This window comes from Neodiprion fabricii, chromosome 2 (genome assembly GCF_021155785.1).
Source record: "Neodiprion fabricii isolate iyNeoFabr1 chromosome 2, iyNeoFabr1.1, whole genome shotgun sequence".
In the NCBI taxonomy this organism is placed as follows: Eukaryota; Metazoa; Arthropoda; class Insecta; order Hymenoptera; family Diprionidae; genus Neodiprion; species Neodiprion fabricii.
In genome coordinates, this window is record NC_060240.1 from 4927674 (window position 1) to 4988621 (window position 60948).

At 42.1% G+C, this 60948-nt stretch overlaps 5 protein-coding genes across 13 annotated transcripts in view; 1 reads left to right on the forward strand and 4 right to left on the reverse strand.

Annotated features, from left to right (window-relative positions):
* LOC124176896 overlaps positions 1-701 on the forward strand; it is a 5978-nt gene extending 5277 nt beyond the window's left edge. The window contains exon 5 of the mRNA XM_046558732.1: positions 1-701. This exon is cut by the window's left edge and continues 203 nt beyond it. Coding sequence (XP_046414688.1) covers positions 1-448 — 448 coding nt within the window. The 3' untranslated portion in view covers positions 449-701.
* A 23501-nt stretch (positions 702-24202) lies between these two features.
* On the reverse strand, positions 24203-26055 carry LOC124175456. The gene is made up of 3 exons (XM_046555732.1): positions 25853-26055; positions 25535-25713; positions 24203-25446 (listed from the first exon to the last, which is right to left on the reverse strand). The coding sequence occupies exons 2-3, from the start codon at positions 25604-25606 to the stop codon at positions 24886-24888; spliced, it is 633 nt and encodes a 210-aa protein (XP_046411688.1). The 5' UTR covers positions 25607-25713; positions 25853-26055; the 3' UTR covers positions 24203-24885.
* Positions 26056-29683: 3628 nt separating this feature from the next.
* Positions 29684-37499, reverse strand: LOC124174778 (MAPK-interacting and spindle-stabilizing protein-like). 6 transcript variants are annotated; one of them, XM_046554247.1, is made up of 3 exons: positions 37125-37499; positions 32421-32599; positions 29684-32332 (listed from the first exon to the last, which is right to left on the reverse strand). In XM_046554247.1, exons 2-3 carry the CDS (start codon positions 32490-32492, stop codon positions 31616-31618), a joined length of 789 nt encoding a protein of 262 aa, XP_046410203.1. In that variant the 5' UTR covers positions 32493-32599; positions 37125-37499; the 3' UTR covers positions 29684-31615. The 6 variants fall into 6 exon arrangements, with proteins under 6 accessions (XP_046410203.1, XP_046410204.1, XP_046410199.1 ...); XM_046554248.1 differs by lacking the exon at positions 37125-37499 and adding an exon at positions 33643-33784 and having other exon boundaries at positions 29684-32329; XM_046554243.1 differs by lacking the exon at positions 37125-37499 and adding an exon at positions 33643-33783.
* Positions 37500-38115: 616 nt separating this feature from the next.
* Positions 38116-53529, reverse strand: LOC124174777. Its single transcript, XM_046554242.1, has 6 exons — positions 53475-53529; positions 49830-50189; positions 49214-49652; positions 40569-40929; positions 38198-38330; positions 38116-38128 (listed from the first exon to the last, which is right to left on the reverse strand). The coding sequence occupies exons 2-4, from the start codon at positions 50182-50184 to the stop codon at positions 40872-40874; spliced, it is 852 nt and encodes a 283-aa protein (XP_046410198.1). The 5' UTR covers positions 50185-50189; positions 53475-53529; the 3' UTR covers positions 38116-38128; positions 38198-38330; positions 40569-40871.
* Positions 53530-55250: 1721 nt separating this feature from the next.
* Positions 55251-59096, reverse strand: LOC124174780. Of its 4 annotated transcripts, XM_046554253.1 has the most exons (4): positions 58761-59096; positions 57704-57926; positions 57409-57673; positions 55251-57311 (listed from the first exon to the last, which is right to left on the reverse strand). In XM_046554253.1, exons 1-4 carry the CDS (start codon positions 58763-58765, stop codon positions 57220-57222), a joined length of 585 nt encoding a protein of 194 aa, XP_046410209.1. In that variant the 5' UTR covers positions 58766-59096; the 3' UTR covers positions 55251-57219. The 4 variants fall into 4 exon arrangements, with proteins under 4 accessions (XP_046410209.1, XP_046410205.1, XP_046410208.1 ...); XM_046554249.1 differs by having other exon boundaries at positions 57409-57926; positions 58761-59091; XM_046554252.1 differs by having other exon boundaries at positions 57409-57926; positions 58742-59088.
* Between the last annotated feature and the right edge of the window lie 1852 nt (positions 59097-60948).

A 60948-nucleotide genomic window follows, 5' to 3' on the forward strand; every position in this document is an offset into this window, starting at 1 on the left:
CATACAAAGCGATGATTTCGCGAACTTGATCCTTGCCGTCGATGCCATCCCCGAATACATCGCTTTCCTGGACTACCTTAATAGTGCCGGACTCGACGTTTACACCTACGTCAATCTCCTCCACAGTTGGTTGGGACTCGACGAGCTCGAGGTACCGAGCACCCGTCTGGTATCCAGCCGCATCACTGGAGGAGTAGCTGGACTCCTCGCCGATATCATAGCTGTTCTTCCCACCGACGAAATCAAAGCACTGTATTACGAAAAACTTGAGTCTTCTGAAGATTTTGCCGCACTGGTTAGTCTTCTCGGCTCTGAGGAGGCCCAGACAGTTTACGCTGCACTTAAGGCTAACGAAGAGTACCAACACATCCGCGAGACTCTGGAAGAGTATGGACTTGACATCGACGCCATTGTCGAACTCTTGAAGACAATTGTTGGTCTCGCCTAAGTGCTCGTTACAACATGCTTGCTATTGCAAAACTCGAAGAAATGGTTGTCAATGTCGATGAAATCTCCACCTTCTTCAGATCTTCAGTTGATGCTGCATAAATCTTTGACTTGAAGGTCTTCCGTAATGCTTCGGTTATTATTATACCAACGATTATTCCGAAGCGATGTTTCATCATACTGTAAACCAGTTCCTTAAAACGCGCTTGTAACCTACAGTTTCGAATCTATAATAAAGCGTCTTGATTAACATATCCTCTGAATGAATTTTTCAATCTACCCAAATTCCAATCCGAGCCCAGCATCATCCTTCCGTCCATACATCGACACTAGAACAGAAAAAACAAAAATGTAATTCACCGAAGCTGAAGCCGATGAATTGCCTTGAACATTCTTTTCCTCCTTGTCTCGTATCTCTTTCAATCCATGCGCTATATTTTTACACCGTAAAACGCGTCCTTCGTGATAGTTAGCGAGAAGCAGAAGAGCAAGATGTCGCAGCGAAAATAAATGTCTGACTAGACGCTGCCCTTTACCACTCGCGAGATGAGTAAGGGCGAGTGGTTGTTGGTACTTCTGGCCTATCCTCGGAGCGCTGCAGGATGGGAATTAATTCTGCTCAAGGAGATATCCAAGGGTCTATGAGTGAAGACGGACTGGATGGAGGGAGGGAGGAGCGGGGGTCGAGAGCGAGAGCAAGCAGCTCGTGGTGTCTGCGGCAAACAATTCCAATTAACTTGCTGGAATTGAAATGGGATTCGGCCGACGTTGGCGGTGGTATTGTATACGCAGTTGCTCGGCGTTCCGTGAGCTTGCCGCTTCTCTCGGCGTTTTCTTTAATTCTCTCTTCTGCATTTTTCTGATATCTCGGCCCCTTCTTTCGCCCTGCGTATACCTATAATCAACCCAATTCGTGACCTTGGCTTGCCAATATCGCGAATTTCTGCCGCCCGAGCTCAGACTCGGTGCTCCGTTCGGTGCAAAGACGAAGACTTGGGCGAGTTACACCTGCGGCTAAATGATCGCTACTTCTCGGGCTTGGTTTGTCAAATTCAATTTCTTTGTGCGGGAATGAATGGCCCGCTGAACAACCATTATTCCAGACATAATACCCATCGCGTAGATAGGGGAGCACCGGCAATACCAACCATAAAGGACAGCCAGACGGGCAGACGAGCTTATACAATGCTGCTCGGTGGCTGAAGCTGCTCAGATATTGAAGACGCCCGAAAGCGACGTGTACCAATGTCAATGTGTACCCAACGTCTAGCCTTACTCTCTACATTATTAAATATTTCCTTCCTTCCTACCTTCCTTCCTTTCGTTGCTACCCTCCTTCTGGCCTCGGTTCCTTACATGCGCCGGAAGTTCCTCAGGGAATTTGATTATTCTCAAACTTGGAACATCTCCGGTTCGACTCACTTTTTCACCGTATAGGTATTTTCCCGACGAGATAAGTTTGACCAGCAGTCGACTGGTGTCTCCGTGAAATGGACTTGGACACCATGTGGTTGTGACTTCTTGAAAACCCGAGTCAGATTACTTTGTGCACCTGTCACATCTGCCCAACGAAATACTCGCAGATATACATGCTTTCACTGCATCGGAAATAATTCAACGTTTCAACTTCGTCCGTGTAACTCTGCCGAAGTTTCAGCCTCTCACTCAAGATGCGGGTCTAACGTACGTGCTGTGAGTAGTTCGATCCGCTTAAGACGGCTTAAAAGTCGAATTTCGAATTCCGGTCTGTAGTTTACGACGCCGATCGTGAAATGGTTCGATTGAGATTGGAACAATCTGTGCAAGGTCATCGTTTCGCCTTTTCTTTCATCACCAGATGGCAACCATCATCCGGCGCCGATGGAGGATCGTAATCGCTAGAAATCGACCGTTGTACAAGGATATGGGGCTTGGAGGCAAACCGAATGGTTCAAGCTTTTGGCGGAACTTGAAAAGTTTAAGCCCAGTTTCCGGTTGATTATAACATTCCGGTGTCTGCAACGTGGGGGATGGAATTAAGTGAAGTGGCACACGACATGCAGCTGGGACCATCATCAACGGTTGCGGAGAATGTGGTGCGGCAATCTGGGACACGTTTAGTGCATCGCGCGTCGCCAACCGCCCGGCAATTCCGCTCTTACGACAGGCTACCGCAAGCTCCTTCCAGACTTAACACGAGCCGAGTGTTAATGCGAGTTTAATTAGGCTTAATTGCAGTTAATTAAACACAAACGTAGCGTATTACAGGCCCGGTTGCGTTTGTCACTTGTTGTGTTCAACGGTTTATGCTAATTTTAATCACTCTCCATCCCTCATCTCTCTCCCTTCTCCAAAGTCTTATTCCAATTTACGATAATTGTCTTACACCGTTGGGAAACTTTGGCCGCGGAGGAAACTTTTAACAATTCTTATAGGCACTCGGGACTCCCAACTCGTCTCGCTCTTTCATTACGTCCACTTTGAACATCTTCAGTGCGCGAGATCTCAATCTCTCAGAATGGTTTTAACCCTCAAAACTTGGGCTGATAAGAATTTAATCTTACCTTCAGGATGCGTTCGGACGTAACTTGCTGCACGTAATATGCACAACATTGTAGCCACTTATTCACACGGGCATTTTACTCTTGCCTATGAAAAACGAATTGAGTGTGGCATTGGCAACGGTTGAAAAAATTATCGACGATTTTGTTTCACCGAGTATTTTTATACGGATTCCGTTTGCGGGTTATCCGATCGCCGAAATTCTGGCTCACCCACGTTACGCGTGTTTTTTCCAGTAATTGCGCCCACCTGACTGACTGAGTCGATCCAATATTTCCCGGTACCAGCTGCTCGCGTGTCGGTATCGCGTTTCAAGCTTAGTTTTTCGCGTTCACTTTTGACGTAAGTTTCTGCCTGCTGTGACAAAACCTGTTAAAATTCCTAAAACCGCACATCCTCTCCGCGACTGAGCTATGACTGTGTAAAATTGGTGGACGGATCCTCTTATCGTAACACAAATAGCGAATGAATTTATGAATGAAGCGGCAGAACAACGATCGAGTGGCTAAAACGAAGAATCTACATCGAAACGAACGGCAATTAACCCAACACTTGTCGATGCTGGAAAGCGGCGAACATATTTTCACTCTCACAGGACTCGCACAAGTAATTCTGCACGCAGTTACGCGGGTAGAGTTATACCGCGAGTTGAGATGAGCGACGGAATTAACCCGAAGTTCTCGGATGTACTCGGCATTCGGTAAGTGTCATTAGAATGCGACGAGGAGGTTTGCAATCAGCCGACGGTCCGGGTGGCCCGTCGAGAATTAGAAGGACCCTTGGCAACTCGGTGTGACCCGAAGACCGGTTCAATTGGTACCCAAGACACGTCGGTGTTTAACGAGATTACGACGTTTACCGGCAGGATGCAAGCGAGCTGATCAGGCTGCAGCGTAAAATTAGGGCGTCCCGGTTCCAAATTACCGGCACTGCATATCCGGCTCCGAGTCGGCAGCGGTTTTTGTTTTCCGCAAAACGATCCCGCGTGCGCGATATTTTTTGCAATCAAGTTGTAAGTCGGGTCCGGATCCCCGCTGCAGAAGGGCGCGTCGAGCCGCTGCGCGGTGGTTGAACGTGTTTTACGGAGCTTTTCCTTCCTCCAATCGAGCCGCCGGAGTTTTGCTTGCAATTTATCAAGCACCACCACCCAGCTAGAGCATTTTCCCCTTTTTTCGCCCGCCCTCTTTCATCCCCCTCTTCACCCCCCGTCTTTTTTACCACCGTCCTGTTTTTCACGGTTCTCTCCTCCTCACCCCCCCATCCCCTAGTACGCAGGGTCCGGCCTGGTCCGCACGGCGTGACACTTCCGTCAGGGCTATAATCCCGCTGACAAATGATGCCGCCCTGCAACGCCGCCCCGCGACGATCTCCTCGGGAGGAATGACTACGCAGGGAAGCCGGGACAAGGTTCAAAATTGGCAAGGCTAGCGTAAAAACAGGATATTAGAGTGCCGCGAGGGCTGTACACCGTGCACGCGGTCTGCCTAAAAAAGATACAATTTAGCAGGGAGAAAATTTCCCCGAGATAAAAGGACCTAGGCATAACAATAACAATAATAATAACAACAACAACAGCATAGAGACGAACGGAAATGTACAACCTCTCGAGGAGGGCGAAAAGTTCATCGCGCGCTCGTCCGCTCTTCGCGTAGGTGTAATTTATTCCATTGCGAAAATATGCTGAAGACTCATTCCCGCCGTGCCAGCATCACTATTATACTTGGGGCGACGAGGATGTTCCGGTAATGTCAAACAGTAATAGCCGCTCTAATGAAGCCATCAATTACATATCTCTCTCCCTTCGCCGCAAGGATTTCACCCCTCCTAAAAAGACGAATGAATTTTTTACGTGCCCTCGCGAATGAGTATTGGAATGCGGTAACGGAAACCGCCTTTGGAATATCAGACCTTGACGATCCGATCAGGGAACGCTTGCAGCCCGAAGCGATTATCATTTTCGCAAACGAGTCGGAAACAGCTGGACCGATTTTGCTAAACATTTTGCGAGTAGTTTGCCAAATGAGCCCCAATCGGTGGCCCAGATCCCGTCTGCAGCAATTCGTCCGTTGTCGAATCAGTTCTTCAACGATTCTAAGCTTGTTTTCCTTCCACCGCAGGCGCGAGGTTGGAAAATACCGAGGATCACCGAAATTGACGAAGTCGTGAGCGCGCCTTAACGCAAAGGTGGAGTCCTTGCCTTCTGACTACGTCAACGGTAGGGCCATTAGCATCCTCCCTGGACATGATCGATCACTGACATCGCCTGCCAAAACGCGAGAGTCGTTACGAAGCCCCGAAGGTGCGTACTTTCGGTGAGATTTTCGCCGAGTCTTCGAAAGACGGAAGCCGAGGGCTCTCTGATGAGGTTCCGGAGGATTTTCACGGATTTTCTGGATTTTTCTCCCACTTGCAAGACTGCGATACATGCCGATGTGCTCTGGTAGCGGTTCGGAAAGACTTTCCGCGGCTCTTCAGTCACCCCCTTAATGGAAGTTAGCCGGAGCTTTCATGTCGGGATGATAATTACAAGGGTAAAAGGGTGTAATGTAATAACAGCGTGACGCGAGCTGATGGAAGAAATTTTTACCCTGCAATTGCCTTTTCTAAAAATCACACCAACTTCCGCTGAGGGTCTGCAATTTCTCCGGCTCTTTACTATTATATTTTCCAACAAAGTCGTAAAAGATGATAATATGGTTAAACTTGCGAGGAAAGATTGCCTTCCGCTGCTGAGCCACGGGTGTGATGAAGAAGCCGAGGGGCTAGCAAGAAAGACCTCCTTTTTTCAACCACGTTATCTGCAAGCTTCTCGTACAATAGATGTTACAGGTACTCGGATGCTTCGGAGTCTGCGGCTACGAGCTATATAAACGGAAATTTCCAGCTTTTACCACAGCGTCACTCAGTTTGGAATATTTTAAGCCAAGGTCCGTTTTGACCCCGCCAAGGACGGAGGGAACCTGCGAACGGATGAAAAAATAGGGGATGTAAAACTATCCGCCAACATCGGCCGTCAACCATCGACACGGAGTTTACATCGCCCGTATAATTCCCGATAAACCCACTTTGCTCCTTCGGGCTAGTGCACCCGGTATCGATAGCAGCGTAAAATATACTACCCGTAAACTCCTGCGCGTCGATTTGACTGCCGGGCACCGATACCCGCTCATTCCGAATCGACTGACGGGACATTTATACGCATCTAAAAGTAAGCGGAACGTCTGAGAAGTAAAAAATCTTCCGAGTACCGAAACAACATCACAATAGAAATACGAGAACAACTTGGGTGTTGGCAGAAAGAACCCCAAGTACTTCGATCTATTAGCGAGTAGATTTTACGTCGATATCTCAGATTAGCTTTATAATTTTTGTACGAAAGTACGTGGCGAAAAACCTAGTCGCAATTTTTTCAGATGTTTTCAACTCAGTGTGTCTGAGGTGTGATTTAAGTACTGGAAAAACAAACCCACTTTCTAAAATCTGCAACAATTCGGAAAAGCTCGTTGTAATATGAACCGACAAATATCTATTCAGAGAGATATTATAATAATCTTTTATGTTTATTCTTATGTCAAAAATACAACCCAATAATAATAATCGTACCGTTAAATAAATGAAATGTGTTTTTTTGCCGACACGATCAATTTTGCATCTCAACTACTGATTGATAAAAGCTCCTTCAATGTTATTAACTTATCGAATTGGTAACATTTTTTTCCTTCTGCCACTTGCAGCTCAGTTTCATGTTTTACAGAATTGAGGACTTAATGGGATCGAGTCAATTGATCGGTCAACTCCGAACATATCATCGTACTTGTATAAATGCATTACCCTGCAGGGTTCACACGTTGCGAATCTAAATTTTTGATTGTCTCATCATGTAGTCAATTTTGCATTGCATAGATGCGTTTCATTAATTTCTTTTTGATTCATGTCTCAATTGCCGTTGATTGCAGTCCGAATTGCAAACTATTGTTGATCTTGCCGTTATGTTTTGAAATGTAAGCTAGCCCCCACCATAAAAAAAATAGGACTTCGAGTAGGGTTTAAAATTCGTTGACTAAAAAAGTTTAGAAGCTTGTAATTAGCTCGTAATTTCTATTTGAAGTTTTTTTACTTTTTTTTTTTTTTTTAGAAAACATCAATTTTCGATTCTTGGTTATTCCCACTAACTGGTTCGGGTTCCGAATTATTTCCCGTTGTATCCTGTAGAGTGAAGAAGTACAAGAAGAAGAAGAGAAAGAGAAAAATGTGCTTACATTATCTCTGATGATAATAATGGTAAGCAAAAAATGGATAAAGCTAATTAATAACTTCACCAATTTCGATTAAACTTAAACATTGAGGTATGTGAGATTAAATCATTTCAACGACATTCTTAACCCAAACAGGCTTACGTTCAAGTGTATGTCAAGAGGATCTTATCAGACAACGAGTTATAGGCCCAAAATACTATTTACAAATATGACTCTTCCTTGTTGGTCAAGATTCCTACAAATGGAAAAAACCGATGAGGACGTTTGTTAAAAACTGAAAACGAAAGAACGAACTCTAAGAAAAACCTTGCAGATTTATAATCCTAACCAATTTATAATCATCTAATTAAAATTTCAAAGAGAACAGATAAAACGCAGTTCAGCCTTTTAATCTTTGCATAGAAATTATCACTGTCAATACACTCATTTTAAATCATTCAAAGTGCAAAGTGCGTAATCAAAACGAACTCAAGTTATTGAATTCCAAGTTTTGTCTTTTGTCCCAACACCATCATTTCTTTCTTTTTGATAATAACGTTTGCTGCTGTTACTTCGATTCAATTACTATTTGTCCGCAATATTTTTGTTCTTTCGTGCAATAACATTAATGACGTGAAAAACTTTATTCCGTAAAAAAGAGATCAATTTTGTCAACATTCAAGGGAGGAAAATTGGTTATTCATCCAAGGTAAATCGTGTTCAAGGATTTGTCTTGGAACTTGGCGTTAAATTATTTTGCGAGTTGTTTTTTACTTCGAATAAGCAACGTTTTAATTCGATTCGTCGCACTTCTGTACGCAGTAAAACCATCCGCCAACATCGGCCGTCATCCATCGACACGGAGTTTACATCGCCCGTATAATTCCCGATAAACCCACTTTACTCCTTCGGGCTAGTGCACTCGGTATCGGTAGCAGCGTTGAATGCACTTTGTACCCGTAAACTCCTGCGCGTCGATATGACTGCCGGAGCATTTATACGTATAATAGCGGATAAGCCCTGGGAATGCTCGGCAGTTCGCTAGCTGTTCGAGTTTCGGAAAATCGTGTTCGAAACGCGACATCGAGTTGGGTAATCCGGTAAGAAAACGTCGCAACGACTATTTTTCATTTCCTCTTATCGAAGATGTACGTAATAACCGTCTACAGTATTTCCGGTTTACGTACCAAGACTTGTAGCCACGTACAACGGAGCAAATTTCAATTTTTTTGATCCCTGATTTGATTTCAGACTTTAATTTGTGAAGTAGTTACCCCCTGAAGGTAAAAATAAGGGTGAGTCGGGGTAAATTTTTAGTCTTATCGATAATTGATTTGCTATAATAATACAAAAACCCTCGAGTAACAAGTTTCAACAGACTTATTTTGCTTCTCGACGTTTTTATACAAGGGTGCTGAAGCCCAGTCGTAATTACCGGTATTTGAAGCCACCATTTTGAATCCCTAATACTAAATTTCTTAGTTCTGCTTTTAAATTTAGATTCAGTGATCCCCGAAACGGAAGTGAAAAAATTTTCGTCCAAATCCATGGAGAAACATCAGAATTATTAAAAAATGTACGCATACGATCCATTGCCAGTTTAGGCACTTTCTTTCTGTACATGTATGATCCATCGCCAGCTAACCGATTAATCAGGAAGTGGAGAATTAAAGCTTGGTCATTTCGCAAATCTACAAATGCAGCTGCTTTGCCACGGCCGGGAGGCAGTGACGAATTATGGTAAAACAGTGTAGGTACCCATTCCCTTCGGTAATTAGCATGAAGCATTAGAAATATAAGAGGCAATCTTGAGCGCCATTTTTCAACATAATCTGCTCCCCGTGCGCTTCGTACCGTTTACATTCAAAAAGGCTGCAGCGATGCTGTCGAAAATTTATTTCCCCTTTCATTCTTCCCATTTTAACCGTGAACGATCGCATTTACTCGACGAGAATTCCCCTCAGCTTTCGCAGTCTCTAATTATACAAGACAAATGTCGTGAAAATTACCCAATCGAAAGTTGCAAAATACCGAATAAGCAATTCGGTAAGTCAGGAGGCACGTGGGAAATCAGTCTTAGAATTTGAGCGACGCAATTCGCACACCTGGTCGACGATTAAATCGGTATACTCGCGATTCTATTCAAAGTTTGATGTTATCTAATCGCAAAAACTTGTCGACACTGCCGTCCGCGTCGTGTAGTCAAGAGAAACATGATTATGAAAATATCTTTACGATTATTTTTAACAATTGATTGTTGCGATTCTCGGAAATTTTCTCTCAATTTATACACGACTCTCGGCGTACGGCGAGAAAAGTTTCCTCGTCAATTTGACAGGAGTCTCAAACTTTCCACTGCACACTTTATTATTCCTGTTTTGTGAAACGACAAAATACGCGCAACGAGTATGTGTCGCTGGAAGAATGGCACGTTAACGAAGACCCGCATGTTCGACTCGTCAAATGCGACTATTCAATTCCGTTGTTGTGCAAATGAATAGCATCCGACTAATATTCACCTCACTAGTTTAATTATGTTTCTATCCAAAATAAAAAAAAAAAGTAAAAAAAATTAGCACATCGAACACGAGGAGGAAGGAAGCGGTAACGGACAACGAATTAAAGGAGATCGCTGAAAACCCCTGATTGAACGTCTGGAGAAAGTTCACCATCCACGTGTTTCCAGATTCGAAAACCGGTAAGCGACTAAGAAGAAAGTACAACAGTGTCTTGGTGTTGGAAACAAAGCGGACTTATCAAATAGTTCAATTCTACTGTTCTTGGGGTAATCGAGTTCTACATTTCCACCGAACAAAGAAGCTGGATGCGTCGAGGCTTGGACAACTGGCTGCAGAGTGGAACAAGCACAACCCACCATAGTCATCGATGTAAATCCATGCAGTCGGTATCTGCAGATCTCACTCCTAGATCGACGAGGACTAACACTCTAAATTGGCGAACAATGCGCCATCTGTGATTTACTTCGTGTGAATCTGTTTTTCAGACTAGCAGTTTCCGACGACTGCAGGGATCCTTTAATTTTATTACGGTGTGTCGGCTAAAGAACCGGAGGGAGACATTGTCTCCTGTAAATCGCATTGTTCGGTGGATGTACGAAATTACTCGAGTCGATAATCAGCTTAGGAACGCGACGCCTACGGATTCTCCACATTCCTCATCGTGAATACGTAACTCCGTTTGCTTGTGAATTTTTGCTACAAAATTTAGAATGCGCTCGTGGCAGGGGTAAAAATACAAGTAGAGCCGTTGTTTCTCTTTCGTCATCTCAGACCTCGATGCTTTTGAAAACTGCCCTGACGAGCAGGAGTTCGAAGTAACGCGTAGAAGATGACTGAGAAGTTTTTAAAACAATCCTGAGCAATTGAGGTAGGGTACAAAAATGCGGAATAACAAAAAGACTACGGGATGAAATCCCGAAAGTCAAACTACAGAACGGTTAAAAACGTAGAAGGATCATAAATGCGATGAGATGACTTGTAGATAAACAAAAATTGAGAACGCAAAAATGTATGAATAAAACTATACCGAAATTTTTTTTTTTTTTTTTTTAATAATGGACATGATTGCGAAGGGCAAAATATTGAATTGCGAAAATACCGAAGAGTCAAAAAGCTCACTTTTCAAATGTCAGACTCGTGCCTTCGTCGATAATCTAAGAATCCGAATTTATCAATAACGGCTGACCAATGACTCGAAAGGTCGAAATCCCGAAACCCGCTAAAGACAGAATTGCCAAAATGTCGAAAGGTTGAATGACTTCGGATTTTCAAATATTCTCTGCAACGCCACACGCATCCGATAGCCGGTGTCTAGTGCCATCTAGCCTGAGTCGGCACAACTCTGAGAATTGTATCGCGACCTTTCGGCTTTCTGGCTCTTCTGCATTTTGCCGGTCGTAATTTTGCTCCTTCCGAACTTTCATTGTCGACAACTAATTTTTTCGGTTTTGCGCTTTCAATTTTTAAATTCGGAGCTTTCATTTTTCGGTATTTTCTACATTTTGTGCTTCGGTTATTTTGAACCCCGACTGTACTGAAAATACTTTTTCGAATAAGAAAGAGTGTTCGGTTAAACGAACCTTCAGGAAAGCAGTTGTTCCACTGGGTGATTTATCAAAAATCCCAGCTTCGGTACGCTGATCATTCCTCGTTTTAAAATTCGTATCTCGAAAATTTCGGGTTTTCAACCAGTCAACTTTTGTTTAATACAAGGGTTTGGCTCGGATGAATCGTTTAAAGGGCCAAACTGAGTCTGCGGGATGAAAATATATATTTGAAATCGGACGAATAATCGTGGTGTTGTAACGTGAGTAGATCTGTATTGGAAGAATCTGAAAAGTAAAGAAACAGTGTTAGTTATTTTCAAAGATGAATATACAACATATCCAGACTTAAAGGAAGCAGTACATATAATGCGATCCATGATTGTAAACGAACGAGTCGTTTAAATAAAATAGCGCGAACTAGGCGCTGTGGACAAGATTGCACGAACTGGGTGCCTTAAAATAGAGTCCACGAAATAGCGTAAATTTATACGTACAGAAATTTATTAGTTTAATCATAATAATAGAAAACATATAACTGTAAGGTTACTAAACAACTTTTTGTTCTTTATAGATCTTGACCCCCACCCGCAATTATTGAAACCAATAGATCAGCGATACTCAAAAACATGGTAGCGCTTCAGGTTGCAAAATACCATAGCTCATCCTCTGAAGAGAACCAACTCCACGTGCCGAGCCATGTATTTAATCTATACGCGTTCTTCCGTCAGCTCAAAGGTTGTTTAAGGGATCGCCGGTGAGTCGAGCTTAATTGGGTAAATGGCCGGAGGGATGACCGTCGTGTAAATACAAAGACTGCGGGGGACTTGACATCCGGTAAAACCCTCCAGATAGCCATCGCATTTTCTGCAACCAAAAAGTCTAACCTGCTACATCCTTTCCTTCCGAAATTGCAGGAGAAATTCTGATCCAAAACTGAGAAAAATTTCGTTTCTTGTAGTAACTAGAAAAATTGAATGAAACAGGTATCGTTAAAAAACTGTTTGAATATTGTTGGGATTACGAAAAACGAGTACGCCTATATGAAAATAACCGGAACTAAAAAATTCTCTCACTGAGGGTGAAATTCGCCCGCGATTCGAGTTCGTTTTCAATAGTGAAAATCGGGATTTGCGATTAGCACGAATATTACTGAGCAGCTTTCAAGCGGCGTAACTGTGATACACAAACTGCGAATTTATCCACAGATGCCCTCGACTTCGTTGGTTACAGGCCTACAGCTCCATAATTACCCCATCGTACCTGCGTTTACAGTGGTTCTCAGGACTGGCTCGTAGGCTCAACCGACCGAAACACTGTGTCAACAGGTTTGCATTAATTAAATTTACCTATGACTAATTATATAAGTGGTCCTAGTGTGTCAACGTAAATTATTCACCCTTATTTTCAAAGATTTACGGTTCTGGATAATGTAAAAATTTAAAGTATCAGCGGAATTCCGTTCCTCTTTTTTAACATGCAGCTTCCTCTTTTTTTGTGCTTGTTTCTTTTTTTTTCTCCTTTCTTTTTTTTTTTAACGGAACATTTCTCGCGCAACGAACCGCGGCGAAACTTCCTGAAACGTTCCTGAAATATTTTCCAGTCCACTCTCGGATGTCTGAATACAAGAAAAAGGGGGAAAAAAAAAATAATCCACGGTTGTTATTCTTGCTTCACGCGTCATCAAATCGGACGCGAAAAGTTTTGGCAACTTTTCTCGCTCAAAGGACGTGACTCGGCGTACAATCGACCACAAAAGAATTGATACAACGTTCAGCGGTATAAAGGATAGAAATGAATTGTTTCAGAATTCGCATAACGGCAGGAGGCTTATAAATATTTTTGCAATTTGAAACAAAAAATTACTGTGATTAATTGTTGAACATATAAATCGAGTCAATTGGCCCGTTTGAAAGAAATCGTTTCTGAAGTGTTGAATATTTGAAAATATCGCGGCGAAAACAGGAGAGAAAAACACTTGATAAAAAATTACCATTATTAATCAACCCGCGGTAGAGAAATCGCATGCAACGAACGATCACGTCGCGTGTTCAGAACAATTTCTCCGCATTCCCTTCTCCTACTACAAATTTCGTTCAATTAATAATTATTCCAGTGTGCAAATATAACGCGTGGGCGCCCATTAACACGAGAATTCAGTAATAATTGAACGAAATTTGCATAACCCGTACCTATATTGATTGATAAATTCCGGACGATAATTTATATTCGGAGCTGAATATGCCGTAGCTTTGATATTGCTCGCGAGTTGGAAATTCGTACCCATATTACACAAGGGCAAATAGTTACAGGTTGTAATAAGGGTGGGAAAATATTTGAGCGATACTCGTAGTCGAAGCTAGATTATTTCTAAAAAAAAAAAAAAAAAAAAAACAAACACAGCACGCCGTAATGGTAAAAAAAAATTTCGCCTAATATTCTGGCTATCGCAAAGAATAACAAAAAAAAAATTAAAGTTAAAATTAACAAATAAAAACATTCGGTTGGAATCGCGTTAGCGATACCTAATCATTTATCCGATCAAATAACTCGGTCGTTAAAAATGCAGGCGTTAACTATTTTACGAAACACTTGACTCTCTCACTCGTGATTTAATTATATCCTACAGACTCCGTATAAGCGAGAAAAATTTTCAGCATTGCAGAAGAGAAAAAATTAACGAAAGGGGCGAGACGGGGGGGAGAATGAAAAAGAACGACTCTACGGTCGAATATACATATTACGTGTATACGTATGTGCCTACGTGGTTGGGCCGCGTCGGATGGTGCTGTACATTAAAATTCACATTTTCTACCGGGAAAAGCCCGCAGTGGCTCATCAACATTCCCTCCGCGTAGTTTCGGCCCGGCGAAACACTTGCAATCCCGGCTACACGAGGGCTCGCGGTTCTCATGCACCACTGACGCTAGTTGGCTCGACGTTTGAATAGGATGTAGAACTGAAACTACCTAACCCCGTAACTAAACCAACTGCAATGCAACTCCAACTTCTCTAACGTTTGAAAAACAAGACAATTACCCGCCCGTCAACCCCGTTTCTACCCCGGAAACAACCGCACGCAACGCCAAGCACAGAAAGCTCAAGAAATAAAACGAAAAACATCCCACTTTGATTTTTGTTTCCGATTTTATTTTATTTTCTTTTTTTTTTTTTTCTTCAATCTTATTATTCGTTCGGATTTTGTTTTGGAAAGACAATTTTTCGCACGTTACGAATTCTCGTAACAATTTTGAAAGACGGTAGGCGAAAGTTTGTCAAGTTTTCCAACCGGATGTAAACACGTATGTATATGTATATTATACACTGGGACAATCCCTTGAAACTCGAAAGTCAACCGCGCATGCGTCAAATAATTCAATCTCGTTGGTCGGTAAAATCTTCCCGCAGCGATATTCTTGTCCGCGATGCAGGCGGGCCAACATACGCAAAATGTGTACGTTTGAATTTTCAACAAGCATAAGCGTTAAATTCCGGCCGTTCTTTGAAGAATCAACTTTCCGACCCGATAACAAATGCTTCCCAAACCTTTCCGAGGCACTGCCTCAATTATTTGAGATTCTAACCTCGAAAATTCGTATCAACCACATCGCCGGCAGAAGCAGTTTGACAGATGAAACTCGGGATGGTCAGCCTGCCCGAACAGCCGATAAAACTCGCGCATGCGCAGTTCATTTCCAAGTTTCAAGAGATCGTCCCGGTATTCGGGTTCGTTTATATTCGTGACTTCCGTTCCATTCGGCGTGTACACCGAGTTTGGATATTTTTAGAAATATAAAAAGAGATTGCATAGCTGATTTATGTAAATACGAAAGTATTCGAGTAAACGAGTCGGGCGCGTTTTATAAGCTCCCTCGGATGTATCTGCAGGGGTGCTTCGCAGTCGAGGGTAGCCGGTAGATTCGGCCTCGAGATCCCGGTTCGTACCTTCGGGTAAATATTTTCCCACGTTGTCACTCACCTTAGGATTCCACGGTAGTTCGTCGTGTTTTGCCGCGGGTTGTTGCAAGTTTAACTTGGAAAATTTTCGACGGAAAAGGAGTAGGCGCAAGGAATGGAGCGACTGCTGAACCTCTTAACTTCCATTCGCGAGTTATGACGGGTGAACAAACCACCCCTTTTCCTCCCATCGCTTTCCTCGATTCCTTCGTCAAGGCCGTTCACTACCGCCTGTATAAATACAAAATAACCTACGGACAAGCAGTTGCTGCTAATTTTACGAATTTACATACACAGGTACACAAATTACGGAGGTGGCTAAGAATTTTTGATGCTGCGGTGTTCCAATTGGTAAAAATCTTGACCTGGTTTCAATTTGGATGCAGTGCAGTGTGCACTAACAATAAGATGCCAAATTCGATATTTCGAGGTTCATCCTGCAATTTTTTGATTATTAGATGAAAGTCGGATGATAGTTAAAACGGTATAAATATTTTAGGAATGTAGAATGTGTTTAGAATATCCAAGATCTTTGAAACATTTATAAATACCGATCCAATTATGATCCTATTTTCGTCCCAATACGTAAATTTTGGGACACAGAATGTCTGCTTGATCGCATAATTTTTGGTTCATAGCGTATACCGGACTGCTAATATCGAAAAAAAGGAGGGTCATTTTTTTTGTCAGTTCCTAATGTGAAGTGACGAATAAAAATTCGAAGACAAAGGCTTAATTCGAAAATCTGATAAAATTGATCAACATGTTTCTAGTAAACGGTAAAGCCTAAATACCTAAGAATTTAAGATTCTTAACCTTTACAGTGAACCATGGTTTTCGGTATACGCAAAGTGAAACATGGGGTCTTTCTTACATTTATTTTGGCAATTTAAAACGCTCCGAAAATTCTGCAAAAATTCAGGCAAGTTTTTCGAGGCTCTCAGTTGAAGATCCGATAATCCCTAAGTTTTTTTCGCAGAGGGGAGAAAGCCGCACCGATTTTTGTTTACAAAATATACACATAACAGTAAATCACGCGAGCACGAAAGAACCCACGTTTCACTTTAAAGGTTAAATACAGAAGGCAGATCAGTTTTTGTAACGATATCTGTTCTGCTGAATTTTTCTAGTTACTGTAACAAATGAAATTTTTCTCAGTGTTAAACTTCCCCGGATTTCCATTCTCCGCGATGAATGATATCGAGTGGGGATTGTCGGAGTCGTCCGGGGCCTGTATTGATATTTTGGAAGCAGGTACGCGGGGCTGTAAGAAGGGTCGATGCACTTGACTCAAGAGCTAGTTTGGCGAGGGTGGTTTGAGGGCTGGGGTCGTCGTCGGTGGTATTGCCAACGGTGCTCCGTGAGTTCCTGGTGTGAGTAACCAGAGCGTTACCGTGCCTTACAATTTCTCGAAAAGCGGTTCTCACCACGAGAGGTGCTCCCGCATCCCGAAGAACAATATTGATCATTCGCCGATTCACCGAAGGATCAACGTCGTCCCGATGAGAGTTTCGCCTCGCGTTCAAGCGTCCTCAAATTGTATTTATAAATCTCCTTGGGCGCACGCGTGCGGGGGGAGAAAATATCACAGACGTTTTACAGATAAGCGTCGTCTGTTCACGTCACATCGTTTCAGAAGCTCGATAATCGCACGGCGACGCGTATGTCGGATCGAAAGAACCGTTTCTGGACATCCCGTCCACGGATATATTTAAGAAAGCTGTTTTCTCTTCCCTGGACGCAGTCAAGTGCAGTCCGAATTTCATCTCGGAGTTTTCCGAACACCTGCAAGCAGCGTATGGTCTGCAGTACCGTCGACGGAAGCACTTCGGTCCCTGTTTTATGCCGAGGAAAACAAGACGCGGAAAACCGTTTGGCTCGCGAGGGGTCGATGTGCACCTTCAAAGCTGCAAGGTATTAGGTACGTGACGAGAGTCACGCCGATGCGATGCGCCGATAGCTGGCGAGATAGGGGAGATTGAGAAACCGAAAAGAACTCCATCCCGACGAGAAGGGTGCAGCCAACCGAGAGCGACGATTCTATCCGCGCTGACAAGATACTGCCAAGTTTCATCCGGTGAAAAGTTTTGAATATTCAATACGACTGCGAGGTAGTGGAGTGCTGCAGTTATATGCGCTATATACCCACTCGCTTATTTTCTTTCCCCGGTAGGTACTCGCTCTTCTTCCTCTTCTTAATCTTTTCTTTTTTTGATTTTTCTTTATTTTTTTTTTTTTTTTTTTTGTTTTTGTTTTTCTCCTATTTGCGACACGGGTGCATTTCAAGCACTGCCTAGTCTGCGAAGTCTCGGTACACCTTATACTGCAGGGACTCCCCCGGCTCATCTCAAGCGAGACTGGAATGGGCGAATGAAGAAAACTCCGACGCCTCCGTTTCGCGAAGCTCGAAGAGCGCTCGGTTCGGGATATTTCCGATAACGCCTGACTACCGTGGTATAATGTTTGTACTGGAAATTGCCGGATGTTTGACGATATTCCGATTCAAACACCCCCGACTTCCGAGTGGAAAATTTTCCAGGCGTTCTTCCAGCACCGTCGGCGAAAGCGCGAAGAGCTTGCGATGTCGTTCACCGCGTAGTTTGAGTTCCAGGAGTATCGAATACGGCAGGTATAATTGCCTCTGTGAAATCGTCGTCTCAAGTGTCGATGAATTCAGAGACGGACGGATAATTCGGCTCCCTTGTTATTTGATTTTCCGAAGGTCGCAGGCGCCGAAAGGTCGAAGGTAACGAGAGGAATTCACTCGCAGTTTCTCATCTACGTCGCAGACATCGAGTACGAAATTATCATCCAATTGGCGGGGCAATATTGACCCCATTGAGATATCAACACTTTCGGATGTGGGATCATCAAACTATCCCGCACTGTCCGCTTCCTTACACTCAAATAGTTCCCAGCCACTGGCAGTTCTGCAGTAACCCGAAACCTTCGCCTTTTTCCGAAATTAATTCCCCTCCACGCCGTATAAGATACAACCTTTTAACGTCGATGGGTATACGACACTTCGGGTGTCTGTCGCTCCCAGGCCAACCATTCGCGGCTTCGCTTTCTACCCGAAAACACCATTACCACGATTCGCGGAATAAGTCGCAGCGACAAACTTGAAAGCACGCTCCGGTGAATAAATCAATTCAAGCTTGGTACTTACGGTAACGTTCATTAATGAGTTCCCGGTACCTCGTCAGTTATTTTTTTTTTTTTTTTATTATCGGAATCAAAATTGGCACGAGTTTCCTTTCAAGCAAATTTTATGCGCCAATGATCAGAGACAGAGACAAAAGCAAACGATACGTTGATCATAAACACGTAAAATTTCTATGGAACGAAATCTCGTATTCAGTTTTGATTCCGAGATAATAGTGAGCCATTGGGAAATCGATAATGAACATCGTTATACGTACATACCTATAGTAGTATTCATTAATGCCTTGACCTTACGGCTAATTTGCTTATCGCCAGTCATTGTCACCTAATTCGTATAGGATTAAACTCTCGTCTTGTTTCGGACCCATAACAAGTTAGCTGGAAGCTTGAGGCAATAATGAATATTAATGTAATCTATAATATTGATTATATACCGTACCTACCTTCAAACAATTCCATTATCGAGTCTGCATCGTCAAAGAGATCCGTGAAACTTCACAATAATGATCACCACTGGTAGTAGATACAGATGTTAGCCACTGCTAATGCTATTTTCTCTCACTGTCGACGATTTGTGCAAATCACTTTCTATCTACAACGGAGGATAAAATATATGGCTTCCTTTCTCTGGCTGAACGGTTGGGATGTGCGTTGTTAATAGCAATCGGCGTATCGCCATGGAGTTTGAGCGTGTTGATCGGAAGAGAAGGACATGCACGCGGAGTGGATCCTCGGCAATTCCCGTAAAATGTAATGGACTATCTGGAAGTGGCGGTTCCTTAAGCAAATCGAATCGCTTCGAATCGAATTCAGGGAATGCATCGCCACGGCGTGACCTGGAAGGTCGAACGGACCGGATTGGGGGATGGATAGATTCTCGTTTTTGCGCTTCTCACCTCCCTCATTTCTCTCCGTTCATCTCCTCGCCCCTCAATAACGCTACACACACCAGAGATAGCGGCCATTCTCAGCCCGGCTTCGATCCTTTGAAAGGATTGCCCGGTTATCTGCTCTACAATGGTTCGGGTTCATGCATAAATACGGCATAACAATAAACGGAGGTGAGGATAGCTCGAGGGACACTGACTGTATCATACGGGAGGCCTTCCTTGTACAGCCTCTCTTTTCGACAGGAGAATCAGAAACCAATGCAAGATTCGTTTCTATGAATGATGTATTGTACCGACTCCTTTCCACCTCCGCCGAATTTGATCTATGGTTCGCGGTTGAAGGGTGCTCGACGCGCCTTCGATTTTGAATAACCATTTTTCTTCTGGGATGTCGGTGAGGGTTTGCATTCTTCGCCTCATTTTCGTCCAGATATTGCGATTTTCTTTCTCTGCTTCAATCTCGTCCTTCTCGCCTTGTTGAAACGATTCAAATCGCTGGTCCGTCCGATGATGCATGGGTTCGTACTTCGATGTAAATCGTTCCTCGGGTCCGTGGTGAAAATATAGGCTGACTAAAAAATCTTTTCATGGTTTGTAATCACGCGGCGTAAAATCGTGACCGCGAATTTGTATCAGAGAGGAGAAACGCGGCGTGAAAAAACATTTCGTCGGCTTAATTTTCACCGTTTCGCGGTGGGTATAATAAACGGGGAACGAGGATGATAGCTTGTGGTTGCTACTCGGTGTGTATAAGGAAAGCGTTAATTAAGTATAAACTTGGCGACAACTCGGGAAGGTGGGGGACGTGGGAAGAAAGAGAGGGGAGTTAGAGAATTATGGTTGATGTACTCGGAATTTATACCGCAAACGAGACAAACTCGGCGACGACTCGACGTGGATTCCTTGGTAAAACGTTGAACCCATTATCCGGCTCCGTTCTGGGTTTAGTGATTCAAATGGCTTCTACACGAATGTAGGAATTAGAGCTGAAGGAACCCGTAGCTTATTGTTAGTTTGACACCGCGAGTCGTGTTCCTGCCGTTGATACACTACAACCGAAGAGAATTCTCCTGGAATTTGGATCAAGAATATATCGGCATCGCACGATTTTCAGCGGCTTAATCAACGTCTCGGTTCTGCGAAATGGGCCATTAATTAAACCGCGAGATCCGGGCGGCTCATTCTCTTGACATGAGCGCGAAAATAGACAATTTCGGGACGCGAATGAGAAAGGCTTTTGCCTCTCTTTGCCCGTGCAAAAACCGTATGATCCAATATATGAGGGGTTGAGAATGCAATAGGTGTAAATCGGTTTGACCTAATTTTTCAAGACAAAGAAATTTGCATTTGAGATTACTAGCAATTCTGGTGTTGCATTCCGGGAAAATTAGATTATTTTCCGTTGTAGTAATAGTTCGGAATTACTGTTGCTTAAATAATAAATATAAATAATAAAGTTGTATTGAAACCGAAATGAATCATCACGGTCCTAAATGATTTATATTACTTCCATTTTTAACCCCTGATATCACGTCGCTCGTCGATGACACTTCGCTTTCCGAGATCATAAAAATAAAGGGGCGGAGTTGAAGTTTCGATCAAAGAAAAATCGAAGTGGTGAAATTCAACCAAGTCAGATATTCAAGGAACTGAAAATCTTCGATCAATCGTAATTTCGATGTTTCGTCGACGTTTGATTACTTTACTTCAATTTTTTCCAAGAATCAAATTCGGAATTCGGTCCTTTCGCAACTTTCCAAATTCGGAATTTCAACCCCGCCCCAAAATAAGAAAATGAGCATGACGAAGCAAAGGAAAAATGGGTGAAAATTTATACCGCTGAAAAAGTGCGATCCACGAGTAGTTCGTAGCTTCCATATTCTTCCTGGAAGTCAGAGAGCCGCGGGTTGCCGGGACGGCTGGAAGAACCCCCTTGGTCGAGAATGCATTGCAGGGTATCTGTGCACTCAAAATTATTTATTTACGAAAAACAGGGTGCACGGTGGAAGGGCGGAAAGTGAGTCTGGGCATTAGCGTGATTGCGCACCGTGCAGAGTGCTCTCCGGCTCTTTTCTGCAACGTACCTGCCCCATAAACTATGCATCGTCCACCACGTGCTGCACTTTTCGTTCACCTTGCCGCTTTTGCCTTTTAAGACGCGAAATACACGCGCGACGTTTCCGGGACAGCGTGTGGGGTAAATTTCCGAGCGTGTGCTCGCGCCCTCAAAACTGAAGGGGGAAAATTCTTGGCTACCCGGAATGTAGATTAAAGCTTTCCGGCTCTTACAGGTGGTGCGGTCCTCGCACCATCGCTCCCCGGGCTTCGTATTAACGATGTCTGAAGTAGCGAAAGGGCTCCAGGAGCGCCTCTCATGTAAAGTAATTAACTGCCGCCATCCGTCGACAAATACCCACCCCCCTCCACACCCCATAACCCCAGCCACTCGCCTTGGCCGAACCCGATCTCGCACCCCCGGCCCTCTTCGCTCGACTGACCGCGTCCTCTTTCTCTTCGTGTGGGAAATACAATATGTATGAATCTATTTTACAGGGCTCTACTTCTCGTCTCGATAAGATACACAATATTGTCGAATAAATATCGAGCTATGGGAATAGGGAAATATTTTGGCGGTGGTTTCTTTCCTTCGACGTTGAAAACACTGGGAATCAAAACAAAACATGATAAATACTAGACCGTTAATTTTCATGATTGAGACGGTATAAACGGAATGCCTAAATCGTCGTTTGCAACATCGGTGAAAAATTTAAGCTCCCCGAGATACATTTGTACACAACGTGACTCGAATCGGGATATTCACCCTCTTATTTTGAAAAATCGAACGAACGAAGGCTTCAGCTTTTCTCGATGAAACGCAATTTCCTTAAAACATTTGTAGAGGCGGTTTGTGCATCATGAAGGTAATAAACAACGATTATTTCTCAGGTTTTCGGAAGGAGACATCGAATTAAAAGTGATGCGAGTAATAAATCGACGAACGTCATAGCCTTCGAAGAGCTGCAGCCATTTCGGAAAGGAATGAGGGGGGGAGATGGGCTTAATTGAAGATGAATTGCCACGGCTTGACTTTTCGATGCGAAAGTCGAGCTTGTCCCTTCTTTGGTTTTACGCACACGGAAGGCTGGCGAGTAGATAGGTTGGTTAGGTACGTGTTGTCTCAGCCAGTAATTTCCCCCGTGGCAGGAACGGGACACAGCCACCCTCGGCTTTTCCGCTTCGCGGAAAATGGCGTTGGCACAGCCACCTACCACCCCTTAACGTTCGCAGGCTGGCTGGCGAAAGTGGAAGAAAAATTGATCGAGAATATCGAAAAAGCCGAGGGAACAGATCGCGAGGATATGACGGTAATTGGATTCTGAAGCTAGGAAATTTTTTAATTTCAAGCTAGACAGCAATTTATCTTAAGCATCTTAATTATTTTTGTTGAGAATTAGATGGCCATTTTATGGTCAGATTTTTAGCGAGACTCGGTGCCTTTGCGGCTATAAGCCCTTCGTATTTGGCGCAAAGAAGAAGGAAACGAACCGTCGGAAAGTGAAAGAAAATTTATCCAAGAGGAACAAGCGAGCAAACCTGAAAACCGATTCAGTTTTTCTGTACCGTGGTTTCTACCTGTTGGATATTTGCCGAATGAAATGATGGATTGGAAAAGAATTGAACAAAGAGATTAAATGTCCACGTGAAAATTTATATAATTCGCATGAATGTAATACGTACGTGAAATGCGAGCAGCCGTATCACGTGATCACGATACTGTTACAACGAAAAATGCAAAATATACGGCATATATGCAAATTTATCATGATTTCATTTTCCGTTGAAGTTACTCTCCGTTACCATCAATTCAGCCCCTGTAACATAATATATAATCTATGAGGTAGAACGAATGAGTAAATAAAGTATTTATACCTATACGGGTAAATGTTTGTGCATGCGACTGAGTTTGAGCTATTATCACAATTGAGCTATCGATTTTATATCTTCATCGTGCATTACACGTAAATTCCTTAACGAACACTCACGATAAAACATTCATAGTATTATTAGTACCAATATATGCATCGAGTATAAAATATGATTGATTATACATGTATAGAATATGTAAAAGTATGTAACATAATTTTCGCCTCTCGCATGTAAGTTGATTTGACACATCATAGTGACGACGTCTTTTTCCACAGCTATCTAGCCATAAGCTTTATTCAAAAAACGATATCAACTCGCCCGCATGACCTTTCTAGGTTTGAACGCTGTACAAGTGTATCTATACGGCGAATTCTATTCAGCCTCCAATTAATTTTAATTCTTCCCATGGATTTATCGTATCTTAGGTGTAGAAAATCATATATTCTCCTACGTTTGCCGACGAACGATGAATTTGAGCAGCTTTTCTGAGAAATACTGTCAAAGGCACACGATCCCGTCACGCATAATGACAACGTTATGTTTCAGCAGAATTGGCACTGAATTCACAGTTTTGCCATATACATAGGTACACAAAATTTAACGGCCCAACACTTCCGTTAATCAGCGTTTACCGAGTTATCTGTTATCTGTGAAGTCGAATCTCCTAATTGGAATGGAAATATAAATCATCCAGTTACGGAATGGCACTAAAAATGATTTGAAAAAAAAGAAAAGGATTCTAGAAGATCCGAAAGTTATTTCTGATTATAAAATCCTAACACAGACTTTTCTTCGCTTTATATTCTAAGATGGATGTTCATATGTAAAAGTGCTGTACATTTGGCTTCGATTAGGCCTCGCCATTGAAGTGTTCGGTGGTTGATCAAGGCTTTTTGCACAATTTTTACAAACCGAATAATACTGGTTTTTCATTTATAAAAAATATCTAGTGCGCTAGCAGCGTGGGCTATAATATGCAAATAAAAATATAAAGACAAAAATTTACCATGGTGTTTTGTATGAAGATCCTCCAGAGACGTAGATGTTGTACCTGCATTTGAAATATATTATAAAGCCAAGGTGGCTTATCACAAGAAACATCGCGTTCAGGAAATTTGCGAAACATATTAACGTGATCGTGACAGGTTTGCACCGCACGCCAAGCTTTTTCCATATCTCCACTGCTGCAATAAATTAGAAACGAACGGTAATTCACCCGCGCTTTTGACCGTACTGTCGTACTATGTAGGTGACCGTCAAGCCTACATAATCGAACGCATCTACAGTCTCAGGTATTTGTTAACGAAAAACTTGGTATCGAAGCGGAACTGAATTTTGATTTTCATCCTGGCAATCATACCAGAAGAGGTTTGCAATAAATGAATATTGCAAAAATGGTTACAGAGTCAATTGCTTGAAATTCAGTCGCTGGCGGTAAAACCTGTCGGCGTTCGGTTACACGATAGAAAGAAATCGGTCGTTCCGTTCGTCCACTAGGATACTGATGCGTTGACGAAAAAGCGAGGTAAATTATGATTATCGAAGAGTGACTAAACGATCGTCGCTTGCAAGGAGAGAATGTAAAATCCACAGTACACCCGTAAGTGATTTACCTATACGTATACCTAATCACGTTCAAAGAAGCTTTAGCGAAACGACATTACGAGTCGTTGTCGATATCGCCGAAGCAGATTTTGAGGCAGTCTAAGAAGGCGTCGCAACAGATACAACAGTCCAACGCAATGCAGCAGACGTCAGTTGTACTTGTGTCAGCATTATTCTGTACTACGTAAACCGTCTGCAGCGGAGCAACCTGGTTCTGCTGGTACTGCTTCTGCACTGGATAGTACTGGTCACCGGCACCTGACAGTGTCGGATAGATCGTACCTTGGTTCATCGGGGGCGAATAGCGGGGGCTGACCACGGATTCGGGGGCAACTCCCGCGGGGGCCTTTGGGTACGGGGCCTCTGAGAGGGCCTCGAAAGTGGGAGCTCCGTCGGTAGGGTAGGGTGCCGGACCGGTAGGATACGGAGCCTGACCATTGACGGTGGAAAAGGTGCCGGGGTGATTTCGCCAGGCTTGGGAATCCTGCGTCACGACTGAGCTGTAAGGCGGCGGTTCCATACCGGGTACTTCCGGATTGTTCTGACCAAATTGGAGCAGGGGAGCCGAAGGGTTCGCCTGACTATCGTGATCCGACGTCGCGCCTACGTGTCCCTGCTGGAAGCGGCGGAGGATAATTCGTGTTTGTAACGTCAGGTGAAAGAGTCTTTCAAGATTCTGCCGGAGCTGTAATAATTTCGCTCACCTCTGTGGTCCTCAAGGCCTCTGTCTCTTTGCTGGACGCCATAGTGGTGCCGTTGAACCTTGACGGATCCATGATTGAATGCTGGGTGTGTGCAGGCGAATTATCTGCCACTGATGAGGGCGCAACAGGTGGTCAGGAAAATTGACAACCGATCAAGTTGCTTGGCTACGAGTTGTTAACTGAAAATATACGTTCATCAAAAACCGCAACGTTAAGTCGAATGGATTGTTATGATGAATGGAGTGAATTGAGTAACACGAAAGACGGAAGCCTACGTGAAATCTAAGTTACCAATGGCAAATTTCAAATTCACCTTACCCTCACGACACGTTTCATCAATCGGCTACAGTTACACCCCGATTAGAATGTATTTCGGATCAGCATTTCACAAATTGCAACGCACCAGTGTTATCACGTCAATCTTTATCTCCGCGTTAAAGGGCTAATACGGAATCAAAATAAGAAAAAATCAATCCAGAATTTTCAGCGAGAATTAACGGACACCGCGCAACACTAAAAAAACGAACGATTATCTCCGTGAGACTAATCAGACCAGGCCTCACTAGGTCCGCTGTCGGAAAATTGCGTAGCAACGCATAAGGACCATGTGCTCTGGCCGTCCGAACGAAACGTACAAGCAGTCTTGGATCAACCGGATCAATCGGCTCAATTGGCACGCGCATGCTCCGATTAGTTTTACTGTTATAACTCCAGACTTCTGGCGCCTAAAACTGACGCCATTGCCAGCCGACTTCCTTGCCTGGATCTCTGCTCTCTTCGGGCCGCCAAAAGCGTCTGTCTGGTAGGTTGTGGTCAGATTTATAGGAAGACTTGATATCATTGCGCTCTGTTGCGGCTATCAGATCTTCGTATTCGGAAGAATAGATGAAAACGAATCGTCAAAAGGTGATAGAAAATTAATACAAGATGGCGCGAACATACCTAAAGATCGAATTAGTTTTTTTTTTACAGTAGTTTGCACCTGTTGGATGGTCGCCAAATGAAAAGATGGATTCCTGTCAACAAGAAAATGAAGAAAGAATTAAACAATAAAATTATTCAAAAGGCATATATGCAAATTCAACACGATATGATTATTTATTGAAGTAACTTTCCATTATCTACAATCTATCTCCTGTAACGTGATACGTATTCTGTGATGTAGAATTTATGAGTAACTACAATATTTATTATTCATACCTATATAGGTAAACGCTTCTGGATTGTGACGGAGTTTCGACCCATCATCACAATTAACCTATCAGCTCAACAATATCGACATATATACGTAGCTAGACGCTGATAGGTTAACGGAATAGCGAGGTAGCTTATAATTATCCAGGATGATCGAATAATTGGCATTTACAAGGAGAGTGAAAGGCCCCCGGTATATACATGAGTAATTTAGCTGTATACCTAATCACAATTAAGGAGAGACTCCGGTCAAATTTTGATTGTAGGTTTAAAATTGTCGTATAAGAAAATCCTTCCACCAATTTTCATATTATGGTAGTATAAGCTTTGAAAGAAAAATTTCGACCTCCAACGATGAAAGTGAATGCGCAAGGAATTCTTGGTAGCGGCAGGCTCAATCTCCTTCGGGAGGTTCCTTGCGCATAAATTGTCATCGCTGGAGGTTGATATTTTTTTTCAAAGTCTATACCGCCATAATTTAAAAACTGGTGGAAGGATTTCCCTTCACGAAGTTTTTTAATCAGTTCAGAATTCAAATATCTTTTTTTGGCCAAACCAAAAACAAATGTACAAGGTTCGGGTGATCATGCCATGGTATCGAAATGGAAAATAATTTAAGTCCATTGAATTCAAACGTGCGGTATCCTCTACAGTAATCGTCACAAAGTGTGTGCATCTTGACGCACAGCTATCATTGTGCCCGAACCTTGTTCGTGAAAAGTTAGGTAGTTGGTCGCGTAAGTTTATCATCACTCCTTTATGGAGACGAGGATCGAAGAATACGTTGATTGGCAAACCGATCTCCTCTGGCGCGTTTCTCGTGCACTCGAAAACTTGCGAAAGCTCGGTGAAGCGAAAACTACCCTTAGGCAATTGCAATCACGGCTCGACGCGTTAACTTTAAATTGACTGAAGTTCCAAGGCATGCGCCAGAGAATCAATCAAATCAGAATCAAAGCAAACTTGGTGATCAACTCGATGCTATACAAAAAACTCTTGTATTTCGCGAAAATCTATTATGAACCGTGCGAAGAACAATACATGAATGGGAAGTAGGCGTGATGCTCTAACGACTCGAATCGCTCGAGCCTGCGTTGGAACCAATTGCTCCAATCGCTGCAGCATTCCAATTATCCGCGACTATTACAGGAGAATCAAAACGGCTACCACGTATCGAATTGCCACTTTCTCGGGACATTATTCAGATTCGTAGTCTCTCCACGACCTCTTTACGTCTACAGTTGGCGAAAATCCGCACCTTTTGGAAGTGGAAAAATACAAACAGACTTCTGGGCGATTCTCATCTCGCGACACTTTTACGCGATTGCTCGCTCGCGTTCCGAATAAATGTTCCTCGACACTTAAGAGCAGTACTTTATGGGAATACAGCAATAATTTTGTAGGAATAATAAAATTGGATAGAAGCGCTCGTCATCCACAACTCACATCGTTCCTACCATCGTTTCAACTGCTCGTCGACGACTGACATCGTCTGCGAAAACTCAGTTTCGATGAACCTGAAGCTAGCAGCCAAAGTTAGCAGCCTAACGGGACAAACTTTCTGGAAAACACAAAATACAATTCAGTTTTATCCTCATAATTATATAATACGGTAATGTATGGTCTCGTTAGGGTTCCATACCTCGATTTTGGCGTGAGTCGTCAACTCGTTTATAATGAAGGTAAGCAATAGCCACTTGCAAGTAACGTCATTGTCGTCTAAACGTATGTGGACAACATCCACTTAGGAGCGAAGGACGTTCATTAAATTCGCGAAAAATGAGTGACCTCAATTAATTGCTCAAAGTGGGCAGCTTCCAACACTCAAAGTTGATTTCATTCCACCCGGAAGCTCTTGTTGATATTTCTCAAAACAAACAAGAAACCGCGATGTATCTAAATACTGATAACAGTCCATTTTACGGACTCACGGTACCGCGTGGAGACCATCCATCGATGGTTTTCCCTCAAGTTTATCAAACTTGAAGCAATTTCACGACAGTCATTGGACAAGCTACTGTAACGTTCGAACAATTCACGACTGTCCTAATGCAAGTAGAAGCAACGCGGAACTCTCGACTTGTTTGCCTAATCTCGGAGAATCCAAGAGATCCGAGTGCTTTGACTCCAGATTTCCTTGTCGGCTCGGCTCTAAACACAATCCTCGAGCCGTCTCTCGCAGACTTAGCGTTTCAACGTCTGTCGCATTAGCAACACTTGCGCTAAATGCTGAGACATTTTTGGAAACGCTGGGGCACGAAGTATCTCCAGTTCTACCCGAACCTCTGGAAATGGCAGTTGCAGCATTTATTGTGGCACAATGGCAGATGCGGATCCATTGTCCTCGTGAAGAACGAAAATCCACCTCTATTTATGTCGCCTCTCGTAAAATTTATAGAAGTGTATCCGGGAACCAACGGTCTTATTTGGGTTGTGACCGTTAAAACAAACTCCTCAGTGCTTACAAAACCGATTGTTAAATTGTGTGTACTCCCACTGGTCTCTCAAAAATAGTAACTCTAAGAATTCAATCGCAAATGGCGGGAGGCAAATTTCAATTTGGCGTGGTGAAGTCGTGACTGTTTGAGTTAAACTATCGTCTCGAACTCGTTATATTTTAATTTCATTCGCTAAAATCATATCTGTGTATAATCTATGTATTCACTCGATTTATCAAGCCAGTTATTGTACTGATCTCTTACGTTACAGTTCCTATTGCTTTCTTAAACGAAGTTTGTCGAATTACTGTGTCAATAATTATCAGCTATCATTGATTACCGTCCCGCTGACTCATGCCAGTCATTTATCGCTAATTCGTAGCTCCCACGTCGATCCGCTATTATTAACTATCTCTCTAAACACACTTATATGTAATACATACACAAAATCTGAGCAATCATGTCGTCTATCAGGATAATATTTAATTACTATAAAGAATGCAAAACACATTAATGCAAATTTATCATGTTTTGATTATTCATTGAAGTAACTCTCCATTACCTACAATCTATCCGCTATAACTCAATATGTATTCTATGAAGTAGAATGTATGAGTTAAACGTATGAGTACAATATTTATACTTGTATAGGTAGGGATATTTCTGTAATGTGACTGAGTTTTGGCCTATGATCGCAAGATATAAATTTAAAATCTTCATCCCATGTTATACGTAGATTCCTCAACATACGCTCACGGTAAAACAATAATAATATTAGTAGTGTTAATACATGCATCGGGTAAAGTATATGATAGATTATACATGTATAGAATATTTAAAAGTATGTAATAATGTAATATAGTTTTCCCCTCTCGCATGTACGTTAATTTGACATATCATAGTGACGACGTCTTTTTCCACAGTCATGTAGCCATAAGCTTTAATGGTAAACGATTGTAGCTAATTGTGGTTCTTAAAAAAAAAAAAAAATAATTCCGGTCATGTCATACCAGATACTGCAGAATAGTGAACTGCCCGAATAAAGCTTCTAAGTTTAAACGCGGTACAAGAGTATTTATACGGTTAATTCTATTCAGCCTCAAATCAATTTTAAATCTTTTCATGGATTTGTCGTGTTATAGGTACAGAAAATCACATATTCGCCTACGTTAGCGGTCAAACGATAAATTTGAGCAGCTTTGCTTTCAAATACTTTCAAAGGCACACAATTCCGTCGCGCATATTGGCAACGTTATGTTTCCGCAGAATTGGCACTGAATTCACAGTTTTGCCATATATATATGCACACAAAATTTAACAGCCCAACATTTCCGTTAATCAGAGTTTACCAAGTTCATCAAGTCTTCTTCGAAGCGTTGACCGGAGTTAAAGTATCTTCTCGACATCTTCTAGTCATCTGTGAAATCAAATCTCCTAATATAATGGAAATATAAATGATCCAGTTACGGAATGGCACTGTAAATTATTTCAAAAAGAAGAAAAGGATTCTAGAAGATCCGAAAGTTATTTCTTATTATAAAATCCTAACACAGACTTCTGTTCGCTTTATATTCTAAGATGGATGTTCATATGTAAAAGTGCTGTACATTTGGCTTCGATTAGGCCTCGCAATTGAAGTGTTCGGTGGTTGATCAAGGCTTTTTGCACAATTTTTACAAGCCGAATGATATTCCACTTTCAGTCATAAATGATGGCAAGTGTGCTAGCAGCATGGGCTGAAATGTGCAAATGAAGAAACGAAGAGAAAAATTTGCCATTACATTTTGTATGCAGATCTTACAAAGATGTAGATGTTGTACCTGTATCTAAAATATATTACAACGCGCAGTGTTCATCATAGGAGGTTTCTCGCAATAAAAAACGGGCATACGAAGACTGTGAAACATATTAACTTGATCGTGACGGATTCGCACCACACGCCAAGCTGTTTCCGTATCACTACCGCTGCAATAAATTACAAACGAACATTAATTCACCCGCGCTTTAGACCATACTATTGTACCATATAAGAATCCGCAAAGCTTACACGCTTGAACCAATCTACAGAGTAACGTATTTAATAACGAAAAAGTTAGAATCGAAGCGGAACTGAATTTTGATTTTCATCGTTGCAATTCAGAAACGATTCGCAATAAATGGTTATTGCAAAAATGGTTACTAATTGAATTACTTGAAACTGATTAGCCGGCTGTAAAACCTGTCGGCATTCGGTTACATGATCGAAAAAAATCGGTCATTTCTTTCGTCCACTAAAATGCTAATACGTTGACGGAAAAATGAGGTAGATTATGATTATCGACGAGTGACTATACATTCGTCGTTTGTGAGGAGAGTGGAAAATCCCCAGTAGACGCATTAGTGGTTTCGCTGCTACACCTAACGACATTTAAGGAAGCTAAGCCGAATATATTAAATATAATATGTATTACTAGTCGGTCGAAATGCAGATTTTGAGGCACTCGCATAAGCAGTAGCAACTGGCCAAACAACAGGCCAGCATAGCGCAGTCGTCATCAGTTGTACTTGTGTCAGCGTTCTTCTGTACTACGTAAACCGTCTGCGGCGGAGGCACCTGGTTCTGCTGGTAAGGATTCTGTACCGGATAATACTGGCCGCCGGCACCTGACTGCGTCGGATAGATCATCCCCTGGTTATTCAGGGGTTCGTACCCCGCGGGCTGGTATCCCGACGTCGCTGACTTCGGTTCCGTCGTCAGGGGGTTCGTAAAGCCGATTTGTCCCCCAGTCGTCGTGATGGGCGTCGGCATCGGCATCGCGGCTACGGGATACGGCGCTTGGCTGGCGGGTCCAGGCGTGAACGTTGGCTGACTGGTGATCCCGGATACCGCTGGATAGGGTGAGCTGACCACGGGGGCTGTTGGGTACGGGGCCTTCGAGGGGACCTCGAAAGCGGGAGCTCCGTCGGTAGGGTAGGGTGCCGGACCGGTGGGATACGGAGCCTGACCATTGACGCTGGAAAAGGTGCCAGGGGGGTTATGCCAGGCTTGGGAATCCTGAGTCACGACTGAGCTGTAAGGCGGCGGTTCCATGCTGGGTACTCCCGGATTGTGCTGACCAAATTGGAGCAGGGAAGCCGAAGGATTCGTCTGGCTATCGTGGCCCGACGTGGCGCCTACGTGTCTCTGCTGGAAGCGGCGAAGGATAATTCGTGTTTGTAACGTCAGGTGAAAGAGTCTTTCAAGATTCAGCCGGAGCTGTAATGATTTCGCTCACCTCTGTGGTCCTCAAGGCCTCTGTCTCTTTGCTGGACGCCATAGTGGTGCCGTTGAACCTTGACGGATCCATGATTGAATGCTGGGTGTGTGCAGGCGAATTATCTGCCACTGACGAGGGTGCAACAGGTGGTCAGGAAAATTGACAACCGATCAAGTTGCTTGGCTACGAGTTGTTAACTGAAAATATACGTTCATCAAAAACCGCAACGTTGAGTCGAATGGATTGTTATGATGAATGGATTGAATTGAGTAACACGAAAGACGGAAGCCTACGTGAAATCTAAGTACGACCGACCGGCGCAAACGTACGAATGATATCGCATCTCGTATATGCTCCCGGAATACGAGATAAGTACGCGCGAAGCTCGAGCTGCTGTGGATAAAAGTCAAAGGTCTATGCGTCGGTGCCAACGTACTTATGTATGCATCGCTTATCTACACAAACAGTGTTGTTTTCCATCAAGAAGTCGAATAGGAAGGCAGAAAGAAGAGGACGGTGGGAGACGGAGTGAGGTAAGGAGACTGTAAAAGCGTAAAGGAAATTATCTAAATTCCCCACAAAATTTCTGTAGAGTGAGGTACAAATTCAGTTGATGATGCCAAGGTGTTGCAGTGCAAGATTTAATTGGTAACCCAAAAACAGAAGAAATTTACCAATGGCAAATTTCAAATTCACTTTACCCTCACGACACGTTTTATCAATCGGCTACAGTTACACCTCGATTGGAATGTATTTCGGATCAACTTTTCACTAACTGCAAAGCGCCAGTGTTATCACGTCAACCTCTATCTCCGAGTTGGAAGGCTAACACGGAAAAAAATAAGAAAATATCAAACCACTATTATCGACGAAAGATAACGGACACTGTGCAGCACTAAAAAGAAACCACGGATTGTTCTTGTGAGAGTAATTAGGCCAGGCCTCACTAGCTCCGCGGTCGAGGAATTGCGTATCAACGCATATACACCACGTAATCGGGCACGCGCATGCGCCGAATAGTTATACTGTTATAACCACAGACTTCTGGCGCCCGAAAAGAGACGCCATTCCGAGCCGACTCCCTTGCCTATCTCTCCGCTTTCTTCCGCCCGCCTCACCGTTTGTCGAGTAAGTCGCGGTAGGTCGAGCTACGAGCGATCTTACAACTCGAGAATCGGGTTGTTTTCCCAAATTCCGCGTACATCCCACGCGCGGGATGCTCCGAATATCCACCACGTACCTTTCGGCCGGTTCGCTTTCTCCCCAAGGTCATTCGGGGCGGATGTCCCGAGCCCGAAATGCACCGAACGACCACCTTCGCCACCGACAAAAATAACACTACGCCTCTTCCTAGGCCGAACGCGCGCTGCAGACTTACGATAAATGCCTTCCTAGACCGACTGCACGGCCCGCATAAAGAGTAGGGGAAATGGGACGCTCGTTTCGTCGATCGCAGTGCCGAAGCCGCCGAGGGCACCGAAGGCATTTACGTTTTTCCTGCTGCTTTTCGGGGGTAAGGGGCTTGTTTTCATCCACCGAGGAGTGAGTCACCCACTGTATTACGGCCCTGCGCTTATGCCTACCGTCGGGCATCCCGGAATCCGAGAGAAGTATACTTTTCCCAAGCTTGTTCGTCCGGCGTGTTATTCCGAAAAAGTATTCACGATCGTCGTTAATCAAAATGCTGCAGCCTTCAATGATGTCGTCACGTTTTCGATGCCCAGTACCACGAGATATTAATGACATTAATATTGTAATCAAATTGATGCTACTGAAGAGTATTTGACACATTTTGAACATTCACATCTTGAATTAATATAATAAATATTTTTACCTACCGTTAAAAATAGTCAACATAGTATTTGTAGCTGTGGTGTACTTTGTCTGTGCAATAATATTTTATACCATTTTGTCGAATATTCGTTACTCAGCTTTTTGATAACGAGCCGAAATATATTTGTAGTCCGGTAAACGACTCTCAGGTAACTGCAAAGACGGTTATACATTGCAGTGGAATAAAACTCGTCAATTATAACGATGAGTTTACTTTGGGATAGAGCGTTCTCGAATTTTCGAACACATGTGAGATAAGCTTTCCCTCTATTTTTAAATGTCGTTCGATAATTAGAAACAGAAAAATCTGCAGCTATTCTCCAACGCCTGGTAGACGTAGATATGTCGGAAGATGGCTGGCTTTCAAATTCATATTATGCAAAGCCAATTTTTTTCATACTCTGTAAAATACGTAAATTTAAATTCGTAAAGTTTTTCGTTAGGTCAGGGCTTTTGAGAAGGGCCCCGAAGAAGGGTGCTCCGTCGGTAGGGTAGGGCGCCGGGATGGTGAAATACAGGGGCTGACTATTGCTGCCAAAAAACGAGCTGGGGTGATTTTTCCAAGCTTGAGTATCCTCGACTACGACCGACAAGCTGTAAGTCCATGTTCGGATTATACGAAATAGTAGAGAGAAGGTGAACCAAAGAGTTCAACTTGTATGAAGAAATCCAAAAATATAAAATGGGGCTCAATTCATGACGAGGACAGATGAATTTCGTTGAATGGAATTTAAAAAAAAATAAGAATCTATACTTGTACTGTCTGACTCTAACCTAAAACTAATACTACCAGAGATTTGGCCAGAATACAAGAGGATTACGTTGGAGTGAATTACACGAGGTAATGTCAAGTTTCAAAAAATCGTCAACTTTCAACAAATCCGAGCATTTAAGTTCCTAAGCTTATTATCTTGAAGTGCTTGTCGTTGAATACCACAGCAAACAGTCCCTGCACGAAAATAAGTGTTTCCGAGTTTTACGATCAACGGCCTGTATGTAATGTAAAGAACGGAATTCCAGTACTGGATTTAAGGTTTGGAAACAGCGAGGTGTGAGTTTCGAATCATGATACTCTATACCTTTAAATTCAGAATTTACTGAAATGCCGTTATCTGAGTGCATAAGTCCAGTGACTACAACGAAAATACAGACTAGGTTGGGTAATGATAATAAACTAAATAGCATGAAAACATTGTGGATTATCTACTATTATCGAAATAAACAAACGTAAATTGAAGGGGGCGGTCACTCTGTTGGGACTGGATAAGTCAGATTACTGATGCTTCGTCGATGACTAATACATCGTGCAGCTCGACAGGTCATCGCCCTTGATTACCGTCATTATAAGCACTCAGCTCGAGTGACAGTTGTCTCACACAATTCGTGTATTCTGTTGGGTGTCAAGTGTAGAAACGGAAATCCCTGGAACAATGAGTTACTCAATTCATTTTTGTGATCAGACTTTTATACATCGTTTTACTAGGACAGCTTATGTAATCAATCTTGACATCAAATGTCGCTAATCAATTTATTACTTTAATAACTCAAATAAAGTACACTTCAATAGCTGACCAATAATCCTGTATACTATTTATGAAATTATTTTTACTTTCATATCAATTCATATGTTCTAAGGAATTCGTTACTGAAATATTTTTCTTTACAGTATTTTTAAATCCCTTCGTTAACGCTAATCTGTCTTTGTAACAAAAATCCCGGAAAATAGTGTCAGCGCAAATTTTAGCTCCTTATTTTGTTGTACCAACCTAATAAAATATTACGGTAACTTTTAGTATTTCCTCTGGTTACATAGCAATCGATGCAGTGAATTTTACTATTCACTACTTGTATCAGATGAAACAATGCGACAATGTGAAACAGTGAGTTGGATGAAAATATGCGATTCCGGTGGATAATCTTCACCTCATTGTATTCGGAAAAAGAAAAAAAATTTGTGATAACTGATAAGTGAAAATCAATAAAAGTACACACATGTCTAATTGGGATATAATTTCACGGTGATAAAAATTAACACGAAAGACCCCTTTTGACGTGCCCATGTACCTATCAACCATAGGTTTTGTTCAACTTAACTTTTGACCGCAAAATAGTAATAATATTAAATATTCGCCGATTGTTATTGCGACCGCAGCAGCTCTCCTCCGTGAACGTTGTTGGCCTGTAAAGTGAGAAGCATGAAAAGCGCGCTGAGTGCTTTCAAGGTGATTTTCAGACAATTTTGGGATACGCGATATATAGGCCAAGGGCCATGGGAACGCCGATGCGCGCGCCTGTCGCTTTTCCCCCCTAGAACTTACCGTCTGCACGTTTTCTCCTGCGAAAGCCATGATATTGCCAACATGACGTAAGCATGTTAAAGCCTCCCGTATACGCGCTATCGCAGCTTAATCAATGAAAAAGCTTTTGCGCAGCTAATACCTTTTTCTCTCAGTGGTCCCTTACCGTGAAAACATTCAACCCCGAGGATGCAGCGAAGAACTCGCAAATATTTTCCCGCACAATTGCCAATTTATCTCAAGGTATGACAGTCACCACATTCCGCGCGATTTACTCATCCGGAATACTTTGAATACCGGTACCCACCTGCAGGGTTGTTGAGTTTTCACAAGATACTTCAATTTAATATCCAACATTCATCAGAGAAGTCAATCCGTCTTGTTGTGATATTACGATAAAAAGCACTGCCAGTTTTGTGAAAACTGAATTTTTGAACCCTTTATTTTTCACTGATGATTCATACTTATTATTGGGATACAAAGTGGGCAGTATTATCTTTGTAGTATGGAATATTGAGTACTAGATCATATAAATTACAACCATGTCCAAGTCGAACATAAATAACAATATATTTATAAAAGTTGAAGCTACCTTCTTATTTTCACGATCGAACTGCGTATCTGGGCAGGAAGCAGCTTGCCTCGATGATTTCGCGATTATTGGTTCAACATCATTATTAGTTTCCACCATTTCTCAGTCACAGTGAAGCGAAATATTGTTCGTCAACAGTTTTACTCATGGTGATCACTTCACATCTTCTGTCGCGGATGTCAAATCACCAAAACCCAAATACGCGGTACATCATTAACGATGAAAAGAAAAACCCCCCCAAATACGACCATGAATTTGGTTAGAGAGTAAATTACTTTGTTGGCACAATATTCATTTCACGTGGCAAGTCAATATCTCCAAACACGTCCCGAATTCAAGGAGCATTCTTCTATCAGAGTTCAGTATTTATCGTTTTACAAAATGGTGCAATCGCCACAATCAGCATCATTTCCGCAACAATCGTCACCGCAACAACCGTCACCGCAACAATCATCTCCGCAACAATCATCCCCGCAACAATCGTCACCGCAACAATGATCTTTACAGCAACCATCCTCGTAAGAGTTTTCACCGCCATGATATACGATGTGATGACAAGAGGGATCAGGAACCATGATTGGTAAATACTCGAATGCTTTCGGTTTATTGGGTTGGTTCTTCTTGGCTGCTTCGTCGTCAGTAGACTCGATTATGACCACATGCGGATTGGCCGGTTGCGGTTCTCCCAACGCGAGGAGTGCCTCCTTGAATCCTGTCGTTGAGGTTTGCGGTTGCACGGTTATGGGAGCTGTGGGATCGACTTGGGGCTGCAATGTCTCAACCGACGGGATTCCCGGGACAGGTTGATTTTCAAGCAGGGTAGATGGTTCGATCTGATTTCTCCCCGCGATTTCATCTTGAGTCATGACCGCGCTGTAAGAAGGTGGATCCATGTCGTGGTGATCCACTGGGTTCAACAACTACCGCGAAGGAGCAGAAGGACCAGACGACACGTTGCTGAGCTCTGAAGGATTGCCGCGTTCTTCGCTGGAGGGTGAGGATAACTGGAATCAACCCATCAACGATTATGCATTACATTCGGAATTCAGATGTTCGGACAATTTTTTACTCACCATCTCTTTCCACGACACTGCCATGCTCGCGGTCGGCTTTGAAGGATTCATAGCCAGCGATGTGGTTGGTAGTGCAACAGGTGAAAATCACGATCGACGAATGCAGGCAAGCTTATTCATCTTTACCCGTCAGCTGAAATGGAAAATAACACACATGCTTTCTCATTGTATGTGTAAAATTGGGGTTGTTATACAAAACTCCCCAATTTTCACAAGTTTCGTGTCGATTCTTGGGGTTTCTGACGACGGTATAAACTGGGAAAATTAATTCAAACCATGTATAATACCGTGATTCTATAGGCAAAATGAAAAAAGAACAGTCATCAATTTTAAAGTCAATCATCCGTGTTTGAATACAAAAAATTACAGCATCGCTCATACTTCTCTTTAGCTTTTGAATTAACAGAAAATCGCTTCGCTGATTCAAAGAGGACAAAAATCGAGACGCTACGTTAACAAAAACATCAGATCAAAGTTTCTAAAATTCTATGAACTTCTCGATATTAGAGTTTTTGAGTTTTTTTTTTTCGTGAACGGACCAAGAAATGACATGAAATTATTTCACCGCGGTTTTACCAAAATTAGACTCGGCAAATTCACTCTGGTATCACCACAAATAAGTTTTTTTGAAAATAAAATATTTCCGCATTATTTAATTTCAGTAGGTTTCAAGTGTAATTTTAGTTACAAGTACTCTTTACATCTTTTCGATTTCAGTATTATTCTATTGATATAGTCGAAAATTTTTATTACACTGATTTTTCGGTAGGACTTTGGTACCCTTTTAATGCAATTACAGTGAAAATACAGTATAAAAAATTATTAACTATACCATGAAATCTAAGTAAAATATAACTGTAACTTCAGTTCAATTTCAGTGGGACAAAATTCGCCAGGGTAACAAGCATAAAATGACACTTCTTACTCAAAATCACGTCAAACAGACCGACACCTAGGTAGATATTCTATAAATATTAATTGTTCGTATAACATTAAACAAAGTAAAGAGACGAAACGAACAAATAAAGTGCGTCGGAGATTCGTCCGAAAAAGACTGAATACCTACGCTCAGGCCGCGAAGAACTGGGTAGCTGATTTTTGGAAGGGAATGCGCTTGGTGTTTTGCTCGACATGCTATGTATTCCCAAACTGCACACTACCGACCTCTCACCATTACGGTGGTTTTAGTCGAACAGTAACTAGTAAGACAAGGAGAGCGAATGGGCAAAGCCATTGGGGCGATAGATGAAACGAAGTTCGTCAGGTTGCCAGATTGCCTTGCAGCGTTGCCAAATATCTCACTATAGTCTATGACTGACAACTCCTGCGACAATGATGATCGCACTTTACAAGAGTGTGATCGAGTATAGGTACCAAAAAAAGTATTTAATCAATCAGGCGAAATTACTGAACATTGACTAATTTTAAGACGGGATGTCGTCAGATTTGACGGATCATTCGATTGTCACATCACAATCCGGGATCATTAAGTGTACTCGACGATTGCGTGGCTCATTACTGATCACGTCTTAGTATAATCTTTCAATTATTCAATGTGGGACTTGAAAAATAACGATTGTCCGTATGTTGATAACGGCGATATTCACCCAGGTGAATACTTCGTTCATTTACACAGGCTATTAACAGGCTATTAGTAGCTTACATATATATATATATATATATATATATACAAACATTGTTGCCGTTAATTTCCGTTCACGCGAAGGATCGAAAGTATCAGGTAGAACCGTAACCGCTGTAACGGTAAGACATGCTTCGGTATAAGTATATAAGAACCCTCATATAAGCCAGGTACGAATGGTCAACGCGTTTGTGGGATTGGGAAAATTTGGCAATACATGGATCTGACAACGCAGCTACCACAATCGCTGTAATAAAGTTCTTTTACTTAGGGATTTAAGACTGGCTAAATTATATTGACTGACACCGTTGATAGTTAGTCGGCATTTTGAACACAAAGTGACGTTGGTAACAGCACTGTACCCGTTATCTCAATTTGTTATCTGGGGAGCAAGGTGTAGCTCGGATTCGAGAGTTCTTACATTACATACAAACACACTAAGAACCTATCAGCTTCGTAGGTACATGCATCAATTCCATATCCTTTCCAAGCATGTGATGTTTTTTTTTCTAGTATAAATTTGTCTGCATTAACTTTGACTGAGGAACACGTATCTGCGACTACAGGTGATGACTGAAGTCGAGAAAAAATGCGGATAGGGGGTGAGGGTTGAAGATATGGGGTACGGATAGCCCGTGGTGGAGAGCGTGTTGTCAACTTTTCCATGTCTCTCATAAATTGTCTGGATGAGACCCCATGCGTTCCCATGAAGTGCATGCAGCCACCTACCGTAATGAACATCAGATGTGGTAACGAATACACACTAGCGATTGCGTGGAAAGTACGTGTCGTGGACGAAATGCGTGGTATTGAGCAACTATTACTTTCTATCACTACACTACACACTACACTACACTACACACTACACACTATCACCACACAAGGGCTCCATTCGCTTATGATGGCGTCGTGTGTCCGCCTCAGTGGATCCAGTGCTGATTTTAGGTTCCTGCGTTGTCGACGCTGCTATGGGCTCCCAATGAAAATGAATCGGTCATCAGGGAAGAATACCGTTTTCTCCGTGTTCTTCGTTTAGGAACAACTGGTTATGGGGGTTCCACGTAAGCCGGCGTTCGGCTTTACGTATCTTCTGTCAACATTGAAAGTAGTCCCACGAGATTAAAGAACACATCTTATCAAAGTCACAGGCATCGATAGCGCGATGAAACACAATGAAAGTAATTTGAACCCAATAAAAAACTTCTTTTAATATCGACTTTTTACTTATAATATATATCAGAGAATAGGACCCAACTTCATTAAATGGTGACTCTTTGTCAGAGTCTAGAAGTCTTCATAGCTAAAAAATAGTGCAATCCCCTGCCCAACAATTGCATCCTCTTCTCACTTCTGAGAATTACACCACTGCGATAAAATCTCGAGCATTTTTTCCTCTGTTCAATTATCTCTAGTACTTTATCAACGATATTAAAATAACATCGTGACAAGTATTTGTCGATTTAAAGTCAACAGAGTGCCAATTAATAACAGCAAAGAATACAAGATTCTTTTCATTGTCACGAGCAAGTGGGTCCTGTAATGATGAATTGACACCATTTAAAAATTAGCCCGATCTAGTCTGTAGGAAGATGTCCGTTTAACCGTAGCCGCAAATTTTGGCAATACTGCATTACCTTATTTCAGTTGCCCTTGATTATTCTAACGTAAGCATTGGTCTTTCTCTTAATATTTCTCTTTGCCTTGCGATATCTCTTGTATCTGTATTGTTTCTTATCTTGTGTGGTCACTTCACCGTCGGAAAGGAGTATGGGTGACTTGTTGACGAATCAACATTTTCAAACGTTACCATAAAAAGCTCAACTGAATTACATACTCGTAATAACTACTTGGTACAGTATAATTTACGCTACAGCAAATTACGAAACAATATCCAATCTTGAGAAGTCGGTCTTGATCAAGGTAACGGGTCTTCCCGAAGTTAGCCGTCGCAGCAATCTCCCGAGGGGCAGTCTATCTCTGAACAGCACTTGTGGAAAAGAAAATAGTAGAGGATTTCACATAAGCACTGGCAACAACAACCTCGACAAGTTTCATCGTCGTCTCTTCGACTGGAACTCTCAGGCGCAAAGGTAGCTCCTCGGATCTGTCTGTTCGGATTTGAAACTAACTGACCGATCTCGTTACGTCGACGACTGTTGGCTGATTTATTTTCGATGAGCTCGATCAGGTCTTGACGTAAATCTCGAATATTCGTGCTTTGTATTCAGAACAGTTTGCACACCAACTGCTTCGGTAAAAATCAACCTGAGCTGCGAGAGGGTGGATTCAAAACTCTGTCCACTGTTTCCGAAGCATTGGTCTGCAAATGTGAAGCAATAGAAACTGACGATCGTTAAGTAAGGTCTGCAGGATCATAGAGTGAGGATTTTTTGATTACAAGGTAAAAACCCCTAAATTCAGCATTTCACTCGATACCTGCGTAAGCTCGGAGGGCTCAGAGACTTTGGGAAGCGGTTCTGTTCTGGCGGTTGGCTTTGAAGGATTCATAGCTTGCAGCGTGGCTGTCGATGCAACAGGTGGAAAGGACAATCAAAGGCTGAAAAACTTGTTCGGCCACACGTTGACTACAAAAATTCAAACACTTGTACCTTCACTGCGTCTCTGGGTTTCGTGAGAACAAACCCGATATCGGGTCATTGAGACCGTATAAGATATCGATGATACATTGAAATGGAATGGCGTTAAGGAAACATTATTAATCAAGTAAAAACGATCAAGAATTGAGCAAATCTGGTGATACTGGATCTGACAAAGTCAGTATGAAAATCTCAACGATTCGTTCCCATTGCTATTCGAACTGTCGAAATGGGTAGAAGGATCACTTATATTTACAAATTGATCTCCAGCATAGAAAGCTTGTTCGTGATCTATCCGTTATCTGTCGTTTAGCCGTCACTGTACGGTTAGATAATGCGTAGCGCAGTCTTGGGCAGTTTCCAACTACCACAACTCTATACACGGCAGTGATTATTGCGTAACAGTACTTTGCAGCCGCGCCGACGTTGAACATCGTGAAACGTGACGCATAGTTGAATATTTTTGTCGACTTACAATTAACAGAAACCCAGACCTTCCTCAACTCAACGACCTCAACGCTACGACGTGTCATTCCTACGAGATACTAGACGCTGTCCTTGACTATATTAATACAACAGCAGCCACTCCTATCTGACGAACGGACATTCATGAATGGTTAATGAAATGCGGTCACCGATCAGAGCCGTTATCGGAAACTGGATAAACTGCACATTGCCGAGGATCCGCAACCGCAAGGAAACATTTATTTATTGTAAGGCCCATGAAATAATGTTCGAAAACCTTGATTCGACTCGATTGTAGATATGAAAGTCGGTTCTGTATTCCTACGTATATACATATAAATGAGGAAACTAAAGTGGCAGAGTAGATTTTATCAACGGTAATTCGAGCATGTATAAAAAATGTCAGTTTTTCTGAAAGGATATCGCCATCGATTTTCTGAGCTGTTTCAAAACTCTTGAATTCTGAAATTCAAGGTCCTACAGTCCTTTCCTCCGAACGGCAAATGGCGATTAGAACAATAACGCGGAGATTCTTTGGCGACCATTATAACTTTCCTGCGATGTGATGATTCAGCGACGCCGCTCAGCGAGCTTCTCATTGTGCTTCTCAGCCTCCCATTATTACCTCCGGGGCAAGTCTTGATATTGCCAAAATGACGCGGCATGTTAAAGGTTCCCGAGTATTACATGCGATATCGCGGGTTAATCAATGAAAAAGATTTTGCGCAGAAAATGTGCGCCTTGCAGTTATTCCGTCTTAAATGTTATCTCCGTCGAACTTTGATCCGCCAACTCACGTCTTATTCCGTATTGTCTCAAGCGGCTAATTGGCTGATTGGAATAAATGGAGATCTCGCAGAGTATTTTGCGACTAACTTTCCTTGAAATCGAACGATTTTTTTAAGGGGTTTGTCAATTTCTGTGTACGAAAAAATGGCTATATAGTCCAACAAACGAGTATGAAAGGTAGTATCATTTTTAGTATAAATCCGGAAACTCGATCTAAGGGTAATTCATAATTAAAAAAAAAAACGATTCAACCGTTCAATTCGCAATCTAATAACCTTATGAAAAAATTTCTCAAACAAAAGTTGTTGGGGACAAAAAAAAAAAAAACACTCATTTTCGTATTTTCCTAAATAAGGGAAAAAGAACTAAAATCCATGAAAATAGCGGGGCGAAAACCTCAAAGGTTTAAGTAATAAAAAAAGAGTATTAAAATCGTGTACACGAGACAGACATATCTTGACTGAAGAAAAATTTAGTTTAACAATCAGTATTCATTCGCCTTTTTCTCTATTATTTTTGAAGATACGAAGATGAAAATGGAATGCTTTACGTTTGTTTTTTTTTTTCAACAACAACTTTTGTTTGACATATTTTTTGACAAAGTCATTAAGTTCCGAGTTAAATGGTTTAACCTTTTTTTTTGTACAACGATCGCGGGGGTTTATTGGAAAATTATTATCACCATTTGATTCAGCGTCATCGAATCACCCTTAGATTGAGTTTGCGGATCCGTACCAAAAAAGTACCACCTTTCGATTTTACACGACCGACCCGAACGTCAATCGTTGCACCTTGCATCTCGAAGCATTTCCTCCGTAGTTACCCGGCATCACACTCTTTCTTCTTCCGCGTTCTCCTTATTTCGGGGGCTGTCTCACTCCCTGCTCGTTTCGAGGCTCCTATCTCTTAAACTCGGTCTCAGAGCAAGAGCAGCCATACTTTACGCGAAGTGCGGCAGTAAAAATGTGTTACTACCGACCGCAGCGGAATTGCCTGGAACGAGAGGTGGCGGTGCATCGAATGAAATCCCGCGAATAGAGCCGTTTCAAATCCTCAACTATCCTTCGCTCCTTCGTCCTCTCTTTCCCCGGCTTCCGCGTATTCCCTAGGCTGCCTTTTTTGTTTTTATTTCTCTCTGTCTCTCTCTCTCTCTCTCCCTCCGTCTCTCTTTTTCTTTTCTTTTCAACCCGGATAGTGCCCGGTTTCCACCGCTCGTTACACCGAACAGTAACTACCCAGCAACCCTCCGTAAATTGTTGAAAATGTGGCGATTGTTTCGTTCCTCGAAACTCGATTCCGGACCAAATATCCCCGATTGCTTTTCCCGCACATGGAAGCAGCTTGCGCGACAAAAATTGTCTTCCGCAAGCTTTTAAAACCTAAATAAATGCACGCCCCTCATCGCCTGTATCGATTAAAAATTTCTCCCGATCCAATCTCTTTCCTCCTATTTTTTATCCGACGGTTTGCTTCGAACAACAAAAGCCACCGACTTTATTTCACCCTGCTGCTCGGCTCGGGATTCGACGGACTACCCGGCCAACGGAGAACAAAGAAAAGGAAACAACCCTAGCTGTCACTACTCCTTTACGGGCGAGGGTTAATTTCTGTGTGGTGCAGGGAACGCCGCGATCCATGGTGAAAGAGAGCCGACAGACTTTGTGCCGCGTTAAAAAATTTCAACGGGTAAAATTCAGCACGAAACAATCAATTTTTGGTTTATTTTCACCATTTTTGATCCGTCGCTCTTTTTCCTCCCCCTATCTTGAAGGTATAAAGCCTTGTCACGGAGGATTAGCTCGAGCTTCCCGAGTCCCACCTTTTCCATATTTTTTTCTTACCTTTAACGTCTTCTTACCCCCTTTTATTCAATCTAGGTCCTAATCTGTTATTATATACCGACGTGTATATGGCGTTCCTTAAGTAAAATGATATCTAGGTTCGGAGAAACATCTTATCTTGTACAAACATTGTTTTCCGCATCGACCGGAAGTTCGTCTTTTCGTGTTTTCAGATCCGCTTCATCTTCCGCAACTCGATTCCCGTTATTTTTACCCTCAACCCGATTTAATCTGCTTACGTTTCGTTCAATTCGACCACCGAAGCAACGATACTATTTTATTTCTATGCTAGGAAATTCTTATCTTTTTCCTAGAAGACGAGGGAGAATAAATTCAATCGAACAGCTGTCTATACGTACCAAAAAATTGTAATTACGAACGCTACAGTTCAATATATTACATCTCTTTCTAGCACCTACGTCAGAAGGGAAATTTGATTGACAATATTTGCGTCGCGATATCTTACGTTCAACGCCTTGAAGGGATTCGAGTGATATTAGATTTTGAGTCGTTCGCCAAGGACTCGTCAAAGCGAGTGTCTTACTAATTTGAATTAATTTCCTGCTACTTTGAAGAGAGGATCGCGTCCTTAATGGAAAGTAGCTCTCAATTTTAGAACGATATTAATTGGCTGGAATTCAAAGAGGTGTGAATTTTCGTGTATATTGTGTAATTTATTATACGTATGAATAAGCATTTGCTAATTCATTTCAGAATAGTAAAATGTAAATTTTTAAATATATATATATGTAATATTTATAAATAATATAATATATATATGTATCAAAATCAACACGGAATAAAATTTCATTTCATTTATTCAAAGTGGATACTACGTGCACGTAAAATATTCAGTCTACTCGACGGAATCACGTGCGACCTTACGCTCAAAGTTCACGTAAATAGCTTTCGTCGATTTTCGTCATCGTATTTGTTTGTCCTTCGCGGTCACATGGTTCACAATTTTTTGCGGACTGTCATCGTTGAAAATAGAGCAATATGTGAATATCAGAGGCATTCAGGAATAGAGCGTATTAGTTAGTCGCGGAAGCAACGAGCTAAATTTAAAATCGTTCGTATAAATTTTCTCGTTATTACCGTAAAACTTCCCCCGCAACAGATACGGGAAAATTAAATAAGAACAAGGAAAGGAATCAGCGAAAAAGTATTTTTCTTGCGATGGTTGAAGAAGATACGGAGGGGAAATTCAAGAAGTATATATGTAGCAGAGACACAATTTAACTTGTGGCCGATCAAGATCGAGCCAGAGATAATCTAATCTACAATCGACCCCTCCGTCTTGGCGAGTTACATTGATTTTTTACGACGTCGTAAAAACAGGGAAATGAGCACCGTCGGCTGAAACGAACTCTTTAGTAAATCGACTAAATTGAACTCCGCCTATTTTTCTGTTTTGTTTTTCTTTCATTATACATCGCATAACTACATAGTTTCAGCTGTTGATTTTCTCTCTTGTTCCGGAAAATTCGGAAACCTTTGGAAAATAACATCGGCGTTTCACTTCTTCGAACAAATTATACGAGTTTCGTTAGAAATAAGTTATGTAACGAATTGAATATGGGGGCGTCCATTGATTGCGCGATCTTAGAATGGGGGGAAGAAGGGTCCGGAAAAATCTCACCAAATCTCATTTAAACGGAGGGGGGATGGTCGTTACTGCAACAGATAGAAAATATTAAATATAAACAATATCGAATAAATTTAATCATTTAAAAATTACAGGGTCAATCTCACCGCGGAGAGAAAGGGGGGGGGGGGGGGGGGGAGAGGGGTTCAAATTTTAAAAAAACACACACCTCACGTAATTAATGGACGCCCCTTATCTGTAAAATTTTGCATTTACCAAGATTTTCGGGAAGTCAGAAAAAAAGACTTCATTTTCCGTTCTCGAGATGAAGTCGAAGGGAAAATAGAAAAACTTAGGGAGCGATCGAGGATTAAACGAGAGGCGGCAACCGCCCGGTAAATGGATCAGAAAAATGCGGTAAAGGAAGAGAACGAACATGAAAGCTGAATTGGAATTAGTACTTTAGTGCGAGGTCATAAGCTGAGGTACCGACGAAACGGTCGGTGAAGGAGGAAACATTTGTTCGTATTTATTCAGTGTTTCAGATTCAAGCATGTTTATCTCGTTGAATTTTGCTCCGCTTTGTATATATATATATATATATATATATATATATATATATATATATATATATATACACATCGTATCTCTCTGTCAATCGCGTCATGCACCGTAAATACGTTACAATTTTACCGCGTTTCATACGCGCGAATAAATCTGTTCGCATAAATTCGAATCCGAATGAACTGGTATTTACAATTTAACGCCCCCGCCCTCGGAATTTAATTACAGGATGATTATATACCTGTCGTTACTACTGTCATCAGTGACCGCAGGGAAAATCACTAAAAAGAAATCGATACTTGTGATTTTTTTTTTAAATTTCCAGAAAATCAGTTACCAGATTTTGATTTTGTTAGTGAATTGATCTGTCGAAATATTGTTCCAAAATTTATCTTATGGTTTTACTTGTACTCTGACTGCTTTGTTTGTACTTCTTATCGTCACCGTCATTAATCTACAACACAAATGTCTACTGTGTAAGAATATGTATAGGCCTGGAAAATATATATACATCTGTTTATCACACGCAGGTATCTAAGTACGCACGTGTATAATTAAATCCCTATCTTGTGTACTCGAAACATAGATATATGTAGGTATATTTATAACGATATGTATAAGATACAGAAGGCATTGGCGGCATTTATGTATTTCAATACACATGTCGAATCTATTTGTAATATGAAGATTATCGATGAAAAAAACCTCGTGTAATCGTGTGTATAGTAAAATTCTGAACGATGTTTAAATAACTCGCTATCTAAAAATATAAAATACATACAGCAAAAAAAAAATCTTCAATCCGTCACGCTGCACTTCATTTCGTATTCAATGAAAGAATATTTATAATTTTTTTTTGTTTTTTTGGAAGATTTGAATAACTATTTGTGAAACAAAACTGCTAACATACGGAAATTTGAGAAACATTCGTCAATAATCATATTCAATAGGTTTGATGTAAGTTCAAGACTGATTCCAGCCTGACTCTATTTTGCGCAACCGATATGCCAAAGTTTGAATTACCGGTCTACGTTGCGTCTGAACATTCCCAGATATCGAAACCACGTACTTGATAACGAATACGCCGTTTATATCGTCCAAACTTAGGCAGCAGACTACTTGGCTCAAGTAGTTGTAAGCGATACTTGAACTAACCGAGCTAATCATCACGGTATGCAGGACTTCGCGAATCACCGAGGCAACGGCGTAACCACGAAACCGTCGAGAGCTTACGATACATTTCCTGTGATCAATTAGTACCCCAGACTATCGCAAGCGCGGTTGTGAATCGGCGAATTATAAACTGCCTGCGATTTTATATTTCGTTAAACTGTTATACAGATTCTCGCGAAGAACCATCTGCACTGCACAAGTACCGCAACACGCGTTAAGTATTAATGGTTAATCGGTGTACATCGTGACGTGTAACGAACAGACGGAGACACTTGACCGGCACGTTATTTTCTCAACACAAAGTAAGCATCACTCCTTAAAGTCACAAATCTGACAGCCAACGACTAAGTTGTATACCTCTTCACATGCCCCTGCAGACGTTTGTTCATGGTGTTCCGTTTGAAGAGAGAGTGACCGAATCTGTGGTCCGCGTCGTAAACGGTTGGTCGACTGTCCAAGTTTTTCAACTGAGGCAATTGCTTAACGAAACTGATTGCGGCCCTGTTCAAAGCCTCAAAATCGTAGTCACGATTTGGCAGCACCGAAGTTATCGAACGCTTGTACCGGTTCCCACCAGAATTCCACATTACGGGATCCTCGAACTCTCGCCGAAAATGATCGTAGTCGTTGAAATCGCCACGATCGCCAAGTTCCTCTTGTATTTGCCTGCGCAGTACTTTGTGCGCCCTTTTCTGCTGCAGTTGTCTCTCCTGAGTCCTTTGATGCATCCTCGAGCCGACACCGATCATGATGAATATCGCTCCTATCGCTGCCAAGACCGTTAAGTACCGAGATCCTGGTCAATTTGAAAAATTGTTATCAGAATCAGGTCGAACAGTACCTATCATCTCAATAAGCCATCAACCCTAATTGTATGATTGTAATCCAGTCTAAGGGAACAAGCGAGTTCATCCCAGTGCTAAAGTCTAAAAAAGAACAGTACAAACTCCAGATGCAAAACAACAACAATTACTTTTGCTCCTTGAATTGGTGGCTTGGGAAGAAGCCACGATCGTCCGATTTGGAGTAATCACATGGACTACCGGAGGTTCGTTCACGATGGGAGCGTAAGTCGTTGAGGCGTAAGGGGTAATGTTGAATCCAGGTTGTGACATCGGTTTTCCATTCTCCATCGGCACCTGGTTAACGGGGTTGTAGTACGATGTGGTGTCCTGCTGAACCGGCACCGTCGTGGGATAGGGTGCAGGTTGACTGGATTCCATCGGTACCGGGACGTAAGTCCCCTGGGACTGCGAGGCCATGAGACTGGAGTACGAAGGTGGCGGTGAATCAGTTTCCGGCGCGCTTGGTTCCGGTTTGTCCGGCATGATTGCTGAAAAAATTCAGATAAGCGTGACGTCGTGCAACAGCTTGGTGTGAAAGTGAACACTGGTACATGGACAGCTGTCTTTCCTACGGTGTCGCGATTCCGATCCGCGAAACGGTGCTTCTTCTCTCCTCCGGTGGCCGGGATCAACTGCGCGCTATTTCTCGTCGACTAGGCGAGACTCGTGCGAGTAAAATAAAATCCTTTCAGTACCGCGTGATTCAACTTGAAGCGTGTTATTCTGGCGCGACTCTTTGGTATCCAATAGCGTGAAGAGACCGCGATTGTACGCGGCGAGGGAAACAGATTCGGAGCCAGTTTATCGCCGGTCTTTTTGTTGTAACCAGCGTCTTGTGCATGACCTTGTGAATTATTGAACGAGTCATGGATATACATGGGAATATGAATAAATGACGCAAGCTGAGAGACTCGCTTGGCTCTTCACGCACTGACCTGATCGATCCCTTTTATCAGCTGTGACGGTGGTATCACTGTCAGCAACGTATTTGCCCGTCGAAGAACCCCCGGTACTGAGAGATATTCATTACGTGGACACCAACGTGTCGCACACTTTTCGTCTCGATTGACCGGAACTTGGTCCCAGAATACACTGACTTTCACAGGCTTTATGCGCAGCTCTCGATCCCGATTGCTATTTTAACGTTTTGCTACAAGGCCACACACATGACTGGTCCATACTCAGTTTACGATAAGTCACCGCGCGTCGATTGGCGCTAGAACAAGCTGATAACTTGTGTGTTTGTAAAACGTGTGACGGAATTAACAAATAAGAAATGATTCGGGCTCTTCACTGTTCTCGCAATTCCAGGTTCTTCCAAGACACAATTCGACATTGAAACTCCAATGTTTTTCAGACCATACACGGAATTCTGATAGCCTTCAAGTTTTTTTTTACTTTATTTTTGTTGTGTTCGTGGGCCTGTTTATCCTCAGCTAGAAATCGCCAGGTACAATTTATTCCAGTACGTGTTCGATTGACGTCAACGGAATACCGTAATCCAGTGACTATATCAGATCAAAATAAAAACCACAAGCTTTTGGAGCTTCGCTGTTGGTCGTATGTCTAGCTATTTGAATGAGTCCGTAAAATTTGCGTAATTCCCGCGAGTTCTGTGGACCAAGACGACTGATTTATTCAACGATTCGATAGCACTCCACCACACCTCAGAGTCGTGAACAAAATAACCGGACATCAAACGGAGTGAATCGATATGCGAGATAATTTGGTTGGCTAGAATGCCCTTGAACATGTCGTTCATACAAAGCATTCATTATGGAAGATGTTCACACCTTACATGCGTAAAACAAACCCCGAAACGACTGGTACCCGAAATATAACTTTCAATTTCCCCTTAAAATAATAATTCTGTTTTTTAGGTATTTAGGTATGTTGAATTAAAATATAGCGCTATGTTTTTTCAGCACATCGACATTTTTTTCTTCTACGATAGTATTCAAGACCAAGAACTCTCCGACTTTTGCTATAACGTACTCACCACTTCCGTTGACGGTTAAGATTTCAGGAATTCAATGGTCAACCCGCACAACACACACCACCACAATCTTATCACTAACGAACAGGAAGTTCACTCCGTTCACGCCGAGCACTCTTCTAACTACCTATACAGATGGCAAATTTGATGTGCCTAAAACCAACTACAACCAATCCTCAGAGTGGGAGTTGCAGACTTGCCAATGATTCTCATTGGCTGTGTGACGCGCTTCGGAGCGTATCGCGACTACGCGCGAAATCCGGATTCGGTGATTAGGGAACGTTTATAAACCACGTGGATCGTTTAGGATGGATGGGGGAGGGGGGCAAAAAGTTACTTAAGGACCACCTGAGGGGGAGGGAGGGGTAATAAGAGGAGGCTACGTAGCTCTTAAATTCCTTAAGGGATCACATACCACTGAAATTTTCGAAAAGTCGTTTTTTTTTAACAGATTTTTATTCCTGTTACTTTTGCGAAATTTTCAGAAAAAAAAGCAAAATACTAACTGTCGCGTCCCTCTCGACGGCTGTGTTTCGTATTTCTTTCATTCGCAAAACTTGGGTTTCTTAGAAGACGGTTTTTCTCAAACTGGCGGCACTTCCGCACTTAAAATTTGTAAGGATTTGGTGAATTTACATTCAGTACGTCATACTGAACCCATACATAAGAAAAAAAATATAACTGCTAACACAACCGTCTGACCAATCGTCACGCCGGTGTCTAAATTCCCGTAGTTACGTCCGGTGTTTGCGGGATTATTGGCAACATATCGGTTTGCTTCTTCCGGCGGATTAACTGAACCTAACATCTTGGGGTAGGGGCAAGGATCGTTGGGCTGTGAGATGGGCGGTTGCATCGAAATCTGTGTTGGCATTGGTATTGGCACTGGCGTTGACATTGACATTCACATTGGCCTTGGCATTGGCATAGGCATTCGCATTGGTACATTCATATTTGACGACACGTTTGGGTACTCTGAGTTTACAGGGTTCAATGCAGTGGCAGGTCTCACTTCCGTTGCAAAAGCGTATTGACGGTGAGGCAAGCCGTTAATTGCATCCTCGTACGAAGGTGGTGGAGTATTTGGCTTCATGCCAACCGTTGTTTTGGGAAAATCCATGTGAGGACACTCTCTAAAATGTAATAGACGAGGTTTTCAGACCAGCACTAATACTATGATTGACTCGCAACTATAATAAGGATAATTCTGCGAACAGCGATTAATTTTCCATTCCCGTGTGGAAAGCATTTGTCGAAATATGTTGTTTTTTTTCGTATCACACTTTTAAACCACTTTTTAACTCAGATGATGCAGAGTGCCAGACTTTCAACGACTTCCGAGTCTACCGATAATGCCAGATCGTATGATAAAAATTATTAAATAAGGTCTGGTTGACGACACATCTGTAATCACTTATATCGAAATAAAATGCGAGTATCAAATGCTAATCAATTCCCTGTCAAACGAGTGACTATTTTCGACACTGGTAATGAGTGAAAATTCATGTAAAACGAGGAAAAACAACTTAAACTATGGGTACATATATGCCGTCCTATCTGACCAACGATCTAACATCCGAGAATGAAACGTAAGTAATGGTTACTGCGTTTACAACCACTTTTAACACACATTTAATTGCACAAGACAATTGTGACTCAATAATAAGCAGCTTGATGCTAAACGACTTTTGATCTTAAATTGCAAAATGTGTCTGTGACTCGGGAATTACAAGTTCGACGAAAAGAATAGTGTGAAAACGAAAACATGCTTACTTACAATTAGATTTCACAAGCGTAAACGCAACTGCGTAAGCGTCCTGCGTCGACAAAATACTGGAACGAATTGCTAAGTTTACAATCAAGGGATAGTTTCTAGGATAGAGGCGGTCGCCATACTAATTGGCCAATCAAAACCTTAAGAAACACCGTCAGAGGGCAGCCGCCACGCGTACGTTACATTGGATCCCTACCTAAGCAAGATTCCAGCGACAATGGGGTTCCCTTTGCCTATGAGGTAACGGGTTTGTTTATCAGTGCTGCAGGAAAAGGGCGTGTCAACACACGCTGATAGTATTGATTCATAGACAACGGGGATGTCAGTACATCACACTCTAAAAGTCATGTCGAAATATCGTTCGTCATTTAAGGAGGCAGCACACATCCTGGTGTCACGTCGCCATTCCTTTCGCTATGTTTGAATGGCTATCCGATCTGCTTTGGTTTCTCCGTCTAATCCAGCAGCCAGCTGAGATACTCAGAATGTATGCGATTTCACATTCGTTGAATTGATAAGCAGCATATATGAATCGTCGCTTCAACTTTTTTCTAGATCGAGCCTCTTGGCTTCGACCTCAGGTTGCGAATATTTCTTGGATTCACTCTTTGCGTGTTCGACAACTTCAATTTACAATTGTACACGATATTGATGGATCCGGAGATTGGTTAATGATTCTACGAAAGTGAGATTCACTTTCTACGAAACTGTGTCACATTTTTTTATCTGGAAGCTTGTAAGACACTGTTCGGTTCTTATCTAATCTTCCTGGTGTATGGGGAAAATTTACAGCGCTTGTAAATTACCTTCACACTGAATTGATTCTGATTATTTCCATCGTTCTTGCTAGACGTCGTGTGCATCTACCTCTAATGGGGTTAAGATGAAGAGAATTTTTCTAATGTACATTGTCAATTTCTTTAGACAATAATACAGTTTTAAACAAGCAATGCTTATTGATATTCATCATCATCTAATATTAAAAAACAAACAGCTGTGTACTCTGTGAAATCACAAAAGCTCTGCCTGTGTGAAAAACTGCGGCCGCAAACTGTAATCCCACTATTTCTTCCTACTCAGCACGAGTAACAATAATTCACTTCATATACAGTACAATAATATTCTGTTTAGTACAGGTTTACAAAACAACTTCATATCTCCTAACAAGATATTATTTCAATGAAACGTACGTAAAATAAGTTGTAGAGTGTGAAAAAATAATTGATTCGAGGAATATCACCGCGTATCAAGTATTTTGATTACTTCTCCACGTTCTTCGAAATCATTTACATCACGTTGCAACAGTGAAACATTTTCCTTGTTACGTCATCTCATCCGTCATGAACATAGCACGAATAAGATCCTAGTAACGCAATTTCGTAACAAGTTCACAAAGAATCTGCATGCGAACTTATCAAATTGATAAAAAACGTTCAATACAATTATGAAAAATACACTGAGACAGAAGCAACTCACTCCCTTCTATTTGTTTGATAATTTAACAAGATTATTGACAATTTATACAGAATTATATTTTATTTTGAATTGCTTCTACTCGACGCGGCCTGGGTCAAGTGCTGTCGAGGCTCAGACAATTTTATTATGTTATGTTGGGCGCCAGTTAATTAACAAAATTAACGAAAACGAAATAACGGCTAAGCTCAGTAGGCTAACAAATAACAATAAATAGTTACAATTATAGACTCTATTCGTAAGGGAGTTCATTTGGGGACCCAAGGAAGGGAGAATCTAAATTTCCAAGAGTATAGAAAGAAAGAATTGGATAGAATATACAATTTTATTTGTACTCACAAATTGTTGTCGAAATCCGACTCTCAGAACTGTTCGAAGAATACGACGCTGGTCGTCAATAACTTTAAGAGAGACACTGTTATTTATAATTTCGGTTACAAATGAGCAATATAATCAGTACACGAACAACGTCAAGCGACAAAGATTGACGAAATGGATTGACGCAACAGTCAAATTACAAAACTGTGTACTATGTACGAGGGTCGACACAAGAGTGGCTGTGCCGGCTCCTACCGCACGTGGCTTGGGTCGATAATTCGCTCGACAATTTGACGCCTGCGCGCTAGCCTAAATTTGAATGTCTGTACCCTATTCGTCGCGAGTTAATACGGCGTAGCGGCGCGTAATATTTAAATGATTTTAAGTGACTCGGAAGCTATTTATTAATTATGGCTAACCTTATAATTAGGGATTTCGACTCTGTCGTTGAGTTGGATACGATTATTCTATGTTCCTGTTACAACACTATCAATAAAATAAGTTCATACAATAAAAAACTTTGGATCTATGACAGTAAGGAATGTAGTCGAAAAAATGGAAAACTACAGACGATCAACTGTCTCGATATCAATGATAGTAAAATTACTCATAAACGTGACGTAGCCAATGACCTCGACCAATTAACCATATCGACTCTTGAGGTCCTTCAAGAGTTAGACTGAGGATGCAGGACTCATTGGAACGTGATGGTCATGATAAAATGATTCTTAGTCACCGTCTGGAAAAAAGGGATTAACCAATTTCTGCCAATCCCATAAAACAGTGTCGAAAAGGTTGTCAAGGTGACATCACTTACTCAATCTAACAAAAATCCATGTCCGTCACGGCGGCAATACAAAATGTAAAATAACTTCACTTCTATAAACTCATAAAAATACATCCGATTATCCACGCAACATCGTATTTTACATTCATTGAACTACCTGTCTAAAAACGGTGTTGGCGGACAGGAAAGGGGAATTTTTTATCCAAACTAGAAACCCGGAACACCTTCAAGGTATCATTTTGGGGCCTCGAATGTTTATACAATGATCTCTCTATCATTCGGCACTGCGCCGATCCAGTTTCTCCAATAGTCCAGCGTTTTTGGAAGAACGAATGGGAAATTTTTGTTACAACGTAAACCTAACGCAAGCCTTGTTAAGATTTTTTATACTACAGAAAAATTCAATATCTTGTTTCGTATTTTTTTCACGACTCCAATTTCCATTTCAGTATATTTCTTTATATTTTGAGCTATGAACATACGATTTGCGATTGAATTGCGTTTTTGTTTCTCTCGCCACTATTATTTTCTACACATATGTAAATGATTATTTATGAATGGAAATAAACCTGCGTACAGGTAACCTATTTTTTAATAAAAACATTTTGTTATGGTCTTCTGAATCCATAGAAGACATACGCTACATTCACGTTTTGAAATGAAAACATCTTAAGCAGAGCCTCCGGGAGCAAATTTTTACGTGCGAGTAATAGTCCGGTCATTATATACATTTGGAAATGCAAATGAACCGGAAAGGCTGATTTTTATGTATTGTATAATGCGGGTTTAAAAAAATTTACCCTCAAATTATCAATCAATATATTCATCTTGGAAAACACGTTTTGTTAAATATCTCGCAAACCGTGCATTGTGCGACAAAAACAGTAGAAACCTTCCTTGTAGGCAATAAGATTCTCGACAACTTTGATGGCGGAACTTTTTTTTACTTATGATTTTTGTTTAATTTTTATTTGAACAATTATAAAATGAATAAAATACTTGCAGATATCTGTGTTTAAGTAAAAAAATTGTTATTGGATTTTTAGGGGCATATTTAAGCTATGAAAAATTGTTCAAAGTTTGAACTGCTGATTGCAGATGGAATTAGAAAAATGGTCAAGTACCTCCCAAATCCGAACACCTACAGGCTATAGCCCTACAAGCCCAAGCCTAAAGACGGTGTTGACGAATTCCCCTTATCATGACTGATATGGCAATTAGAACTCCACACATGACTAATCCAATCGCGAAGGCACAGCACACTGAAAAACAAATTTTCAACGATTAAGTTCGGATTTCATGTATACCTTTTTCAGATATGCAAAACGAATTAACATTTCACGAGGATCATTAATTTACGTGTTGGTTTGTAGTCAGAGGTTTCCTGTTCCTGTGTAAAAACATGGACAGTTTGATCTCTGATGGACGACTCAACGCTGACGTCTGTCACACGAGTAGCCACTGCAGGATTGTAATCAGTGCCTGAGCGATTATGACCGTGGTCAGTGGTCCTGAACGTCTCGGCAATCCCGTAACTGGTGGTTGTGCTTTCCCTGGGTTCATGGTCGTCGAAGTGCGACTCGTAGGTGATTCGGGACTCTGGCATCGGCATCGGCATCGGCATCGACATCGGCATCGGCATCGGCATCGGCATGGAAGTAGGCATGGACATTGGCATTGGTACCGGCATCGGCATCGGCATCCGTTGAAACGTCTCTGTGTGATCCATCGTCACGGGATATGGTGCAGAGGCTGAAGGGTGCTGGATTCCGAAACCATATCGGTGTGACCGTTCATCAACAACGGTGGAGTACGAGGGTGGCGGAGTGATTGGCTCCTCGCCGGTGTTTTTTTTTGGTTGGTTCATCTGACGAGCTCTGAAAATCGAATGGAATTGGTTATGGTCATCATGCTCCGTACGCAGCGTTCGACAAACGGATCGTGAGAGTATCAAAACAGGATGAAGGATCAAGGAAGCACAACGCGGTAAAACCACCGGATTATCGAGAATACGAATGACTTGGAGTGCAAAGCTTGACACCGTTTGCCCAGACGCAGGCGCTTCGTACTAAAGCATAACGGTGAAAAAGTATCAGCCAAATCCGTTCGGTACGCGATAGCGCTGAATACCGTGCACGGTTTAGGTACAATGTGACCCGTTCGCAAAGATCCGATGCGCAGAAAAACTAGAATAGTTGATTTATTGCCAAATGGATGAACAACGACAACGCACAAACTTCGCTTGTCACCCGACGAAGATTCGATAGTCCCTTCGCTAGTTTTTCCTGTTTTTTTTTTTTTCTCACTGGATTGGAAAGGACGGTGTAAATGTGAACACACCTCGACCTCTAGAGCAGTCGCGTCCAACGACAACGAAGCGTTGGGAAGGACTGCGTCACTTCTGAATGCGGCGCCTAAGCGCACCAGACATGGAATCGCATTCTAGACAAGCTCAAGGTCGGTCGACACGCGATCCAGACGACGTCTAAGGCTTTACGTCGAATCGGTTCAACCTACGAGAATCATCGCTGCGATCCGAGTTAGTTTAAACGCGTGACATCATCGCCGTCATGCGCGGTTTGGGATACAAGAATCTCATCACGCGTTACGTCACGGCATCACATGATTCGTTGTGAAATAATTGAACTCCGTTCGTCATTGTTACACTCTGCGTCAATGGATGGACATTCACAATGTACTGTCACACTCACTGCATTAACTGCGCCCCGCAGCTATTACACGATGGCGTTTGCGGTGAGATTCTTTCAACACATCATCGATCTTGCCGTGTTTTTAACTACCAATTTCAGCAACATAGATCAACGGTTGATCGGAAAGCATTGTATTTGACATGGTAGTCTACCAGTTCTATCGAAGCACAAGCAGTCCTTCATTTCTCGAAGTAAATATCATACGTTCAACGATGACAACTTGACTCCAATTCAGCGTGTCAAGTAATGACAATACACAAATAGAACGACCAGTACAATTAACAAATTCGTCGACGTGGATAGCACTGATATCGCGACAGTGTTTCCATAACTGAGCCTGCGCACTGTGTTTCTCACAGAATGGTGGGGTCGAAGGCGTGAGAAGAGCAAAGGAGTGTAAAACACACTAAACAGACGCTGACCGCAGAAACCGGCAAGACCCATGGTATGCGATGAGACCGTGCCTCGGCAGTAACAATGCGATTATGAGAGCGACAGCATATAATATGCAACAAGACCTGCATCATACCGGAAGTGGGCGGGGGGCGAATTGCGAAAGATCCACAGATCACAAGATCGTCTGCAAAAAAAATAAGAAAATAAAAAAAATATGCGAAATGTTTTTTTGCCACGAATTAAAAAGGCAATAGATCCCGTCTTTTCGGTTCTTAGCTCTTGATTCATAAAATTTATCGCGTTTGTTTTATGGCTTTTGGAATTTCCAGACGGGTGATCGATCAGAAACGAATGGACAAAAATGAATTAGTCTGGTAAAAGTTAGAACAATATTCAAACGATTGATTGAAAGCGAACAATAAGGTATTGTTAAAAAGATTACCAATAACGATCAAATGCTCAGAAAAGTTAAAATAAATTAACGGTGTAAAATTTCAAGAGCAATTATGTTATAATGGTAAAAATTTTCCCAAACATTCTTCGAGGTGGAGACAAATCCCCTTCAAGACGCAATTAATGTCGTATGAAGAAAATGAAAAAAAAAAAATAAAAAAAACGAAAGAGATTTGCGAAACAATGCTTGCTTAATAAGTTATCACTGATTCTGGAATGAAACCGAATGAAATTAACAGAATGAAATGGAATTTTGAAAAATGTGAGTCGGTACGTAACACGGTGGTGGTGAGCTTGTTGGTGGAGAAACTCTTCAATACATATTCATGGGGCAATAAGCCGACTGCTGATCATCCGGGGAAGGTGGAACAACAAGGGAAGAATGAAAAGCAGGGTGAAATAAGGGACGCGTGGATCCCGTTAGCCAGAAGAATCCCCGAACCCTTTAGCGTCGTTTTCTCGCCACACTCGAAGTTCTTCTCCCGTTTATCTGCGCGGCCACGTTTCCTTCGTTGTAACATTAATCAACCCCTGTGCAGCAGTGGCGATATTATACGGATTTCCCACCCTTGAACCGACCGTGATTCCGGCGCCCCTGAGCACTCGGCGATAGGTGGAAAAATTCCGATTTCCGAGTGTTCAAAAACGCGTCACCGTAACTCACCTAGCGCCTTTTGATTGGCCTCGTAAAACTCGCGCCACCCTAACTTCCCGGATTTTCCACCCTGCACTGCAATCAGCCGAAAGTTTTGCACCTCGTAAATCGCAGCGTGAATTTCTCGGTGTTGAATTATGACGCGTTGACGGGCGAGTGTCAAATGTGAATGGTGGTTATTCCGTCTCTCTATTTACGGGCATCCAGTTTTCCCAATGTCAAATGGTCCGCGGCGCCGTTTTCCCATAGAGATTACACCCCTCGCCAGCACTTACTGTGCTTTTATCTCAGCGAGAATGTGAATCGGGCGCATTTCCGCTGCGCTAAGAATCTAAGATCCATCTCCACAAAATACGCGGGCATAAATTAACGCGCGGAGTAAAAAGAAAAAAAAAAGGGGGGGGGACGAAGACGGTTGTTGCGAAAGAATTAGGTGAACAAGATCCACGATTTCGCCCATCGAACGGTTATAAACGGATAACGCAGCGCGTCGTTCGGATTCTTTGAGCCGGATTATCTCATCTCGTCATCTGACCGATTGGCTCTGGAAAATATCTGTTTGGTAAGCTCTCGCAAGGGGGGGAAAAGCGCGAGCTAGAGGTAGAAAATTTACGGGGAAAAAAGTGTGTGTGTGTGTGTGTGTGTGAAGGCGACGACGAAACTTCGGATAAACCCGTCGTCGTC

Excerpts from the sequence above, each read along its gene's own strand:
- LOC124174777 (XM_046554242.1), bottom strand. The coding sequence starts at position 50,184 with ATGCCGGACAAACCGGAACCAAGCGCGCCGGAAACTGATTCACCGCCA. Across the intron at positions 49,653-49,829 it reads CACCAATTCAAGGAGCAAAA|GATCTCGGTACTTAACGGTC; the intron begins GTAATTGTTGTT and ends CAAATTGACCAG. Across the intron at positions 40,930-49,213 it reads CTGCAGGGGCATGTGAAGAG|AAGATACGTAAAGCCGAACG; the intron begins GTATACAACTTA and ends CAATGTTGACAG.
- LOC124174778 (XM_046554247.1), bottom strand. The coding sequence starts at position 32,492 with ATGGATCCGTCAAGGTTCAACGGCACCACTATGGCGTCCAGCAAAGAG. Across the intron at positions 32,333-32,420 it reads AGGCCTTGAGGACCACAGAG|CAGAGACACGTAGGCGCCAC; the intron begins GTGAGCGAAATC and ends CGCCGCTTCCAG.
- LOC124175456 (XM_046555732.1), bottom strand. The coding sequence starts at position 25,606 with ATGGATCCGTCAAGGTTCAACGGCACCACTATGGCGTCCAGCAAAGAG. Across the intron at positions 25,447-25,534 it reads AGGCCTTGAGGACCACAGAG|CAGGGACACGTAGGCGCGAC; the intron begins GTGAGCGAAATT and ends CGCCGCTTCCAG.
- LOC124174780 (XM_046554249.1), bottom strand. Across the intron at positions 57,312-57,408 it reads CTCTGACTACAAACCAACAC|TGTGCTGTGCCTTCGCGATT; the intron begins GTAAATTAATGA and ends TTTGTTTTTCAG.